We start from the raw sequence: 72,089 nt of genomic DNA, 5'->3' as shown, positions 1-72,089 counted from the left end.
CCAATAGATTACAGCTTATCATCAAAAAAGTCATTCATCATGATCAAGTAGGCTTCATCCCAGGGATGCAAGGCTGGTTTAACATACGCAAGTCTATAAACGTTATCCACCATATTAACAGAAGCAAAAATAAAGATCACATGATCCTCTCAATAGATGCAGAAAAAGCATTTGATAAAATCCAGCATCCTTTTCTAATTAGAACACTGAAGAGTAAGGCATAGGTGGCACATTTCTAAAACTGATTGAAGCTATCTATGACAAACCCACAGCCAATATTTTACTGAATGGGGTAAAACTGAAAGCTTTTCCTCTTAGAACTGGAACCAGACAAGGTCGTCCTCTGTCACTTTTACTATTCAACGTAGTGCTGGAAGTTCTAGCCAATACAATTAGGCAAGACAAGGAAATAAAGGGAATCCAAATGGGAGCAGAGGAGGTCAAACACTCCCTCTTTGCTGACGACATGATCTTATACTTAGAGAACCGCAAAGACTCAACCACGAGACTCCTAGAAGTCATCAAAACATACAGTAATGTTTCAGGATATAAAATCAATGTCCACAAGTCAGTAGCCTTTGTGTACACCAATAACAGTCAAGATGAGAAGCTAATTAAGGACACAACTCCCTTCACCATAGTCTCAAAGAAAATGAAATACCTAGGAATATACCTAACGAAGGAGGTGAAGGACCTCTATAAAGAAAACTATGAAATCCTCAGAAAGGAAATAGCAGAGGATATTAACAAATGGAAGAACATACCATGCTCATGGATGGGAAGAACCAACATTGTTAAAATGTCTATACTTCCCAAAGCAATCTACCTATTCAATGCCATTCCTATCAAAATACCAACATCGTACTTTGAAGATTTGGAAAAAATGATTCTGCGTTTTGTATGGAACTGGAGAAAACCCCGTATAGCTAAGGCAGTTCTTAGTAACAAAAATAAAGCTGGGGGCATCAGCATACCAGATTTTAGTCTGTACTACAAAGCCATAGTGCTCAAGACAGCATGGTACTGGCACAAAAACAGAGACATAGACACTTGGAATCGAATTGAAAACCAAGAAATGAAACTAACATTTTACAACCACCTAATCTTGGATAAACCAAACAAGAACATACCTTGGGGGAAAGACTCCCTATTCAATAAATGGTGTTGGGAGAACTGGATGTCTACATGTAAAAGACTGAAACTGGACCCACACCTTTCCCCACTCACAAAAATTGATTCAAGATGGATAAAGGACTTAAATTTAGGGCATGAAACAATAAAAATCCTCCAAGAAAGCATAGAAAAAACACTGGAAGATATTGGCCTGGGGAAAGACTTCATGAAGAAGACTGCCATGGCAATTGCAACAACAACAAAAATAAACAAATGGGACTTCATTGAACTGAAAAGCTTCTGTACAGCTAAGGAGACAATAACCAAAGCAAAGAGACAACCTACACAATGGGAAAGGATATTTGCATATTTTCAATCAGACAAAAGCTTGATAAATAGGATCTATAGAGAACTCAAATTAATCCACATGAAAAAAGCGAAAAATCCCTTATATCAATGGGCAAGAGACATGAATAGAACTTTCTCTAAAGACAACAGACGAATGGCTAACAAACATATGAAAAAATGTTCATCATCTCTATATATTAGAGAAATGCAAATCAAAACAACCCTGAGATATCATCTAACCCCAGTGAGAATGGCCCACATCACAAAATCTCAAAACTGCAGATGCTGGCGTGGATGTGGAGAGAAGGGAACACTTTTACACTGCTGGTGGGACTGCAAACTAGTACAACCTTTCTGGAAGGAAGTCTGGAGAAACCTTAAAGCACTCAAGCTAGACCTCCCATTTGATCCTGCAATCCCATTACTGGGCATCTACCCAGAAGGAAAAAAATCCTTTTATCATAAGGACACTTGTACTAGACTGTTTATTGCAGCTCAATTTACAATCGCCAAAATGTGGAAACAGCCTAAATGCCCACCAACCCAGGAATGGATTAACAAGCTGTGGTATATATATACCATGGAATACTATTCAGCCTTTAAAAAAAATGGAGACTTTACATCCTTTGTATTAACCTGGATGGACGTGGAAGACATTATTCTTAGTAAAGCATCACAAGAATGGAGAAGCATGAATCCTATGTACTCAATTTTGATATGAGGACAATTAATGACAATTATGGTTATGGGGGGGGAACAGAGGGAAGGAGGGAGGTGGGTGCGGCCTTGGTGTGTGTCACACTTTATGGGGGCAAGACATGATTGCAAGAGGGACTTTACCTAACAATTGCAATCAGTGTAACCTGGATTATTGTACCCTCAATGAATCCCCAACAATAATAATAAAAAAAAAAAAAAAAGAGTATCCCAGGAGAATTGTCTGGCATTAGTCCAATGTCTCCTTGAGTAGTGTGTTCGAATTGTATTGACTCTGAGTTGACCTCTGTGGTCAACTCATAGAGATTCTACTGTGTGTGTATACATATAAATATCCTATTGGTTCTGTTTCTCTGTAGAACTCAGACTAATGTAGGGTGGCAAAAAATTTGTGGAGTATTTAACAATTTATTGAAACTGTGGTTAGCATTTTTTTCATAAAAGAAAGTATTTCTTTTATGAAAAAAAGAGTATTACAAAATAAATGGGATAAAAAAGGGTGAAAAAAAGAGTATTACAAAATATGAAAAAAAGAGTATTACAAAATAAATGGGATAAAAAAGGATGAAATAGAATAGACTAGACCAAAATGCGTAGCACATAGAAAGGGTTAAATATTATTTGGCAAACATCAGTGTCAGTGATTTATGTCCATATGTGTATGGTTTGGTATAAAGTACTTTTCTTCCTATAATTCAGGGTCAATACAATTGGGTCAACTTAGAGAAATGGTCAATGTAGGGAGATGGTCTTAAGTTGACCTAATTTTCATAGACCAGACATGTACCTCATGCATGTATCAGCAAAATAGGCCTAGTTCCTTATGTTGACCAGCTTGTTACAGTCCCTCAGGAGGTCAAGTTGTAGAGGTTCTACTTTGTGTGTGTGTGTATAATATTTACTATAAAAATTGGTTCATGCAGTTATAGAGGCTGAAAAGTCCTGAGATACATAGTCAGCAAACTGGAGATTCAGGAGAGTTGATGGTGTAAGTTCCTGTCTGAGTCCAAGTCTGAAGGCAGGAGAAGACAGATGTTCCAGCCTGAAGACAGTCAGAGAGAAAGAATTCTTTCTTAGCCTTTTATTTTATTCAGACCTTCCATGGATTGGATTAGGCCCATTCACCTTGGAGAGGGAAACCTGCTTACTCAATTTTTTGATTCACATATGAATCTCATCCAGAAGCACCCTCAGAGACACAGACAGAAATAATATTTAACCAAACACCACGTGTCTAGACACCCTGTGGGCTAGTCAGGTTGAATCACCAATCACATACTCACAACTAGAAAAATGCTGCCTTAGTGCCTGACTTAAAATTTGGAGGCTGTTCCCTGCTGTGCCACCTCCCTACTCTTCTTTCTCTCCACACCCTCCTGTACTGGGAAGCTGAGGAAATCTCCAGTACATCCGCAGAGGATTAGCTAGGGGCAGCAGCATGTCTGTGTAGCACAGGTGGTTCTGCTATGGCAATTTAAGGCTAACTTCTTCCTCTTCTCCTTCCCAACCCGCATAGCCCATGATGGTGGCGGCTGCTTACAGCAGAGCCTTTTCCTAAGCTGACCAGTATCCAGTGAGTTGTTTCACAGCTTTTGGATCAGGTTCCAGGTTATTCAGGAGGAAGTATCAGGGGGTGTATGGAGGTAGGCTTAGGATATGGGAGGAGGATTTTAATAATATTTCCATGCCCTTGAGGGTTATTTCCCCTCATAGAAGATTAAGGTGATTATTGCTAGCATCACTTAAATATTAATATGTCTTCAGGAAACTTCTTTCTGGACAAATTTATCTGATGGCAGCTGCTCCTTAGGCTATCACCAGTAACTGCTGGAATAATGTTTCATTAAATGTTATCAGTTGTTCATTCACTTAAGCATTCACAGAGAATCTCTCAGTGTCCAGGTGCCCTGCTTTGTTCTGGTATTTCATGCCCTGATGCCTGAAAGCTTCAGAGTCAGGGCGCGGGTAGGAGGAGACACACATGTAAAATGATTCCATAACAGTGACATGGAGGTGTTATGCAAGGGATTGTGGGCCATAGAAAATGCAACTTCCAACTCCTATGCAGGTCAGAGCAATTTTCTGAAGGAGACGATGTTATTAAGGTGCCCAAAAGAAGTTGAACTTCCCATGAGAAGGGAAAGAGGGTGGATGACTCATGAACACATGAAAGTGCCCATAGCTCCAAGAAGCTTAGAGAGTGCAGGGGAGGAGAGAGATAAGTCTAGGGAAACATACAGGGCTGAGAAGATGCAGGTTGTTTATGCCATGCTGAGAGTTATCCATACAGGATTATGGGGAATATGCATACAGGATCATGGGGAATATGCATTGCATTAGATAGGATTCTCCAGAAAAATAGAACCAATAGGATAAATATACAGAAAGAGGGATTGGCTCATGTGATAATTATGGCATGATCTGCCATCTGCAAGCTGGAAGAAAGCCAATGGTGTAATTCTAGTCCATGCCTGAACACCAGAGAAATTGGAGCACCTATGTCTGAGGACAGGAGAGATAGACACCCCAGCTCAAGCAGAGAGCAAACTCACTGTTGTGTGTTTTTATTCTATTCAGGCCCTGGAGGGATTGGGTGGCACACACCCCATTGGCAAGGGCAGTCTTCTTTGCCCACTATACCATATGAAATGCTAATCCCTTCTGAAAATACCCTCAGAGAGATACCTAATGGTTTACCAGCTATCTGGGCAGGTCTTACCCCGTCATGTTGGCATATAAAATTAACCATCACATGCATTATTAGTAGTAGATGAATAAGATGATTAGAATTCACATTTTGGAAAGATTACTCTGTAATTACTCTGTAAATAGTATATTTCTGAGGAATTTAATTGTTGTGCTACATAAAGGCCTCATACATGGGTACAGACCACTTTTAGGGAGAATGGAATATAGATCAGTGTTTTTGTAGCATGGGCTTGCATTGGCATGGCCTGTAGGGCTTGTTAAAACAGAGGCTGCTGCCAGCTCTGTTAAGTATGGCATAGATATTGTGAAAAATATTGAATCATTTGGTTCTCTTCAAGGGTCTGTTAGTCGAAGTATTACAGAATGTGGACAGATATAACATCACTATTTTTAATAGTAAATTTTATCTGTATAAGCAGTTGAATCGAAACTTAGCTGTCACAGACAATATGGTAATTTTGTTCAGCTTTTAAAGTGGACATTTCCAATGGATAAATGTAAAATCGAAGCTTACAGCTATTGTCATTTTTTAATGTGTTACAATTGACCTTGCATAATGTGAAATAAAAGTTTAAATACTTGTGTTAAAGAAAAAAACCATAAAACGCAATAGGTTGCTGGGATACAGAGCTTCTGAAGCACTATGTCTTGGGGTGAAGCCTCAGAATTTGCATTTCTAACAAGTTCCCAGGTGACGCTGTGGCACCACTGATGTTCCTCATCTAGGGAACACATTTTGTTTCTTTATTGATGTGGTGGGAAAAATAATGGCCCTCAAAAAGGTCCATGTCCTAACTTCTGGAGCCTGAGAACATTGTTATATGGTGAAGAATTAAGGCTTCAAATGGAATTAATTTATAATTAATAAATCAGTAAATTAAGGTTGCTAAAGTGTTGACCTTAAATTGGGAGAGTAGCCTGAATTATCCAGGTGGATCCTGTGACTACACAGGATCCTTATAATTAGAAGAGGATGGTGAAGAGAATTAGAGGGAGCTGTGACTTCTCACGAATGTAACTTGCTGGCTTTGAAGACAGAAGATGGGGCCATAAGCCAAGAATGCAAGCGACCTCTACAAGCTGGGGAAGGAAAGAAAAGGGGTTCTCCCCTGAAGCCTCCAGAAGGGAGACACTAGCTGATATCATGACTGTCACTTACCAGGGAACATATCAGAGTTCTAACTTACAGAATTGTAAAATGATAAAGTTACATAGTTTAAGCCACTGAATTTGTGGTAATTTGTTACAGCAGCAAAAGGAAGACTACTACAAATGCCTCCAGGCACAGTGGTAGGTCAGTGTGCAAAGGTGGAAACTGACTTGGTGAGTGACTGTGATTCCTATGCTTTTGCCCTCCTCATCCCCCATTCCATGGCAGGATGAACCACAGAAAGCCAAGCAAGCTTCCCAAATCAGTCACATAAGATGCCTGCCCCCCAGTTTCATCGTGGCAACAAACTCCGATTAGAGCATGTCCAGAGCCTCCCTACCCCTTTCCCCCCATGGTAAAGCCTTTCTACTTCCCTGCCTGCTCTTGAATCTCTGCCAATTGCAAGTGATGGAAGCTGACTCCCTCTCTGTAGAAAGCTCTGAATAAATAAATAGCTGTTTCTAGATCCCATTTAAGTGACTTTTATTTCCATAAGACAAAGCACTTTTCCTTTTTTATCTTTTCTCATTCATTATTATCCCAGCACAGTGGTGCTCAGTTGAGGGTGAGTTTCCCCTCCCCACCAGAGCCTGGAGACATTCGCAACTTCTGGAGATAATTTTGATTGTTACACTGGGGATGTTTGTAGCATCTAGCGGATAAAGGCCAGGGATACTGCTGAACATCTGAAAATGTACAGAACGATCTTCAACAACAATGAACTACCTGGACCGAAATGATGACGAGAGTGAGCAACATTGCACTCAGGGTAGGCATTTCTGGCCCTCATGCAGTAGAGAGCTATGTGCAGAGGGTTTTTTTTTTTTTAAATCTGGGTAGGACAATAACACTGAAATAAGGCAAGGTCAGCGGTCTGTCTAAATCCACTCCTAACCAGGCTCAAGCTTATAGCAAAGATAGTTCTTGCTTCTGCTTCCAAAAAAGAATGTGACCTCCTTTGCCCTGAATGAGAAGCAAAGCCTAGCATTGCCTTTTGTGCTTCTGCCTAGTAACTCCCAGAAATTTACAGCATCAGTTAAAACATGCTAACACTTCTATTTATTTATCTTTACATACACATATGAGATATGACTATCACATGAAATGTCCATGTATGAACTGTGAAAATGATCTCTTTCCCTCAGAGTTGTCATGTACACCTCAGACACACAGACCTGAATTTGTTTCTAGCTGGTTCAATTTGCAAAACAACTTCCCAATTCTCTCCTTCCACCCTCACACCAGTCAAATGGAATTGTATTTAGTTTGCGATTTACATATCTGAGACACTCTCTCTCTGGATCTTCTGAGCTGATTTGGAATGCAAGCTATGGAAGCGTCCAGGTTCCTCATGCATTTAAAACAGAGCTGTAGTTGGAGATTTCTTCCTCAGATCGACCTCTAGTGTTTCCAATTGACAAGCTCAGGAAGAGAGAGGAGAAAAGGTGTTAGCTGGGCAGAGGAACATTCTCAATCTTTTTGCTCTGACATTTTGCAAGCTCACAGACTAATTAATTTCATTAAAAAGGGGAGAATGTTACCATGGTATCATGAGGCATATTTATACCATACTAGGATTTCAGGATATTTTTAATCTTTAATTACTTACCTCTCCCTCCACTTTTTTTTTTAATAGGCAGAGGCCTTAAAATTTCTCTTTCTCTTTCTTCTTATTATGTGGTTTTCTGCCAGTGTTTCTGAGAGTGAGTTACCAATTGAAACATAGCTGCCTCTCTTTGAGAAGAAATGAGATCACCTTTGGAGCCCTGGTTCTGTGTATGATTTGATTAAAAGTTCCATGGAGATCATTCTATCAGCCTGCCTTCAACAAATGTGCTTATGCACAAGAAGCCACCAATTTATCACCAGAAACACGACCCAGAAGGAGTTTTATCTATAATGTATATAACATGCTTGCAAGGATTCCAAATATTTTGAGAAACATATTTGATTCTGGGATTTTCTTTCCCCACAGCATCACAGAAATATTTAGTGTCAGTGATAAAACAGGTGACATTTTGCCCCAAATGATAGTTTTCTTGGGGTGTCAAGAGAATTGAAAATGCCCAGTTTCATTTAAAGAACCTGATAACTACTTGAAGTAACTTTGAAAATGCCCAGTTTCATTTAAAGAACCTGATAACTACTTGAAGTAACAAGGAACACTCTGATTATTTAAAGAGCTCTTTCCTGGTATGTCTTCTAACTCTTAGTAATTATAGGGATGGATGAATATGTGGAAAGAAAAGGTGCAATGTAGCTTTTGAATTCGATCAGAATAAAATATTTCTTAGAATAGGAATAATAAAAAAAGAGGCAGACATGGGTGGCGCTGGTGGCTCAAGGAGTAGGGTGCCGGTTCCATATGCTGGAGGTGGTGGGTTCAAACCCAGCCCCGGCCAAAAAAAAAAAAAAAAAAAAAAAAAGAGGCAGACAGAAACATTATCCTGCATCTTATGAAGAATGTGAAAATGTGAGCAGTAATTCTTTTTTCTTCTCTGATTTACTATAAAGTGTTGATGTTTTGGAGGCTTTGAAATATTATTTAAAAAGAAAAAAGTGAACATATGGAAAATAGAAAAGTATGTCTGCTTTTACAATTGTCTAACTAGTTCTCCTCTAGGTCCCATTTAATCATTGTTACTCATGTTTAATTGGTGGCTTAAACTGTAATGGTCATTTATAAGGTACACTCACATATGAGACATATATTAGTGAATCTGACACCTTAGGGTTTTGACATATCTCAGTACTATTAAGTAGTGCTCTTGGAAAAAATACTTTCTCAAGGACACAGATAGCATTTCTGCAATGTTCTTCATAGAGAACATTTCAGATACAGAGTGCCTTTCACTGCAGCGGCCTTCTATACCAACATGAATTCTCATTTCCATCTGTAGACTATCAAGCTGCTTTGTGGTTTGGCCTGGCCACTCACCCTCCTGATGGCCTCTGTCCTCCTAGGTTCCACATGAGAACAAACATTAGAATTGCCTGGTAGCATGACCCATGGACAGCCAGTCTGGGTGAGTGAAAATCCTGCTGTTTGGTATAAAAAGTACTCTGTATTTAACTACTTCCTGTATTCAAGAAAATCAAACATTGCAAAAAGTACTGGGAAGTTGTCAACTTAGACTGTGGTGGAATATTTGAAAGTGTGATTGCAGTGGCTAGTAGTTTTTGAATTAGAATGGAAGTATTACTGTAAATTGGACTTTATATAGTAATTGGCCAGGATGATTAATTTGGGTAAAATGTACATCATCTGGTATTACATTTTGTCACACAGTGTATAGCTTTTAGTTGTAAGAGCACAAAGACAGTATAGATTCCAGATCCCTTGCAACCTAGTGGCATTCATTCAGCTAATACTGAGTTTGTGCTAGGGGCTGGAGATACTAGTAAAAAATAAGATATGATCTCTGTGCGTAGGGTAAAGGAGCTTAGAATCTAATAGATGGAAGGATACAGACAAGAAAAAAGGTAATCGAAGTACATGTTCATATGGTTAGCCTATACTAACTTCGGTTTGGAGTCAGGGCTTACTACAAATCTATTGCAGTTTGCAATAGGAAATTCTCCTACAAAATTAATATTTAGTTCCTGTCTTATTTTTTGGATGCAATAACAAAATTTCATATACTGGGTGGCTTATAAACAACACACATTTATTTTTCAGTTTTAGAGGCTGAGAAGTCCAAGAACAGAGCATATTCAGTGTCTGATAAGGACTCACTTCCTAGTTCAGAGAAAAGGTTCTCTCTGTAATTATACATGTAGGAGGGGCAAGAGATCACTTTGATGCCTCTTTTATAAGGGCACTAATCACATTCTTGAGGACCCCACACTCATGACTTAATTACCTTCCAAAGGCTTTACCTCCAAACACCACCACATTGGAAATTAGGTTTCAACAGGAATTTTTTGGGGGAGGGCAAATTCAGTCTTTGGTAGTTTCTTTCCCAGTTGTCTTAGGAACAGAGGAGAGATGATGTAGCATAATCCTGGGGAGTTCTCTTTCTAGATCACTTAACATCTTTGCCATGTCCTTAAGGGCAGATGGTGTTGTGATAAAGGTATTTGGCTTGAGAGGAAGGGGTATAGGTCTATGGTTGGCTCGTGGGAGCTGTGCTCAGACTGTGCATTTACTATGGTGGAAACGTGACACAGGGTTAAGAATTACCTGTTTATTGATTTACACAGTCATAGGCTCTCCCTAGAGAGAGGGAGAGGCTCTCTGTCTCTCTGTCTCAAGTGCATGTGATGTGCATGATGCTGGATTTGGATCAGTGAGCTGAGAGATGCAGAGCATCACACCTGACTGGATGAGTCCCTGTTGACTGTGGACTGTGGGGACAGTGAGCACTGTTCATTCAGAAGGTGGAAGGTGAAGTGTGTGTTCAGTGAGGCTGACTGGCTGGCTTTGAAGCCCTATTTAACTGTGGCTAAATGACCTTCCATGGAAGTGATGCAGAGTCACTTTTTTTTTTATCATCCAAAATAAGATCGATATCTGTTAAACATAGTCACACAATCCCAATTCTAGTCTCACTTTCAAAGTAATTAAGAGCCTTTAGCTGAAGTTGTACTAGATGAGCAATAAAGCACCTGAAGGTCAGCTTTCATCCTATTTTGGAGGAGGATGAATATGAGAATGTGTGGTAAGGATTCAGGAAGTTGAGCAAACTGACAAAACAGTTTTCCTTCATTTTCATAATTCATAGAAAGTCTATTGAGGGAAGGCAGTGATTTTTTTTTTTCCTTTGACAATTAAGTTTTACTGTTCCATAAAGAGAAATGGTACTGAACTTGGGTGTCAGAATGTTTCCACCCTCATAGTTAGTGTGCACCATCTACCACATTTACCATGCCGCGGGCACAGTGCCAGGAGTCAGCATGCTGGTCTCTGGTTAGGAGTCCTGTTGTGGGAGTGATAATGGGAACAGATGAATCTAGGTTTCCATACTGGTGAGGCACTGTCTCCTGGGCAGAGGCAGCAAAGCTGAATGAGATGGCATTGGCTGTCTACAAGTGAGACATTAGGGTTTCAGTCTTAGCCCAGGGGCAGTTATTGATTGGCTGTCATTTAATCTCCAGGCCCCAGCTCTCTTCTCCTCTTATCATTAAAATAGAGTCAGTAATGTCTGCCTGACCCTCATTACTATTGTAAGTTCCAGAGGGATGATGATTTAAAGTGCTGTAAGAAAAAGTCAGTAACAATCAGCTTGAGTACCTATTTACACCTCAGCCATTGTTTTTGTCCTTTTGGGCTGCAATAATAGAAAATAGCACAGACTAGGTGGCTGAGGCACAACAGAAATTTATCTTACAGTCCTGGAGGCTAAGTAGTCCAAGATCAAGGCACTAGCAAATTCTCTGTCTGGTAGGGGGCCAGCCTACTTCCTGGTAGATGGCTGCCCTCTCACCATAACATTGCATGGTGGAAGAGGTGAGGGAGAACTCTGGAGCTTCTTTTATAAAGCCACTAATACCTACAAGTGTGTTGCCCTCATGATCTAATCACCTCCTTTCTTAGTCCATTTTCTGTTGATATAACAGAATACCACACCAGAAAATTTATAAAGAAATTTATTTCTTACAGTTGTAGAGCTTGCTCCACAAGGTCAAGGAACCCCTTCTGGTGAGGTTCTTCTTATAATGTGCCAGAAGGCATCACATAGCAAGAGGACTCACCAGAGAGAACAAAAGTGGCTTTTATAACAGACTCACTCTCACGATAATTTACTCACTTGTATGATAACCTATTAATCTATCAATCCATTAATCCATGAATGGCATAGTCACCTGTTAAAAGTCCCACCCTTTGATTCTGATACATTGGAGATCATCTGAATCCATTTTGTGTTGCTATAACAGAGTATTCAGGGCTGAGAAATTTATAAAGAGGAGGTGATGGTTCAGCTTGTAGCTCTGCAGGCTGGGGAGTATAAGAAATGTGATGTCAGCATCTACTTTGGTTTTGGTGAGGATTTTTCTGCTACATCACAACATGGTGGAAAGTCAAAGAAAAAGTTGAATGAAATACGTAACCCAAGAGAACTAATCCAGTCTCCCCAGAGCAAGAACTCACTACCTCAAGAACAACACCAAGGCACTCATGAGGGATTTTCCCCATGACCCAGATGCCTTCCACTGGGCCCCACTTCTCAACACTGTCATACTGGTAACCAAATTTCACTATGAGTTTTGTGGAGACAAACCATTTCCAAATCATTGCAGGGATTAAGTTTCAGCATGAGTTATGGAGGGGGCAAACATTTAAAGCATAGCACCTCCCTGAAACTTCATCTCCTAACATCATCACCTTGAGGGGCAGGATTTCAACATGTGAATTTTGAGAGGACACAAATATTCAGATCATGGCAATCATATTATGTTGTGTCATTGGAGGCACACAATACTTTACCAATAATTTTTATAGACAATTGAAGATTATAAATAAACATCTAAAAATTACCAAAATTACTAAATCATCTAGAATTGACTAAAAACCCTTTAGTAAAAAACCTTTCAAAATTCATGACACTTTATGCCATTAAAACTTGGATGACATTGATCATGATAGGCTGAGGAGATCCTATCAAGGGTTGTATGGTAAAAACGTTATACTTTGTGGGACATATAGTGCCTATCACCACTACTCAACTTAGCTGTTGCAGCATGAAAACAGCCATAGGCAATTTGTTAACTAATGAATGGTCATGTTTTAATAAAACTTTATTTATATAATACAGGAATTAAGCTGATTTTGTTTCTTGAACCATCATTTATCAACTTCTGCCTTAGTCTAATTTCAAAGGAGTGGGACATGTAATTCTGTGATTTTCCAAGAAGATAGTGAACTGGACTATTTGTGAAGAATAATGTTCAGCTATTTGAGTGCAAGCCTGGGATAGGTAGCTGCTGGTCAAGTTTAGCCAGGTTTAGAGTTTTTGTGGGTGAGTAGAATGGATGGAGTAAAATGGATGGAGGTAAGGTAATTACTGTGTTTTTAAGGGAGTGATTATTTAGACCAGTGGTTCTCAACCTTCCTAATGCTGCAACCCTTTAACACAGTTCCTGTGGGTCGTGACCCACAGGTTGAGAACCGCTGATTTAGAAACTCAGTGGGATAAGTGAAAGAGAGGCTGCAGTGGGGAGGAAGGTGGTGAACATTGTTGGGATCAATGGATTGGTGGTTTGATGGAATCAGAAAAATCTTGAAATGAGAATAATATAATAGTTTGATTGTGCCAGACACATAAATGATGGTCAGCAAATGGGCTTGATAATTCTGGAAGTTGTTCAGCTACTGTTGTGGAGTTGGTGGTAGAGGAGAGATGGAGAGAAAAGCTTATTAGAGGTGAGGAGGTCAAACAAAACAGAGGCCAAGATGTCAAATGGTTCATCCAGGTAGACATCAAAGTCATCCAGAATAAGGACAGAAGTAGAGAGAAAGACAGTAAACTGGGTGCTAAATTCATTGGTGAGTGAAGGGCAGTTCTTGGGAGGTCTGTAGGAGTAATGAGAAAGTTCGAAGTTAGGAACTTCAAATGTGTTGGGGTTTCTGAAGGAAGAAGAATGACAAATGGCTTGGAAGGCCATCTTCTGTGCAAACACTGGCTAGATACGTACTAATCCCTTTGATGCTCCTGTCTGGGCATATGGACTGCATCTCTGAGCCATCTTTGTAATTAAGCATAGCCACGTGTTGAGTTCTAGTTGACAGCATGGGGGTGGAAGCAATATCCAGCAATTCCAGATGTGTCCCTTAAAACCTTCCACACACGATACTCCATTCCTTCTCTTTTCTTATCTGCTGGGTGAATGCAGAGGATCCCTGGAGGACTTCTAGGTCTTGGGGATTATGAATTGCTAAATGGAAAGATTCTGGGTCCCTGAATGTCTACTGGTCTTAGTCATCAAGTTGGATTATCCACAAGCAAGAAAGAAACATCTTTGGTGGTGTTAAGTCACTAGCATTACTTACTCTAATGCATGTACCTAGGTCTAGGTTCTGGGGTACATGGAGTGTAAGGGGAAAGAAATTAAAAAGGAAAGCACCCCAAATATTAAGGGGGCTGCACGAGAAGTGTTCTCACCAGGGGATAGCTAGATGTCTGACACTGATGTTATCAAAACCAACAACGGCAACACCACCAGTATGTCCTCTATAGGCACTAAACTTTGAGACCCCTGTCCCAGAGGTTGGGGAATGCAGTTAGAGATCTTTATGGCTTTTTGGGTAGCCATACTTTGCTATTGAATCCATTGAGCTCCTTACTTGTGAAAACCCAGGCATCTTCGTTGTGAGCTGCTATTTTCCACTGTCTTTTATCTTTCTCCTTCCTTCCTTCCTTCCTTCCTTCCTTCCTTCCTTCCTTCCTTCCTTCCTTCCTTCCTTCCTTCCTTCCTTCCTTCCTTCCTTCCTTCCTTCCTTCCTTCCTTCCTTCCTTCCTTCCTTCCTTCCTTCCTTCCTTCCTTCCTTCCTTCCTTCCTTCCTTCCTTCCTTCTTTCTTTCTTTCTTTCTTTCTTTCTTTTTAAGACAGAGCCTCAAGCTGTCACCCTGGGTAGAGTATCATGGCATCACAGCTCACAGCAACCTCCAGCTCCTGGGCTTAAGCAATTCTCTTGCCTCATCCTCCCAAGTAGCTGGGACTATAGGTGCCCACCACAACACTCAGCTATTTTTTGGTTGTAGTTGTCATTGTTGTTTGGCAGGCCCGGGCTGGATTTGAACCCGCCAGCTCTGGTGTATGTGGCTGGTGTCTGTATTTTTTCAACTGCCACTTGGTCAGTTGTGACTTTCAGATCCATATGCATAGCCATTCATTACCATACCTGCTCCCTCAATTTCCTCAGAGATCTTGTGGGACATGGCAGTCTTACCTGCTATTCCTATCATTTTCTAGAGCCTCAGTTTCCTTACTTGTAAAATATAAATAGCAATAAATACTTCAGCAGGCTGATGTGAGGATTAAATGAAATGATTCATGTGAGCAGATCATTTAGCACTTGGAATCTACTGCATACTAAGCCCCTCACTAAATATTAACTATTATTATTGATGGCTTTGATTTATCCAAGCCAAAAAAAGTTATTCAGAGCACTCATTCTCAAAGTGTACTCCCCAGCCCAGCAGCATCAGTGTGGAAACTCTTGGGTTCCATCCCAGTCTTAATGAATTAGAAACCCTGGAAGTGGGGCCCATCAATCTTTGTGTTGATGTATATTACAGATTGAGAAATACTGCTTTTTTTGAGCAGCTAAAGTATTCCCCTATCATCTCTTTACCCATTTTAGCAACACTTATTACTTTCATTCTGAAAACACTTTTTAAAGATCGTCAATTTTATTTTATTTTTTTAAAAGAATAAATTCAGAGAAAATACCCCCAAGACACTCAACATTGCTGTCTTCAATTGACTGACAGCAGGAAGGTCTCAGTATCAGAGAGTGTGACCCTGGCATCCGACCTGAGGTGTTTCTGCTGCACACCAACCCCTGTGGTTTGTCTTGTTTCCACTGCAACTACAGAATGTATCTAACAGGCCAGTGACCTTGTAGTCCAAATGCCAGCAATGCCAGGGTGCTGGCAGGCTTTCAACTCTAAGTCCTTACTGCAAAGCGAATGGTCAGATGCATACTGACTGTTTGAAGTGGTGCTGGTTTAGAAGCAGCTCTGCTTTTGGAGACCTTTTCTTAAATTTCTTGGTGTGTGCCTCAGAGTCTGGGACTAGATCCCGAATGGCATGTTTGTGACTTTTGGGGTTGAGGCCCCATTTGTGCTTTCTATTCTGGCTATCCTCTGCCTTGGTCAGGACCTGAGGCATTTTTAAGAAAAATAAAGGAAACCACAAATATATAGTGATCAGTCTGAATCTTGTGGGTCCGACCATCCTCTGTTTCAGAAGGAAGGACTTTCTAGCCTGAGGCCCTCACTCCATAGGAGAAACTGATGTGTTGAGGTAGAACGTGGCTCACCCTAGGCCAGTGGTTCTCAACCTTCCTAACGCTACCGCCCGTTAATACAGTTCCTGTGGGTCTCTACCCACAGGTTGAGAACCTCTGCCCTAGGCCATCCTGTTAGTCTCATTTCCAAGGTTGCAAGGTCCCCATCCTTTCCAAGTTGCCATTTCTTTCACCCACCTTATTTTGATGTAGATATTCCTCTGTGGGGTGTGGTCATTTTGGTGAATATGCCTTTTCTTTTTAAGAGGCAAAATGATAAATGTTTAGTTCATTGATTCTGATGGTGACAATAATTTCTATGTCTGCACGGTAGCATGGCTGTTTCCCTGAGTTAGATACTTGTTGGGATTCCTGCATTTAGGTTTTATGATAAACCTTTTCTTCAGAGTTGGGTTACTTTCCTTCAGTGAAGTAATGATCTGTTCAGGAGAGGTGACTTCATTGCTGAGGAAGAACTGGGAGTGCCAGCAGAATTTTTTCTGACATCCGGTAGCATTTGCTTGGGGGCATCCGGGTGCCGGCTTAGTTGCCTGGACCAGCCAGCCATAGAACATTCCCAACTGGCAGGTTTGAATACAGATTTGCTAGCATACTCTGCTTTTCTGAGCAGGAACCACTATAATTCCCGTGTGAGGAGGGGGGCTTCAAGCAGTCTGGGACAGGCGGCACATTTATATTTGCCTTACTCAGACATCAAAACAATTATTATGCGTGATCTACATAAAGGTCTGGTACTTGTGAGTGGGTTCAAGATACTTCTTGTATTGGCTGGTGAATGTTTACAATTCAAAACTGTTTAAAAATAGAGAAAAAGGGAAAGATGAAGAGAACACAGTGGAGCAAGAGACAGTAGATGTGAGAGGTTGATTTAGGAAATATATACCACCCTCAAAGCTAGACAAAAGAAAGTGCATGCACTATATTTCATTAATATAAAATTCTAGAAAATGCAAATTAAGCTCTAGTGATGAGAAACAGATCATACTTGGGAAGGGGACAAAAAGGGAAGGGGACAATTAGGCCTTAAGACACTTTTAGGAGGGATGGATATGATCATATTTTGATTATGGGGAAGATTCGTGGTTTGTGCATGTACCAAAACTCATTGTGCATTTTAACTATGTGCAATTTATAGAATGTCAGTTATACTCAACAATGTTGTAAAAAGAAGCAGATGTGTGCTGTCTTCATTCCATCCATGGGTGAATTCTGGTAAAGAACATTTGTTCAAATGACAAGCACATCCCTGCATGCAGGCCATTTTTTTATTTTCCAGGACCTCTTGTGTGGGCTAGAACGGGGAAGGAAGGTGAGACTCCAGCAGGCTTTGTGGCTTTGCTTTGTGGCTTTGCTTCCTCCTCCTTTCACTTGCTTCTCCTGTTCACTCTCTCTCCTCTCCTCATTCCTCTTCTCACCCCCTCCCCAGAGTCACTAGAATGTGAAAGGCTACATCTGTTCCTGCAAAAGCTATTTTGCAGTGCAATTAAGCATTCCTCACCTTAGCTCCCCAGGAAGCTGGAGACTGTGTGATCGCTGGCATAATGGATGGTGCCCAACATCCTGGCCCAGGTGTGTGGGGGCTGAATACAGATCCACAGGGGCAGGAAGAACCTGCTTCCTGGCGCACAACGTGAGGCTGCCCTTCCCTCCTCGGGCCTCTTCAGAACTCAGAGCAGCTGCTACCCTCTGGGTGACCGACAAGTCCTACCATCATTCACCTGCTCAGGCCAACTGACAAATGGAGTTGGCACATTGCAGGCTGAATAAATAGTTCTGTAGCCATCTCTGGCTCTGGGCTGGGGAAAGGAGATGTACAAGCTCTGTGACCTGACTGGATTCCTTGGAATTCATATCTACATTCCTTTCAGCTCCTTTCAGAAAACTTGAATGGCTTTTAGAATATATATTTTTTTATATTATAGTATCCATTTCCCAGTATGGAGATAATAATTAGCTGAAGCAACTGAGTTCTTTTCAAATAATTATTCCATTTCTGTAGTTTTGGTTATTAAAAAATAAAGCATTTATGTTTATAATCTATAGGAATAATTAAGCATAATATCAGCAATAATAAGTAGTAATTAACGAGCATGCATTAATTAGTTCAGTTTGACTATTATGTAGCTTTTTGGGATGAATTGCTAATAAAATAGGGACACTATTAAAATTTTGGACATTGAGTTCACATTGTAAAACTACTGTGTTCTCCTCTGACTGGTTTGTCTGAACATTATTCCATCTGAGACCTCAATTTGTTCTCTAATGAATACCTCTATAAGAGGAAAAATTATATAGACTAACTTTCTTTGTACCCTTCCAGCTTAATTGTACAACTATATTGTTATGAATTGACTGAAACAGCCTATTTCACTTTTTTTCCCTCTCCATAAACAGCTCTGAATAGATGAGCAGAAATAGCTCTCTTCATGTCAGAAACTTTAATTAAACCATTCTGAAAATAAGCATGTGGAAGCACTGGCAGGACCTTACTTAAATCACATTTCCTGCTCAACTGTTCCTGTGCTTCCTTGAAGGGTCACAGGTCAGGCTTAGCTGCGCCCCATTGTTGAAGGCATGGATGGGGGAACATCTTGGGGATTCAGAAGATTGTACCCTTCAACCTTTCGGACTCCCACAATAAACTGAAATCAGGGCTAAAAGAAGACATATGGCTTATAGAATGTTCTAAGAGATATTTGTGTAAATGGGTCACATGAGATTAATTCATGATCCCTATTTATATACATGTCTCATACATTTTTTATTTGATTTGATTATTTCATAAAAATGTATGTTGCTCATGTATTTACCAGGGATGCTTTAAGCACTTAAAATATTTATTCTTTTAATTCTTACAATAATCCTATTAACATAAGGGAGATCTTTCCCTTAGTCCCATTTTACTTATGAGGAGAGTTAAGTAACTTTCTCAGTTGGATTTTAGCCCAGAAAGCCAGGCTTCAGAGTCTGAGGTTGTCAGAACCTTTTCTTTCATCAGAATTTAGGATTGCACATTTAGAAGGAGCCAGATTCTCCTTCTCATTTTTTCATATGCACGCTGTTTATCCTGTCATCCAGCCTTTGAAATAAATCTCTCTAGTGTGATGGGCCAGTCTCAACCTACTGGCTGCTCATGTTCCCATCTCTAAACCTCTGCAACATAAAGCAGAGGTGTCTTATGTCCAGAATTACCAGAAGACCCTAACTTTCCTGACAGTTTTTTAGTAAGAGTTTTCTGCTTTTTGAAAATTAATTCTTTTTTTTTTTTGCAGATTTTGTCCGGGGCTGGGTTTGAACCCACCACCTCTGGCATATGGGGCCTGCACACTATTCCTTTGAGCCACAGGTGCCACCTGAAAATTAATTCTTAAACTTCTCTGACCTTTTCTTCCTCACTCACCACCAATTGGTTCTTGTGGAATGATATAATTGGGCCCTTTTACAAGTCATTGACATGGCAGGATAAAAGTAGAACTGTAATAGAAATAAAAGCACATTAAAATTAAATTGAAGGAATATTAGTTTTTGATTTCTTAATTTTTCCTGGTAGTCACTCTAAATCATCCTCTAACAACCCTACTTCTCCATAGCGCGCGTGCGCACACACACACACACACACAGCTCTCTATAGAGAGGTGCCATATTCAAGTATCAATTTCACCATGTACGTTTCATTATCACATACATTGGTGATAGGTGACATAGCTCTGAGATTTTACATTTTTCATTTAAGAAAAAATACTGAAACCTACATGGTAGGTTGATACTTCCATTAGAAAAATAATCAATATTAAGGAATTTATAATATGATGTTAAAATCAAATGCATTGAAAATCAAGGGAGAAAAAGTTCTCTAGTTGATTGGCATGTGAAAGTTTATTCACAGAGTGATTCTACAATTATTTTTGTTGTCAGATACACATTCACAAAGATCAAAATGCTCACGAGCTTTAACTGAATTATATAGGTCTCTCTTCTATTCCTTGTTCAAATGAGAAGTTAGTTCAAATCAGAATGTGAATTATGAAACCATCTAATCCACTTTTTGTTTGTAGTGATTCATTTATATGGCCATGAAAGGCTGTACTATTGGCTATTCATCTTTTTCAATCCACCTGTGGTTATTTCTCAAGAGTTCAGTTGAGCCACTTCCTTAAACATCTTGAAAATAAATGATGTGATGGGTTGCTTACAAGGAAACCTAAATTTGTATAAGAGGCTTTGGCTATCCTACCTTTAAATAACTGTTGATCAATATGTCTTTAAAGAGAGGTAAGAGAAGGTTTGGCAGCATTGAATTAATTTGCTCACTTATCTTTACTTAGGATAATGGAAGAAAGAAAAAACCCAAAGCAGAAACAGCCTACGGACTGTGGCTGCGTTTTGACAGCACAACCTTGCGCAAACCCCCTGGCAAGAAGGGGATGCAGGTCAGTGAAGTGACATCAGTATTCTCTATGCTCCTGAGGACTCCAGGCCACAGGTCTTTTTTAGCCTCTGTGTACTCTAGGAATGTAGTGAAGGTTAAGCCCTGAATATAGAATATAATGAAGCATTAGCAGCTTATGTCTTAATCTATTTCTATTTCTCCAGCCTTCCTTGTTTCCCTCAGTTCTGTAAACTTCTAGGCCAGAGTTTTTTCTGGTCTTCCAGGGCTCCTCCTTGTTTTTCACCGATTGTTACCTTCAACAAATAGGTATCAATGGTGTTAATAGGTCCTGATATCTTACAGAGTTTCCCTCTCAGGCAATTTGCATTTAAATAGGGATTTTAAGACTCCCATGATTCTCTCCTTACAATTATCTTTTAATGATAGGAATTTTAGGCAGTGTCTTACATGCTGGGGTCTTTTATTTCTGGGGTCAATTTTTGGAAGTACTGGCCTTACTGGTTTTTAAGATCCAAAACTACATCCATATTTATTGGTAAATTTCCACTGTCTTAAGCGTCCTGAGGGGTGCCCATCACTCAACAGTCACTCTGACACTATCACTATGCTCTTCCCCCTGCCCACCTCCCCAGGGCTAAGTAACAGGAAGTGGAGCAGTCTCCAAAACCCAGCTGAGGTGCTGGGGTCAATGTCCTCTCTGAAAGGTTGCTGCCCTGTGCCATATTGGGTGTTAACTATTTTGAACTTTAACTCTGCATACAGGAAACTAACTTCAGATGGATTTGACTTTGGGCTGAGTCAGTCAATGATCAATGCAGATAGAAAAATACCTTGAAGACCAGATCAGAGTGAAAGTTATCTGACGTAGGCATATTTTAAGAAGCAATGTGTAAGTCACATCAAACTTCATAACAATCTTCTGGAAAAAGGAATTAATCATGAGACATTTGTTTAAAAGAGACTAGACTGTCCAGAACAGACTGTTCTTAATTGTCAGGTCTGTTCTTAGTCTCTTTTACTCTCTAAAAGTAGTGAAGGTTAAGCCCTGAATATAAAATATGATGAAGCATTAGCGGTTTATGTCTTAATAAGGTGGTTTTTACTGATGTGTGTGGGTAGCTGGTGATTCAGAATCAGGCCTTGTCTTGGTCACAGAATGGTAGGTCAAAGTTATGGCAGGTTGGAAGTTTTTTCAAATAGACTTCATATGCTTCAGGTATAGAGATTGCCTAAGGTAATGTTTATATACATGTATGAAGATCTGAATATAGTGTAAATCACGCATATTAATACATTGGATAGATGCCAGACACATCTGAATTGGCAGACAATTTTAAGGAAGGATGTTTTATCAGCTTGCCAGCTGTATGGGGAAAGCTTGAGATTCAAGTAAATGATTCAAATAAGCTGGCCACATGTGGGCCAGCTACTGTTGCAGACATTTTCACCTTCTCTCACTTGGTCTTTCCAATAATGTTGTGAAGCAGGTGTTATTAATATTAAATGAACTTTCAAGATGAGGCAGAGTGACTGATTAGACATTTCTTTTCCCAGCCGATGTCTTAAAGAACTTCCCATATGTATATTTCAACATGCTTCACTGTTGTAGAGTGTTGCCTCAGGAAACTTCCGTTTTAACTTTTGTCTTTCATTGAGAGTCTTTGGATATCCCAGCTATAAAACCATAAACTATAAAACCCCCAAAATTTTTGCTAAAGTGGTTCATGGAGATGGATATTCTATGGTATTAGGAATTGATGAAGAATAAATTCAAGACAGGAAGGGTATCGCAGTCATGAGGCTGCCCCTGTCTAGATCAAAAGAAATTTCTTGGCTTCTATTTGTTCTTGGCAGGTTGAAAAGTTAAGAAGAGATAGATTTGTATTTAAAAATATTTATCAAACAAGTGCTCATTGCTGATAGATTCTTTTACATGCAATTTCCCATTCAGTTTTTGAAATGACCCTATAGGAAAGAGTGAAACTTCATTTCACTGATGAGGTACCTGAAGCTGTGGCATGCTATTAAAATTGACTGCCTAGAATTGGAGGAGATTTGAGCCCAGCCTCAAAACTATAGCCTGCTGTTGCTTTCCATGGAACAAAGCTTATAAGTCTTATTTTTGTAGTACAAAGAACTAAGGGGCCAGTTTTGACTGGACCTGTTCTCCTTTCCAGTTTCCAATTTAGTGTAGTACTGAGAGATGAATATTGGATTTCTAAATAATAACAGTGCATTTCATTTAAGTCAACAAGCAGCTCTGGTGCCAAGGTATTTATAGTATCATATTTTAAAGTCTCTCATATTACGAATACTGTGCCTAAGTTTCTGTCATTGGAAAGGAGAACTTTAAGATAAAGAATTTGAAAAGCAATTGAAGTTGCTATTAAGCATAGAATCCTATGTCTGTGAGACAATATATTGAGGAACAATATAAATTAAAAATCTTTATTTATAAATAATTTATAAATATTACAACTGTTTAATAGTTAGACAGCTAAGTTCTATTATTGTTATTTTTCATGTGTTTTTGTACAACTTCCTAGCAAACATAGCTTATTGCATTGGCCGCATATAAGCAGCTGTATTTTGCAAACCACTGAATCTGATGGAAACTATCAAGCAGTTCTAATCTAGAGGTCAGCTACTGCAAGGTGATTCATTAGCTTCTTAATCATACAAATATGGCCAAAGCCACACTCCTCCGATACAGATAATGGATATGGCAAACAAGTCCTGCATGCAACACTGTGGGGTAAGTCTACTCTTTTTCTTTTATTCTGGGCTGATGATGACTTTTTCCTCAAGGTAACAGCTTTACTGACAACTGCTTTTATGTTAGCTGCTTAATGTCTAGTTGTTGGCATTAGAAGCAACCAGGAGAGTCTTACAAATTATTTAAGTAAGATCTGAACATGTAATGCACCTTGCAGAACTGTATGGGCCTGGCCCACACCTCTGTTTACTCAGCTCTCCTTGACAGTCGTCTCTGTCATTGGGTAGGGGGACAGCCAATTTACATGGTTTCTCTTTTATTTTACTTTTTTAAATTTGAAAATATGTATTTTTTATTTTATTGTGGTAAGAACACTTAACATGAGAGCTACTCTGTTAAATTTCAAGTGTACAATGCAGTTATTGATATGTACAGATACAATGTTATATACCTGATGTCTAGAACTTATCTTGAAAAACTGAAATTTTATACTTACTGTTCAGTATCTACCCACTTCTCACCACCCTCCAACCCCAGCTTCTGATAGCCACCATTCTATTCTTTGCTTCTAAAGTTTGATGACTTTAGATACTTTGTATAAGGGAAGGGGAAGCCTACAGTGTTTGTCCCTCTGTGACTGGCTTATTTTGCGTAGCAAAAACCGCTGATGACAATTAAATACAATGGTCTAAGTACTAGAAAAGACACTTTTCCAAAGAAGACACAAATGGTCATGTAGGGGTAGAAAATGGGTGATCCCTTTCATCTCCATCATCCCATTTTAAGAGTGACAGCTAACCCCACATAACAAAAGGTAGGTTAACAAGAGAAAAGTGTTAAAGATTTATTTGATCATAATTTTATGTGACATAAGATCCTTCAGACTGAAGACCCAAAAACACAGGGGAGGCTCTTTGGTTTTATGCTTAGGTTTGATGAAGTAGGGACAGTCATGTAGAAATGTGATTAGGCAAAAAGGGTAAGATCTAATGAGGCCTGTCTGTTCTGATTCTTCTTGGTTTCTCTGAACATGCATTCCTCCTGAGTATGGGGCAGGGCCCTTTCTGGAATGAGGTCTTATGCCCTACAATCAAGTAAGTTAGCGCAGAGAATTTCTTTATGGCTAGTTTTACACAGAAAGGTAGCGGGAGAGTTAGAATAATTTTTTAGGTTTTATGCCTGGCTTTGGGGAAAAGGGGTTGTGGTTTGTATGACCTGCCTTGGAAAAGAGCAATTCTAGTTCCTATACTTTGTCTTAAGGGAGAATGATTCTGAGAGACAAGAGGGCAGGAGAAGGTCAGAAGAAAACTTTGTTTCTGAGCCTCCTTCTGAGGTCTTCACTTGGGAGATTGTTTTCTGAGCCTCAACAGCCAATAAGTACATGAAAAGATTGCTAATTATCAGAGAAATGCAAATGAAACCACAATGAGGTATTGCCTCATTCCTGGCAGAATAGCTGTTATAGAAAACGACAATAAAAGGTGAGACTATGAAGAAAAGGGAACTCTTTACTTACTGGTGGGAATGAAAAATGGTGCTGCTGCTATGGAAAACATTATGGAGATGCCTCAAAAAATTAACATCAGGACTACCATGGGATCCAGAAATCCCACTTTCTGTGTTTTTATTAAAAAAGAATAGAAATCAGCATCTAGAAGAGATATTAGCACTCTCACATTCATTTATAGCACTATACCCAATAGCCAAGATTTGGAAATAACCTAACTGACCATCATTAATGAATGGATAAAGAAAATTTGCTATATAAACATAATAGAAAGTTATTCAGCCATAAAAGAAAAGGAAATCCTGCAGTGTGAGACAACATGGATGAACTTTGAAGAAATTATGTTAAATGAAACAACACATTGGTTTTCTTAAAAAAAAATATAGACTGTGAGTAGGGCCCATAAACTCAGTGCCCTTCCATGTGGCCATTGAAATGTGTCCATCCATGTAGGTGGCAACAAAGAAAAGGTAAAGTGGACCTCATTCCCTTTTCCAATTTATTAGTGGAAAATGCTTCCTTTTTACCAAAAATACTTAAAAGTTCACAAATTGTTAATAACTCTACAGGGTATTCTCATGGTAGTTTTCTGCATTAATGACACCTGTGCTTTTACATCATCTTTTCTTTTCTCTCTGATTTTCTTTAACTCTCTGAAATCTCTTTCCTTGTTGGATATAGATTTCTTATAGTGTTGGAAAGGAGTTATCAGAGCATCAGGGTTAAGAGAAACAACAGAACAGCGGAACACCTCTCTTTTCTCCGAGTACATGTCTGCTATACCAATGTATCTGCTATATGACTGGGGTGAAGCATAGACTTGTAGTCAGAAATCAATGTAACATGTAATTTAGAGGTGGCACTAGCTTTGTTAGTAACGTGCCAGAGAAGGCAGCAGAAAGGTTCAGGGGAAAAGGTCTGAGATTTCTTCTCCCACAAAAGCATTCAGAGTTATTTAAATTCTCTGTTTAAAATAAGAAAAGCAGTATATTTTCCACTTCCTTTAGGTTTACCGCTAGATTTTAATAGCCCTATAGGCTCAGAGTTGTTGTATTTCTAGAACATGGAAGCACAGAACTTGTAATTTGAAGGCAATGGCTATGCAAAAGGAGTTACGTGTTCTTGATTATAAAAGTAAAAGAAGGAAGTCCAACAAGTTCACTTTTGCGTGGGGCAAGTAAGCAGAGTTCTGTTTTCACGCAAAACCAAGGAAGTAAACAGAGAAGTATGTTTTGCTTAGGATTATCTTTGATGGTTTAATGAATCTTCATAAAATTTCAGGTGCATTCCCAATTCTCAGCTCTGTCCACGCTGCATATTTTAATTACTCTGGAGCATAGAGGGAGATTTTGTTAATCCTTAACTATAACATGCTTGAGTGGTTTGAATACTTCATCCCCTCAGCCAGTAGCATGCATATTCTATATTGAGGAGACATTAATTATGCAAAAGGCCAAATAAGAACCTGTGAGAATGGCTTTCAGAACATAGTCTCTATAGAGTAATATGTTGTTATTAAGTCAAAACAACTCCACAAACTTCCGGTGCAACCCATAGCCTACTTTAACCTCAAACCAAATACATATGGACAAGTCTCTCAGGAGGTAACTGTCAACACTAATAAGTTTTATGGCATATTTTTATTAAATTTATTTTGTTAAAATTAAAGAAAGACTGAAGTCAACTTACAATGTAATAGAGATGCCTTTCATTGTGGTATTTCATCTGTGGAAGCCTAAGTTTGCATTATGAGTCCAAAAGGCTGATTCTTGGGATTCCAATCTCTTAAAATATGTTTTGGTGACCTTTTTTTGTCCTGATTGTAATTTTTGCTTGGGTTGGGAAGAGTATTTATAGTATGAGGTGAAGGTGAGAATAATTATAAAAATGTTGCCTTATAAACAGAACCTGCTAAATTTGTTCACAAAACCATCCTAGAAGCCAGAGGCATGCTGCTCGCATGCAGTTAGCTTGGGAACCAGCGCTGAGTCCAGCAATATGCTGGGTCTGAAAACATTTTTGAGAGTCTCTTTTGCAAATGGCTCTAAAGTCAGTTTATAAGCCACACACAGCTTCTTCATGTATTTATTATATTGCTAACACCTTTTTGAAAATAAATTCTATTACCTACCTTATTTACTAAATATTATTTCAAAAGATGTTTGGCTATTTTAACAGTTGCAAACAAATGGGAGAAGGGAGACCACTTGGAACATGAAAAGAACATTGAGTAAAAACTGAGGAAATAAGAATAAACTGTGAACTTTAGTCAATAATTATGTTTGGTTTGTTAGGTCTAACAAATGTACCCTCCAACTGTAAGATGTTAATAGGAGAAACAGGGTGTGAGACACATGGAAATTCTTTGTTCTATCTTTGCAATAATTCTGTACATGTAAAATTATTCCCATATACAAAAGGTTTTAGAAAAGTAAAAACCAATTGAGATAGCTTCCCCTTTTCTGACACTCCTCATTGACTGAGAAAAGAAAAGGAAATGAGGAATAAAACAAAACAAAAAAAAATGAAACTTTTCTGAGTATCTTTTACATTCCAGATTCTTATGTATATATTTTCATCTAATTCTCACAATAGTTCCATGGCAGTCGTTATTATCATAGTCTTATAGGAGAAAAAAAAAAGGCATATTCAGAAAAGTTTAAAAATTTTGGCTAAGGATAAGTGGCAAATATATGGTAAATGTTAGAATTTGAACCCACTTTTTACGTGGGCTCAAAATCTTCTTCACCACTTTGACACGTTTCTTCCGTAAAAATGTGTCATAGGCTTTGAAATTAATTCCCAAAGTGCAGTTTCCAAATGGTATTAAGTACAAGTTGCCAAAAACTGACCACCTTGAACAGGGTAACAGTGATCTAAGTGAAAAAGTTGTTCTTAGGTTTCTGATAAAGTCCATAATGGTGACAGATCTTTCACATTTGGACAAGTCTTAACTTCAAGAACAGTGAATCTCTTGGAATAAGCCCTTTTCTGAACTTGTCGTCAGCCCATAGCATCCATTTGGTGGAAAGGCCCAAAATGAAGGGTGGGGTCCAAATAAATACTGTATGTTAATGGAAGACTCAAGATTTTTGCCATCAATGTGGCTTAACCAGCTGCCAGGGATACCATGGAGAGATGAAAGGGACCAATGGACAACGACCTGTTGGAAGTGGGTTTCCATAGCCACAGGGCCACTCTGGTGCTGATCCCTTTGTCTCTATGGAGTGGCTCAACCCCACCCCCCAGCTTCTGCTTGGGTTGGCCACTGGCAGCTCACATGTGGGTACCTTGCCAGGGATTGCCCTCTGATGGGGGGAGTTGTCCCACATGAGTTTTTCCTTTCCCCCTTTTATGGCTGCTGCATCCAGTGACTATTTGACATCAGAGTTACAAAGGCCTGGTCCTCTGCCCCAGTGCAGGGCCTCTCTGAAGGACCACCAAGCTTCAGAGCTCACTCTGGGATCAGCTGAGCCCTCTCTTGCAATAGCTTCACATTCCAATGTTTGCCTTTTGCATAGTTCTGTTTCCTCTACTCTCTTAGAAGTGATGATCTAAGAGTGCCCCCTCTGTAGTACACCATCTATATGCAAGTCTCAGAACCAATTTTTAAGGTGTTACTACCTTCTGTCCTTATGTGAAGACTCTAGCACATTAGAACCCATTTTTGGGTTCAAAAATGCTCTCTCTACTTCCAAGTGCAGACTTCTTCTATTCCTAGAAGAAGTTTTCTGACTAGCTTTTCTGACAAGCCTTTTCTGACTAGCTTAGTGTTCCTTGTAGGAGCTTCCTCAGGTTTAGGCACTAGCCCCCTATAGCATTTATGCCACCCAAGTATAATTTCCTTTTTTTTTTTTTGTATGTGTCCCTCAGAGAAGTGATCTCTTTGAGGGCTAGGACTGTATCTTGCACATCTCTGAGTCTCCATTGCCTATGTTGGTACCTGGTGTGCGGTAGGAACTTAGAATATATTTGTGGAATTGAATTATGCTTAAATATTCAAAATTAGAAATGCCCCTTTAAAGATCTTTTATGTATATTGGTTTTTATCCAAAGTCAGTCTGTCATACAACCAAGAATATTGATGGAATTATCCTGGAAACTTTGTTTTTTCTTTCTTAACACTAGTTTGTTTTTTTTTTTTTTTAATTGGCAGAGTTAAAAGGAATGAAATCCTGGAGGAAAGAAATTTAAGGAAAAGAAAATCAGAAAGAAACAGGGATTTGACTATAGATTGAAGGTTTTCCTCTAACATGTATGATTCTAAAATAGCCCACATACTATGGAATACTGATTCAGAAATTATGATGATTCCTTCCAGCCAAGAAATGTCTACCTAGAATTGGAGGAAATTTTACTGTGCTCCAAATAGTGTAATTTTGTTTTTATAGATAATGGTATTGTTGCACATTATTTAAAGCACCATAGCCATAGCTTCCAGCTCATAGTACCATACCTCTTTCCTGCCTTGAACACATTTGCAGACAGACCACTGGGGAATCTCTAGTCATAAGTACCTCAAAAGACAAACTCAACATAGAACTGAAAGACTCAAAAACCAGAAAACATCTCTGTGATTTCTCATATAATAGCAAAACGTGTTCATGAAGTCTTGGACTAAGCTTAGACATGGCCTTAGCTTCTGGGCCCTCTGCTTGCTGCCTATCATAGACAATTGGCTTGGAATCAGTCCATTGTATTTTTTATTGTTGTTGCTTTCCAGCGAGGCCTGCGATATGTATTTTACCTTGTCTCCTCCCTTTGAGACATCTCTCTCATTTTTCATGATGGAATGTATTTGCACAATTAATTGTTGGTAAAACTTTCACCTACTTTGAGAGCTAAAGTAGTCACCTACTTTAACAACTAGTTAAAGTTGTGACTCTGCTTTGACCCTGGAAGAGTTTTAAATATCCATTCAATCCTTTATATACCAGCAGTGCTCTTCTTACTGAAATGATTTAGGAGTTAATAAAGAGAAGCAAGTAGTTTGTGTGTTACTTAACACAAAGCCAGTTTTTGTACTACTTGCAATGCCCGTGAAACTTTATATTCAGTCCCATGACTACTTTTCCATTGTGCTGAATACTAATAATTCTTTTTTCCTGATGTTTAACTCTTCACATATACCTCTTGTTTTCCTAGTTAGAATAAATGCTCTCTGAGAGAAAGATTCCTAACTTGTCTTGTAATCTTTCAAAATGCTTAGAATACTTAAACTTAAGACATGAAACTATAAATATTCTTAGAGAGAGTGCAGGGGAAACACTTGAGAAAATTGGCCTGGGAGAATACTTCATGAGGAAGACACCCCGGGCAATTGAAGCAACATCAAAAATACATTACTGGGATCTGATCAAATTAAAAAGCTTCTGCACTGCCAAGAACACACTAAGTAAAGCAAATAGACAGCCCTCAGAATGGGAGAGGATTTTTGCAAGTTATGCTGCTGACAAAGGTCTAATAACCAGAATCCACAGAGAACTCAAACTTATTACTAAGCAAAAAACAAGTGATCCCATTTCATTGTGGGCAAGAGACATGAACAGAAGCTTCTCTGAAGAAGGTGCATGGCCTACAGACACATGAAAAAATGCTCATCATCTTTAATCATCAGAGAAATGCAAACCAAAACTATTCTGAGATACCATTTAACTCCAGTAAGAGTAGCCCGCATCATAAAATCCCAAAACAACAGATGTTGGCGTGGATGTGGAGAAAAGAGAACACTTCTACACTGCTGGTGGGAATGCAAGCTAGTATGTTCCTTCTGGAAGGAAGTTTGGAGAACACTCAGGGATCTAAATGTAGACCTGCTGTTCGATCCTGCAATTCCTCTACTAGGTGTATACCCAAAGGACCAAAAATAATTTGGCAATAAAGATATTTGCACCAGACTGTTCATTGCAGCTCAATTCATAATTGCTAAGTCATGGAAGAAGCCCAAGTGCCCATCGACCCATGAATGGATTAATAAATTGTGGTATATGTACACCATGGAATATTATGCAGCAGTAAAAAAACTGGAGACTTTACCTCCTTTATGTTTACATGGATGGAGCTGGAAAACATTCTTCTTAGCCAAGTATCTCAGGAATGGAAAAAAAGTATCCAATTTATTCAGCACTACTGTGAAACCAATTTATAATAACTCACACTTGCATATGAAAAATGAAACACAACTTTAGGCTATGATGAAGGAGAGAAGGGGGGAGGGATGGGAAGAAGGTGGGAGGGATATTAGGGGATAGTAGGGGGACCACAACTATGGAGCACATTGCAAGTACAAGTTGGATCTATCATGTGTAGAACACAAATGTCCTAATGCTATAAATGGGTAAATGAGATGAAAGCTACGCTGATTATTATGATTTAAGTACTCCAATTTGTACAAATAATCAACACACCGAAAAGGGCATAAATATATTTATGATCTATGTACAAAAGACTTAATTAAAAAAAAATAAAATAAATAAATAAAAATCGAAAAAAAAATGCTTGGAATACTACCTTGCATCTAATATGCTGAGCTAACTATGGCTTATTACACTCAGCACTCACTTCTGCTTCCTTTTTATCCCCCCAGTCAATCTGTACAAAGAGGCTGGGAGGCTAAAACCTACATTTCTTAGATTCCTTTTTAGCTTGGGTTATGATATGATTTATGCTGAAGCAGAGAGATGTATATGCATGAGATTGGGAGGATGGCTTTCTTTAGAGATGTCAGATGGCAAGCCAACTCTTAAGAATGAAAGTTTTTTCAGCAGCCAAGTGCCACTTTCCACTCTCTGGCTACCAGCTGTGGGTGTGGGATGACGGGTGGTTGCAACAGTAGTTCCATGACCTCTGGATCACAGCTAAGGGCATGTGATGCTGAAGCACAAAATCCTGTCAGTGACAGCTCTCTGGCATTCTTTTCTTCAGTTATGTTGAGAATATCTAATTCCCTATTACATTTCCTTCTTATTGAAATGCTTAGAATATTTTCTGTTTCTTGCACTGAACCCTGACTGATAGTTGCTCAACATAATTTGTTGAGGTAGTAAAAATATTTCATGCCCATCCCAGATCATGCAAAAACAGTCCTGCATTATTGTTCAGTTTGTTCCTAATTTTATTCTAATTTCTAATGGACTGTGAAGGCCTGAAACATGCTAAGAACTTATTTATTTTCCTTTAACCACTTTGATGGCACAATTAGCCCCTGGATTCTTCCAAATAAGCATGGATGAATTTTATTGGTTAGTACAAAGACTTACAGCAAATCTATATTATAGACTGAGGTAAAGAAAACCCTGAATATTGGTAGGTAAGCCTATTCAAAAGGAACTAAAATTATTTATTCAATAACTCGATTTAACAGAGAAAATGTATTTATTTAAGCTGACAAAATTTCCCATGGGTAATTGTGATCTTGTGGCACAAATCCACATTCTGAGGTTGAATTTTGTGGACTCTTTAATTTTAGGAAAATTCTATATCTTTACATATGGCAGGCTTGTCATGGGAAGAGCTCAAAGCACATTGAGACATGACTAAAGCGGCATGAACCATAGATAGTTTGGCTGTCCCTAAAAAATGGCCCTTCTCATGGTGGAGGCAGGACAATATCCTCTGTGTCTTGATTTTAGTACATTCTGTTGTCTACTGTGCTGCTTGGGCCACTGTTCTGTTGAGGGCTTGATGATGAACTGAGTCCTTTTTATTTGAACTTTCTGTTGATCTTCCTCACGCATATCCTCCATGTGGGTCTCTACAAGAGAACTTCATCCACCAACTTGGCAACCTTGGCTTCCATGAGTATAATTATAGCTGCTAATGTTGACATGACATTTTATTATTTACAAACACCTTTCATAAGTTTCAATTATTGAAGCCTTTCAAAACCTTGTGAGGCAAATAAGGCAGGCAGATGTCATATTAAGCTCATTTTACGGGCAAGGAAGGACACAGTTAAGAGACAGACATATATATTCTTAAATGAAGGATGGACTCCAGTTTGGATTTTTTAAAAACTATTTCTGTATTGTTAGCCGATTTCTTCAAAAATATTTGCTAAAAGATTGAACTATTATGTTCACAAATTAAAGGTCAAAAGTATTAAAATGCTTAAGCTTCAAACCAGTCTGTGGTAATGGTGACCTGGTAAATAGGAAGTGACATTTTCCATAGGAAGGTCCTTCATTAACTGACTTTTGCACATTGACATGAATTATAAGCAGGAAAGAAGGTAAAAAAAGACACTTTGCAGGAATATTTTTGAGCTTTTGCCAATTTTTACAATCTAGATTTTGACCCCAGGGCAAAAGGAATATCTGAGTCTCTCTGGTTTTCCACCCTGTTTCCCTGAAAATAAGACAGTGTCTTATATTAATTTTTGCTCCCAAAGATGCGCTAGGTCTTATTTTCAGGGGACGTCTTATTTTTCCATGAAGAAGAATACAGTACACATTTATTGTTAAATGAAAATAAAGGAAATTTATTACCTGTATATGGTACGGTAGTACGGTAGTTGTCAACACAAACCAGACAAACTGTGAATCCTACCTTTAGTCATCATGAGGGCGGCCACGAGCATCAGGCAGTGTCACCAGAGACAGACCAGCACTCACCACCTTCGCCACATCCCGTCTGCTCTGATCCTCCTGTTCTTCTACACAGATCTGCGAAAGTCTCCTCCTCTCTCCCGCCCTGTGCTCACCACTCACTCCGACCACCGCTCCACCTCCACACAGCAGTGACGTCAGGACTCCGCGTAACATCTAGGACTCTGGTTGCTAGATGCCAGTCAGTCGGGGCGGCCCTAGAAACCAATTTACGGTAAATTAATTTTCATTCTGAAACAGAGCCTGGGGGGGCCTTATTTTCGGGGGGATGCCTTATATTTCACCCAGAAGGAAACCTGTAAGTAGGTCTTTTTTCGGAGAATGTTTTATTTTCGGGGAAACACAGTAGACTATTCTTGTTCACTAGCTGTGAATTATTTAAGAGTAAAGAGACCATGTCTTATCCATTTGCAAACCATGTGCCTTGAACAGTGCTGAGAACAGCGCCAAATGTTCTCTAAGCCTGCCTAATGATCTTATCCCAAAGTTCCTCTGAATTAATTCATTATCTTTTGAGGTACTTAAATGTCAAATGCTTAACCTCAAATGCTAATGTGTATCTCAAGCCCTTCATTTGGAATTCTTTCCTAGTATAAAAGCAATCAATTTTTTTCCTGGCATCATAGTTCTTTATAAATGCTTGTTGTTTATTGTGTCTGTTCCCATTTTTCTCTTTCCTTACACATTTGATTCACTTATACTTTATTATTATTTATTTTTTTTTGTAATATGCTATTGTTAAGTTAGAAAGCACAGATAGAATGGGAATGGAACATTTCCCTTCCTCTGTTCTATAGACTTGCTCTTTAACCAGAACATTTTAAACATCAAATTGAGAGGAACAGATGGAACATGGAGTAATTTTCTAGGATTTTGAGAAAGCCTGGTGCTGTGACAAGGTCTCAGCCCTCCTCCCTATCCTACCTGTGCTCACACTGGGCTATGCCATCAGATGGAGAAGGCAGGGTCTGACTACATGGGCTCTTCTGTTGAAGAGAAATGGTTGACAATGGGTGAACAATTCTGTGAGAATTTTTAGGGGACAAGGATATTCTGAGGCTGGCTCTCTCAAGATTCTTGTTCTATTTTCATACATCCTCTTCCTTTCTAAAAGAAAAAAAAGTCTTGTATTTTTGAGAGGTTTGATTCAGAATAGAATTCTTGGGGATTCTTAAGTTATGAGCATTAAGAACAAACTATCTTCTACTGCCCACATCCTAAAAACTGAGGAACTAACTTGGAAGTAAATACAACATCTATTTTCTCTTCCTTTTCCTGATAAATTCCCAAAAGATCCTTTCCTCAGAAACACAGGTTTGGATAATACCTACTTCTTGTTACTAATGCTCACTAGGAGATGGGAACACTAACACAAGTAGCTATTAGAATGACATTTGGGCCACGAACAGTCTGCAGATGTTGAGAATGCAGTGTTAGTGCATAAAATGGGACTGAGCGGAAGAGCCAAATTCAGATTGAGAAGGGGACTGTACATGTGCTTCATTTAACTTCAGACAGATTTTTGACTACTTGTGTCATATGCAAATGTGTACAACAATGCTTGAAATTGGATTTCCATTTTACTTAATTAGATTAGTGCAAGACCTGCATAATAATCAACAGTTCATAATCTTGCCACTGCTGGGGTTCAGAATTTCAAAATGATTGCTGATTTTGAAGTTTGGTCTGACCTAGGGGAATGAGGTCAATTGGTTGATTTGGGGTAGAACTATGGTTGGTTTTACTTATATTTGTGTGGTCCAACCAAAAGACCTCAATTTTCTTTCACTCAGGAAGACATTAAAACAGAATTCTGTTTTTAAAATTCTGTACAAGTAATTAAGATTTTTTTTTTTTAATTAAAGACTGTGCTTTAACAAAAATAAGTTCAAGTACTATTTTTTTCCCTGAGTTTTAAAGAAAATGAGTAATGAAACCTCCCTGTATGTTTTCTCTCCAACATGAATAATAAGAATTTGAAATCCATTATAATTACAATTAGGGTGTTTTCCCTCCAGGTTTTAGATATCTGCAGTGTGTGGCCTGTAAAGGGAACAGCTTTACATAATTACAAAAGACAAGGAAGATTGGATTCAGAAAAGCCAATGGTGGAACAGACGATTACACATAAAATTCCAGGCAGGAAGACAATGACAATACCAAGAGAGGGAGAGCTCAAGAGAGCGATACTAAGAACTCATTCAGAAATCAAGAAAACCCGAATAGCATTTACCCAAGCAGAGAGCAGCTCTGCAGTGTTCTATTAAGCAAAAAGAAGGCAGATGTTCCATCTTCTCCCTGTTGGGAAGGTTTTCATTTGTAGTTGGGTGATGTTTTTAAATAAGAATTTTCTAAGTACTGCTTTGCAGAAGGAAATCTAATTTCATGACAGAGTAGAGGAATTTTAGGCCACTCTGGTAGCACTCAGATGTGTAGTTCAAACTTTGGCTCAAAGGTAACATGTAGAAATGGAAGAAGTTAGAATTAAGGCCTCTGTGCCTGCCTTTGCCGTTAAGTACACTGTCTACCTACTCATGCCTCAGTTTCTTCATTTGTTAAGCAGGATCATAATAATGAGCTGTTTGGAATTGGTATGTCTCTTAACTCCCCTGAGTCTCAGGATTTTTATCTGTAAAAAGAGGTTTTTTTAATGACTCCAAAGAATAAGGGAATTTCATTTTTTGTTGAAGCTTAGTTTTAGTAGCTTTACTATTTCTCATATTCTGGCCCAGTATTTGTCTTTCATGTTTCATTGAGTGTTTATGATAATTAATTAAGACCTTATATAGGTAATTGCTTTAAAAGTCAGATGGCTACCTGGAAATCAAATTGAGACTCTTATTGTTAGTACAACATCAAGTCATGAAACAAATTCCAGTCAGTGGTCAAGCTGTCTATCAATCATACATCTGGTGTTGGTTAGAATCTTGTGGGGGAAGTTTCTTACCTTCTTGGTAAAAAGTGGAGAGAGAATTTGGACCCAGGTCAGTTTGATCAGGGTCCACACTCTTGATGACTTGTCTACACTGTGCAAATAGCAGGGATGTCCAGCACTCAAACTGGATGAGAAGGCATGCTGATGAAAGGGTTTGCACCTTCTTTTCCCTTTCCCTTTGGGTTCTTTCCATCAGAGAAGAAAAGGCCGCATCTCTTTCCTTATTCCTCATAATAGGACTCTGAAACATCAAAGGGGAGATACTTTGAACCATTGTTTTTACTGAGATGTCAGTTGGGTTATAGCCCCTGTGATTAGGTTATTAATAAGGAAAATATATCTTTTCTTCCCTCATCTGCTATAAAAGATCCATATAACTTGAGTTTTTTGATTTAATAATCAAATCAAAAGTGTTTAGCTGGAAGTCTAAATGTGTTCTTGAAAATCTGTGAATGGCTGAGCTCTCTTTAAATTTATGGCTTAAGTTGTTGGTAACGTATCTCATAAATCTCAAGAGATAAGAAACTATGAAAAGATAAACTATTATTAAAGATGAAGCATTTATAATGGGCTCTGGTGATTGTATCTATGTTTGTATTTAATTGGGAAGAGATAGATGTAGTGATATGGGCAGGGCTTTATTGATGACATCTCCACAACCCTGCATTTTCTCAGTCAGATTGGAGGCAGCGTCTAACCTACTCCCAATTGCATCTGAGAGAGATAATGTGGTCAACAGCATTTTCTTAGAACTTTTGAGTTAGAATTAGGTCTGTGCTCAAGATCCATAAGTACTATGTATAACAGGTATAAGGGAGCATGTATTGATGCTGTGTAATAGTGTGGATATAGAATGGAAGGAAGTGGGAAAAGCCACGAACACAGCAGGACCTCAGCAAGTTGACCACCCCAGGGACTGTAATAAACTGGTCAACATACAGAGGTGGTCAACATAAGGACCTGGATCTAGGCTTACTGTACTGATACATACATTTGGTACAAGTCCAGTCTATGAAAATTAGGCCAACTTAAGAAGGTGGTTAGTAGGGAGGTAGTCAACTATTGAAGTTCTACTGTAGTTTAATGGTTTCCAACATGGGTAACTGGCATGGTGAGGATAAAGCAGTGGTTCTCAACCTTCCTAATGCCGTGAACCTTTAATACAGTTCCTCATATTGTGGTGACCCCCAACCATAAAATTATTTTCATTGCTACTTCATAACTATAATTTTGCTACTGTTATGAATCATAATGTAAATATCTGATATGCAGGATGTATTTTCATTGTTATAAATTTAACATAATTAAAGCATAGTGATTAATCACAAAACAATATATAATTATCTATTGTGAAATATTTATTTCTAATTACAAAGAAATGAAATTTGCCTTGAAGCATGGCGTAGCATGAGTAACAGTCTTAATATAACAACAATAAACTACATTGCTACATTTTGTGACGTATGCGTAAAAAGCCAACATCAGTGCAAAGGTTGAGATTGCTTCTTTCTCACCAGATCAGAAATTCTCGGGGAATTCTTTGCAAGAGCACAACAAAGATAATTTTCCACAATGAGTCTACTTCTGTATTTAGACTCGATAACCAACAAGCTGGAAAACCCTGTTTCACAAAGATATGTTGCTGGAAAGGAAGAAGGTGCAACACAGTCTCAGACAGAACAGGATATGACTGCAAACACTTTATCTAGAATTTTGTAACTGGCATTGTAGAGACATCAGTTCTCACTGCATCGCTGTTAGTAAGTTCAATGAACTCCTCTTATACTGTCTCAGGAACATCTTCAACTTTTGAATGGGCTTCTGGCAAGTGCAAATGGGGTGTCAGGTAGATTTGGAAAGTACCATGAAATTTCATCTGTAAGCATGTGCAAATATTCTTTCACAGAAATTATCATCATGATCCTTTTGTCTGGTTCAATGTCATGTTCTTCAAAGAAAGCAGATATGGTAGGCAACATGTAAATTTTATTTTCATCCAGTTTTTTTGCCAAAGCTGAAGTTTCATTTGGAATGATCAGATCTTTTCAAACAAATAGAGGCATGTTGCATTTGGTCCTTGCAGTGATAAATTTAACTCATTTAAGATGGCAAAGATGTCAACCAAGTAAGCTATTTTCTGCACTTTTATCGCTGAAAAGTGCTTTGAACTGTAGTCTTGCTTTCTGATTAAAAAACATTTTGAGTTCATCATGAAGCTCAAAAACATGTTTTAAAACTTTTCCCCTCAACAACCGTATCTCTTCAGCGTGAAATAGCAGAGCATTGTTCGGCACATTCAACTCGTTGGACAGTTGCAAAAACAGTTGATTGTTTAAAGTACTTGCTACAAAATTGACAGAACTTATGACACTTTTCATTACTTCTTGTAACTCATGTGGCAGTGTCTTTGTTGCTAATATTTGCCAATGAATCATACAGTGAGTTCCCATGACTTTTGGTGACTCATTCAGTACCAAGGTTGAAATCCAGATCGACATCCTAGCATGGCTGGAGCACCATCTGTGCAAAAACCACTAACCTTTCCCCAAGACAGCTTATGCTCTTTCAGAAATGAACCAACTGTGTCAAATACATCACTTGCAGTAGTTGTTGTTTCAAGAGGTTTGCAAAAAAGAAACTCATCTTTAAAGTTGCCATCATTAATATACCTTATGTAAACCAGTAACTGTACAGTTTGCAACATTTGTAGATTTATCAAGCTGGATACTAAATATTGGAAGTAGAGCAGATTTAATTTCTTGGATTACCTGATCAAGAATATCAGCAGACATGTCATCTATTCTTCTGTGGACATTGTCATTAGATAAGGAAATAGCACTCAATTTCGTAACAAATTCGGCTCCGATCATACCTCGAACAATGTCTTTGGATGCTGGCAACAGTAAATCCTCAGCAATGGTGTGAGGTTTCATAGCTCTGGAAATTCTGAGTGCCACCAAATATGAAGCTTCAATGGCTGCTATGTTTTGTTTGTTGTATTTACCATCAGTGTCAAGTCTGGCTTTCTCGAGTCCTTCAGCTTTGCTTCTAAAATAGTTGGTATCCTTGCTGGCAAAGCTCAGATGCTTGCTATCAAAATGGCATTTTGGTTTGTTTGGCTTCATAGATTCAGCTTATAGAACTTCACAACAAATAACACATTGTGGTTTCTCAATCCCTGCTGTAATTATTTATTTATTTTTTTTTTTAATTTGGCCGGGGCTGGGTTTGAACCCGCCACCTCCGGCATATGGGACCGGCGCCCTACCCGCTGAGCCACAGGCGCCGCGCCCCCTGCTGTAATTATTGAGGTAAAACCATATTATAAAAAATCCTCACTATATTTTCTTTTCTTCACATTCTTCTCTACATGATCCATTATCATGGGATGGTTTGCTAATGAAAATAATAAATAACAATAGTCTTAATAATACAAAAGATGATACATGTCGTAGTTCAGTCAATACAGTTCATTAAAGTTTCCTATGATTTATCCATTCTGTGTTGTTTTTTTACATACCTGTTACTATCACAAGGGGGCAGTATTCACATCAACCACAGCTGGATATAAAAAGACCCATCAGCATCCAGATTAAGTTCCCCTGGTACAGATTTTTTTTTTTTTTTTTTTTTGCAGTAGTTGATGATTTTACAGTACATGATTTTACATTTCCCCAGTAATTATAATTCATGAAGTGTTGTTTTACCTCTAATACTGCTGCTTTCAACACAGTAGCTGCTTTTTAACAGAGTAGCTGCTTTCAACACAACAGCTGCTTTCTACATAGTAGCTGCTCTCTACACATGTGTGACTGATCTGCATAAGTATATTATGGCGCACCAACCCTGTCACACACCTGTATTTGTACAGTGTGTATGTAATGGAGTTGGCGTAATGATGGGTACTTGTATGTGGACATATCTGCATGTGGGTGGACCCACCTGGAGACAGATAGAGGAGCAGGGTCTTGGTTCTTAAGACCATCGGAAATATGTGTTTTTCACAAGTGACCCCTGTGAAAGGGTCGTTCGACACCCAAAGGGGTTGTGACCCACAGGTTGAGAACCACTGGGATAGAGGGAGAAGCAGGCTTGGGAAGCAAGATGATGACATATTTGAATATATTGTCTGTAAAGTGGCATGAGATACTGAGGCTGACAACAGGCTCTCAGAAGTGTAGATGTGGACCTCAGTGTGGAGGGTGCCTGTACATGATGTGCAGAGTTGGGATTCATCAGCTTTGTGAGGATGGAGTCACCCATGGGAACAGGTGGACATTGGAATAGGATTTACAGTGAGATCTTTTCATCAGAACTGGTTTTAGACACAGGCAGGCACAGGATGAAGAGGAGAAAGTGCTACTAGCAAATAAATTGAGATGCAGTGTTGGCCTACTCCTACTTCAAGGTGTTAGCACATTTTGTGCTCTTTGTTGGAAAAGTTCTTCCCCTATAAAACTATGTGTGTCATTGCCTCACCCTTTTCAGAACTTGGCTGAAATGTTACTTTTTCAAAGAAGCCTTCAATGACTGCCCCTCTTTAAACTGCATCCTTGCCTAATACTCAACATTCTCTTTCCTCCTGGCTGGTATTGTTTTTCCCCCTAAAGCACACTTATCACCATCTGACATAACTTACTGTAAGTTTAACTTAATGATTTGTTTAATGTTGGTCTCTATCCACTAAAATTGCAAGTTCTATGAAGGTGAGGATTTTTGTTTATATTTCTAGAATTTCTGAGATTGCCTGGCACATGGTTAGAACTTCAAAAATACTTAAGAGAATAAATAGGCTTATAGAGATCTAACAATACAGCTCTCAAGTGATCATTAGCCTTGAAAATATGAGAAAGACACAGTTTTGGTGGCAGAATGAAAGAAAAGATTATACCCTAAAACTTGATAATGGAAAACTTGAGACCATGTTTTGTGATTAGAAAACCTTTGAAGACAAATGGTAAAGCAATTTGTCTTCCAGAGAGGATAATTTAGAATATTAATGGGGCTGTTGATAAGTTAGTCAAGAAAATTAAGGATGTGTTTGCAGTGTTTGTGCAGGTGGAGACTGATGACAAGAGAGCCAGGATGGAGGGACAGAAACATGTCTGAAAACCAGGCAGGCTGCTGCTGGGTTCAGCTGGGCATAATGATCTCTCTCACATACTCAGGTTGTTGTAAATGGTAGGTCCGGTTTGGCTTCTTCTTCTTTTTTTTTTTTTGGTAGAGACAGAGTCTCACTTTATGGCCCTCGGTAGAGTGCTGTGGCATCACACAGCTCACAGCAACCTCCAACTCCTGGGCTTAAGCGATTCTCTTGCCTCAGCCTCCCGAGCAGCTGGGACTACAGGCGCCCGCCACAACGCCCAGCTATTTTTTGGTTGCAGTTCAGCCGAGGCCGGGTTTGAACCCGCCACCCTCGGTATATGGGGCCGGCGCCTTACCGACTGAGCCACAGGCGCCGCCCCGGTTTGGCTTCTTAAAGTGCTTTGTTGCAGTATCTCTATAACTTAGAGAAATTTAGGAGAAAGTCCCCAAGTTGATAAAATAAAGACAATAAATATTTTAGATTTAGGAAATTTGAAATAAAATAGTTTTAGAGATAAAAGATAATATTCAGCATGCAATAACTAAAATTAAAAAATTTAAGTATATATTGAAATATATAAAAAACTCAATTTAACTTAAGCATTCATTATTATTATTATTTTCAGATTAATATGAGGGTACAAATTATTAAGTTGCAGTGTTTGCATTTGTTAGGTAAAGTCCCTGTGGCAATTGTGTCCTGCACCTAGGAGATGTACCATATACCCTTACACTGTGCCCACTAGGTGAGAGCACACCCAGCCTCCTCCTCCTTTCCCTCTCCCCTCCTCATCATCCATCCTCCTTCCTCCAACTTGAATTGGATTGAGTTTTTCTCTTGTGTGGGTGTATATAATTTGTCTACTGGCTTCATATTATTGAGTACATTAGATATTTGTTTTTCCATTCTTGTGATACTTTACTAAGAAGAATGTATTTCAACTCCATCCAGGTTAATGCAAAAGTTGTAAAGTCCCCATCTTTTTATGGCTGAATAGGATGCCACAGTTTATAAATCCATTTATGGGTTGATGGCCATTTAGGTTTTTTCCACATCTTGGCAATTGTAAATTGAGCTGTGATTAACATCTAGTGCAAATGTCCTTATGATAAAAGGTTTTTTTTTTTTTTCTTCTGGGTAGATGCTTAGTAAAGGGATTGCAGAATTAAATGAAAGGTCTACTTTGAGTTCTTTGAGGATTCTCTATACTTAAACATTTTTATTGTGGAGTTTTTATAAAAGGATATGTGGTTTAAACTAGCTATAGGGAAGACCTTACAAGTTTCCCTCTTGGATGTTCAAAAGGTGCAGTTGGCTCATAGATTCTCAGTAGTGGAAATTAGTGGAAAGTTCTCAGTGTGGAAAGTTGCCTGGCTTGCCAAGACTCCACCTGAAATGGCCATTAGAAAATCCTAGGAAAAGGCCCACAATTGAGCATGAAGCCCCAGAGACAAATCCTTGATTTAATTGATTATGTACTGTTCAAATGATGAGCTGACCAACACAATGTGTATTTAAAGGTTTATGTTCTAAAACACAAATGACTGCATACTGTTTATATATATTCATTGATTTCTTTTTCTGGAAGAAGAATTTGTATAATTATAACTTCTCAAAAATAGTCACACCTGTTTTATCTTCTCATGGGCTGACATTTTCAGCTATGGTTCATTTTTGATTCTAGTCAGTAAATACTATGTGGACAGTGAAATTGACATAGGGCTGGTCCTTTCTTAGCTAGAGGAGGTATTCCACTCCTCTCCTTGCCCCTATTTTCTCCTCAAAATGCCTCAAAGCTCTTTACATGTTTTCTTCTAGTGCCACTCAGGGCTCTTTGGTTGTCAGCAACAGACACCAATTCTGGTCAATTTACAATAAAAGGAATGTCTTGGAAGGTGGGAGTGAACACACAGGATTAGAGAGAAACTGTAATCATTAGACTTAGAGCAGACAAGGACTGGGAAGATGGTATGATGGTAGAAATGTCTGTACCGTTTTGCCCAGGCTGAGTTCTCAGATTGTTTTCACCATGAGGCTCAGGCTTAACATTCTAGGAAAAGATTATCTGTTTGCCTGGCTTGGCTAAGAGGAGATAGGACCTCTGATGAACATGCCCATATAACTGATCCTGTGGGGAGAGGTAATTCTCTCAAAAGAAACCAAAGAATGGCGACAGTTTATGTCTGTAATCCTAGTACTCTGGGAGGCCAAGGCAGGTGGATCACTTGAGCTCAAGAGTTTGAGACCAGCCTGAGCAAGAGCAAGACGCTGTCTCTAAAAAATAGCTGGGAGTTTTGGTGGGTGCCTATAGTTCTAGCTACTTGGGAGGCTGAGGCAAGGGGATCACTGGAACTCAAGAGTCTGATGTTGCTGTGAGCTGTGACACCACCACACTCTACTGAGGGTGACAAAGTAAGATTCTGTCTCAAAAAATAAAAATAAAAACAAAAAAAGAAGACAAAGACTGTGAAATTCTCATGGGTGGGAAAAAAGCACCCAACATCCAAAACCACTGTGGGTTAAGAGAGCCCTCAAAGTTAAGCAAATTGCTGTGCCCCTGTATGCAGCCATAGCAATTTAATCTCCTGTGTTTCATGTTGTATCTTGGACACCACTAGCTCCTTGACACTTGCTTCCATAGTTTATCAGAATGCAGATAGACAATCAGTTGACTGGTTTGTTCTGTGATGAAATTAAGAAACTTTATAGCTCCCATCTGCTATCTGTATCCATAGAGGAATAAAAATAAGGTTTTAAACAATTTAGGCTAAAAGTTATTAAACAGTGATCTAGAGTCACCACTCCTGGTAGTTACAATGTTGTTGCTTTATTGGAATATTTTCATTATTTTCCTTCTCAGTGGGGATCTGTTTTCAGCTTGATTCATATTTAGGAAGAGTCTTATAGGGATTGTTTTTGTCAAGTTTTGCTGTAACCATATGTAATAAGTACTCCCCAGCCCCAGCCAATCTCAGTGCCTTGAAGCATTTATTTCTCACATTGGTCTTAAGGTCTCCTGGTTTTGATGGGCTCCACTGTGTTCAGTTGGGCATAGATGGGAACAGCTGAGTTTGACTCTAGGCTGTAGGCTAGATTTAGATCTGGTCAAAAAGCATCCTGATTCAGAAACCAGCAGTTCCCAAAGTCATGCTCTCCTCGTGGTTAATACAGGAGTGGTATAATTTGCCCACCCTCTTAAGCCCTCAGCTTGGAACTGGCAAGCATCACCTCTGTCCATGTTCCACAGGCCACAGCAAGTCAGGTGACCAAGCGCAGTGTCAGGGAAGCCACAGCACGGGTAGAGAGGAAGGACAAACTGCAAACAAATAACACTATCTTCTGCAGGGGTTAAAAATGCCTTCCTGTCTGCATTTTGGAGGCAATGGGCTACTGTAGAGAACAGAAAACTGAATGTTCTGGTTTAAAAGGGAATAGAACATACCATCCAGTGATTGATATGGGAAGGAAGTAAAGCTGTATCCAGGAATCAATTGATTTAAATTTTGGGCTGTGAATACACTAAGCAATTGCCTGAGCAAGGATCCAGTATTTCGCAGTTGAGACTAAAAGCCCAGAGGAAACACAATTTTGAGATGAAGAGGACCTGAGCAGCATGGGATAATGTGAATGGCCCAGATTGGATCCCAAGAGAAGAGAGGCTGTCTTCTTGGCCATTGCAAAAACCTTCAACAGAAAACTGTGCCCATGTGACAATATTGACTCCATTATGAAAGAATGGTTCACTAGTGATTTGCAATGGAAATTTTGGTTCCATTTATGAAGCCCTTGGTTGTGTACCATGCTGGGTAGACACCACTCAATTACTAAGGTCAAAATGCTGATGCTCAAAGTGTGCAAAATCAAGAAAGCAAGCTAGCTTTTTAATAGAAAGTTGTGTATGTCTGTGTGCGTATGAATAAGGAACATTTTATTCTCTTATATCGCAAGAATTAAAGTGTAGACACCAAATAAAATCAATTTATTTTAAATATAAAGTTATTAAACAATGCACGTAGATATAGAACTAAATAATCATGCACAAATGATATGTAGGTAAAGCACAAATGAAGGTAATTCCTAACAAAGTTATAATTAGCCCTGTGATGACCTCTAACTTCACCAGCACTGTAAACTGTAGGCAGAATCTGGGAACAGAATGCTGCGTCAAGTTCATTTCTCTCTTGGGGTGTTACAGGTAAGCTTCCTTTCCCCCGTAAGTAATCTCCCTGAACATTATTTGTCTTGGCCTTTAAAGTGAAAGTGACAGCTACAGAAATAATATTATTAACAGTAATAATAACAGCAACAGCACAAAATAATGAAAACACCACTACCTGGTGTTTCTCTGAAGATAAAAGATTTCATAAGAGAAAAGAGCTTCGTGGATAGTAGCATGCTGGTATTAACTTATAAAGAAATGACAGTTGTCATCTGGTCAGAGGTTGAACAAAACTGAGGCAAACCAAACCCTTCAGCAGCTGAATACACATAGGAATGCGGAATAATATTTTATGGTGTATTAATTTCCTAGGGCTGCTGTTACAAATTAAAGCAAACTTGGTGGCTCTAACAGAAATTTACTCCTGCCCAGTGTTGGAGGGTAGGTGTCTGAAATCAAAGTGTTGGCAGGACCATGGTCGCTGTGAAGGCTCCAGGGGAGAATCCTCCCTTCCCTTTTCCTAGCTTATGATGGCTCCTGGAAATCTTTGGTGTTCCTTGCCTTGTAGCTGCATCACTCCAATGTCTGTCTACATCCTCCCAACTTCCCTCTGTGTGTCTGTGTGTTTCCAAATCTCTCTGTCCTTAGAAAATGAATAATATTTACTTAATGGGTGAAGAATTTCCATTTTGCAAGATGAAAGGATTTGGAGGAAGATGGTAGTAGATGGTTGCAAAACAATTGAATGTAACTGATGACATTAAATCATACACTTAAAAATGGTTAGGTCTTGTTTCCTCATCATCTGGAAAATCAGTTAGCTTTTTGGTCGCATTCAAATTATTGTTTATTATTTAAGCTCCACAACACACCAAGTTGATCTTATAGAAAATAAAAATGAATACACTTGCAAACTACGTGAAAGTTCAAAATACCTCCTGAAACAGAAATGTAAACATAAGTCTCCTCCAAACAACACGGAAGTATCATTTCAATCTGACATGTAAATGTTCCTAATTTATATAGTGAAATTGTATTCATGAGTCATAACATGACCCACCACTTTTTCTTGATGTATTATACTAAGCAGAAACATTTCCAGCTCTGGTTCTGGACACTCAGTAATTTCTACAGACATTTTGTGTTCGTGGCTTTATTTGTCCTGCCTGGGATGAACCTGTCCACTGAAGGACAGAGGCACAGGTAGTTTTGATCAAACTGAAGTTTTGATTGTCGGCAGCTACATTTGAAGGAGCAAAAAATGGCAGTGGTTCCTCAGCAGGAATGTTAGTGAATGTGAAGATATGGGACCCATAGCCAACGTGATAGAAGGAGATGGTACCCATGTCCATGTCCAGGAAAATTCCCACCTGGTGGGGATTCACCAACAGAGTGGTCAAGGGTGAAGTGCAGCAGTGAAAAACAGACTTCTTCTCAGAAGAAGTCCAGAAGCCCAGTTTTGTAGACAGCAGGATCTCCCCTTGTTTAGTAACCGATTCTTTGCATATGCCCACATCCCATTCTTCACTCTTGCCCACATCCACCTCACAGTAGTGATGGCCAGAAATCAACCAAGGGGACCCCAGGATACATAAGATATAGTTGAATCTCTGGCCCCATTCTGCTTGAAATGCTCACAGCAAAACTTCTTCAGGTCATCAGAAATGATGAGATGGTTGTTGGCTGTGTCCACATCGAAGGTCATATCCACTTGGAACATCCTTATTCTGGGGTTCATATGTAGAACAGCTCTCAGCTGGGGCTCCAGTTCCTTGACCTTGGGCACCAGCTCCCTTACCTGCAGATTAAGCCTGATGTCACCCTTCTGAAAAACCACAGGGAAGATGGGGCACAGCATGCCCTCCCTGTGGGGCCCCTTCTGCAGTGAGTCCATGCATTGGAGGCAGCAGACGAATCCACATTTCAGGTACATGGTTTTTTTGAGATAAGTTAGGCAAATAGAGCATGCACTTGTTTTTTTAAAGTGCTCAGTCATGGCTACTATCTCTCCTGCACTAGGTTCTCCCCTGGCTTCCAGCTGCTTTCAGAGATAGCTCTAAATCTCTCTGTCCTTATGAGGACATGAGTGTAAGATTTAGGCTCCAATCCAATCCAAAATAACCTCATCCTAACTTGATTGTATCTGCAGAGACCCTCTTTTGAAATAGGTTGGATTTATACATACCAAGGATTAGGACTTAAACATATCTGTTTTGAAGACATAATTCGATCCATGAGAAATGTATATCAGAATGAAGTGATAAGATGACAATCTCCTTAGTTGCCAAGATGATATCAATGGATCAGCAATAAACTGAAGTTGATCACTGCTTAGTGATCAGTTTTCAAATGGAGAACTAAAAGGGAGAACCTAAGTATTTTCACAGCAATGAAAGATGCTGCAGACCAGATTGGGAAGGCAAGGCAAACTGATCATGAGAGGTTATACTCTCTTCATCGTATTCAGGTAGTAATTGAAAAATTTAATCTGTTGCAGATAAGCGTAAAACAGTAAGTCTAGAGGCAATGCATTGGTTGAAAGAGAAATGTAAATGATTATGCAGCATACTAATCAGGAGTGCAGTTAGTATATTAAAATCTTTGAAGTGATCAGGTTAGACTATTCCTTGTATTTAAAAAAGTAATTGATGAGGACACAAATGTTATCTATTATACTATAAGCCACATGAAGTGACAGGATTGCTAAGTGTATGGTATTTAGGCCTACAGGTATAAGGAAATACAGCTATGTCAGACTGTGGCTTCAGTAGATTGAAATGCTAACATGGTTTGATTTACGTTAGTAAAAAATACACAAATGCTTTTTAAAGGCTCATAAATTTCTTGGCTACTTTAGCAGGTGATTCCATTCTCCATCTTAATTAACAATAAAATATTTTAAGTAAACTGCAAGGAGATTATTTCAAAGGTCTCTATCAGTCTGAAGAACTATTACAATTTTATCACTGTAGCCTTGGTTCATCTGAGCATGGTATTTTAGAACACCAACATGTGTATCATGGTGGGCGTTTTCTGATGCTTTCTCTATGTGCACTCTATATTCTTGTAATAATAGAAGTTAATATTGATTTTGCACAACGAGTTTAGACATGTAAGGGTTTTATGAATAGATGTTAGCTTGGCAGCTCCATCCTCGAGGTGTTTGTTTTGGTTGCTGTAATAGTTAGATTTTATGGGTCAACTTGACTGGTTTGTGGTGTCCAGTTGTCTGGTCAGTCACTAGTCTGGATGTTGTGAAATATCTTCACACACAGCTATTACAATAATGTGATTAACATCTACAATCAGTTGATTTTAAGAGGTTACTCGCCATAAAGTGGGTGAGGCTCATTTAATCAGTTGAAAGCTTTCAGAACAAAAACTAATGTTTCCCAGAAAAGAAGGAATTCTGCCTCAAGCCTGTAATACAGAAATTCTGCTTGTATTTCTAGTCTGTCAGCCTACCCTACAAATAAATATGAGACTTGCCAAATATATCCTATTGGTTCTGATTCTCTGGATAACCCTGACTGATATAGTTGCTTAAGACTACATTTGACCATCTTCAGACTTGAACTTCTGAGATACTTAAGACATTATAGCTGGGTTGAAATATGGCAACAGCTACTCTGACTCCCATATCTACTGTAGGACGGTGTATGGAATGCTGAGTCCCAGGCAGCAATAAATTTGAGAATCCTTTTTCTAATGACACCAGAATCTTGAAGGCTATTGTTAGTCCTATCCTCTTGGCTCACTTCTTCTCTCTGTCATATTTCAGGGGCCCTTTACTTTAAGGCTTTCTAATTGCAATCAAAGGATAAATTGAGATAAACTATATTCTGGAATATGATTACATATAGGGGAAACACACACCTGCATGTTATTCAAACTCGTAAAAGTGATCACATGTATAATAAACTACAAAAATGGTATTTTATGCAGAGGTCTTCAAACTGCGGCCCGTGGGCCACATGAGGCAGTGTGATTATATTTGTTCCCATTTTGTTTTTTTATTTCAAAATAAGATATGTGCAGTGTGCATAGGAATTTGTTCATAGTTTTTTTTTTTTTTTAAACTATAGTCAAGCCCTCCAATGGTCTGAGGGACAGTGAACTCGCCCCCTGTTTAAAAAGTTTGAGGACGCCTGCTAAGGTCTACATTCCAGCCTTGTAATGTAATGAACTGAGGAAGCCCCAACAGGTGGGAGTTGTTTCAGTTCTAGTCTTGTTTGGTCTGCCACATTTCAGTGTCCTGGTTTTGCACACAGACAAATCAGTATTTGATTCTTATGACAATTATTGTATGTATTGCCTAAGCTGCTTCCCTAGACATCACTAGGGTGTTTGTTACACTAAATGCACATCATTCCCAATATCTCTGATTGCAGTTTCTGAAGGAACACTTTTAATAGAGTTTCCATTATCTGTATTCTTTCTCTCTCCCTGGCTATCTCTGATTGGGATTGATTCCTTTACTCAGAAATATTTCCTTAATGCTGGTGTTGGATACAATGTATGGTAGTGGATGAACAAAATGGATTTTGCATTTGTTAGTGCAGCAACAACAAAATAAAACAAACTGCATGGCTTAGACAAAAGAAATTTATTTTCTTACAGTTTTGGAGGTTGAAAATCCAAGATCAAGGTGCCAGCAGGCCTCTTTCTTTGCCTTGTGATAGCCACCTTCTCATAGTGTCCTCACAGGGCTTTTCCTGGAGTCTCCCTCTCCGTATAAGGAATAAGCCTTTTAGAATTAGAGCCCTATCCTATGATCTCATTTAGCCTTAATTACTTTTTAAAAGGCCTTATCTATAAATATAGACCCACTGGGGATAAGAGTTTCAACATATGAATTTTAGGGAGACATAGTTCTGTACAAACAGATGTAGTCTTTTTTTTTTTCTTTTTCCTGGTCAATGCTCCTAACTCCTGCCTATATAAAGACCCTGCTGGAACAGAAGTCATTTTGGTTTTCTTCAACATGCCTTCTTCTAAGTGCCTGGGACTTACATGGGAAATTATCTCTCTATGCTTTGTGCCTTTCTCTGCTTTGCTGAGGGGTTGGGTTCAGGAAATATTCTTCTCTTCCTAAAATAGTTTTTTGTGACATTAATAGAAGTCCTTTTGAATTCACACAACTCAATGGCAAAAACAAACAAACAAACAAAAACTTGATTAGAAAAGGGTGAAGGATCTTAATAGACATTTCTAAAAAGAAGGCATATTAATACAATGGCTAAGATATGCTCCACATGACTAATCACCAAGGATATGCAAATTAATACTACCATGAACTATCACCTCACATGTTGAGATGGCTATTATCAAAAAGACAAGAGAGAGTAAATGTTAGCAAGGATGTGGAGAAAAGGGAAACCTTGTACACTGACGATGGGAACATAAATTGATACAGCATTATGGAAAACAGTAGGAATATTCGTCAAAAGTTGAAAAACAGAACTATCAAATGATCCAGAAATCCCAAAGAAAATCAGGATCTTGAGGAGGTATCTGTCCTCCCATGTTTATTGCAGCATTATTCATAATATACCAGATATGGAAACAACCTAAGTGTCTGCTGATAAAGGGATAATGAAAATGTGATTTTCTTTTTGTAACCCCACTGGAATATTATTCAGGCATAAAAAGGAAGTCCTGCCATTTGTGATGACATTGATAAACCTGGAGGACATTATGCTAAATAAAATAAGCCAGGGTCAGAAAGACCAATACTGTGTGAAGCTTCTTATGTGTTGCATCTAAAAAAATTTAACCCATAAAAGCAGAGAGTAGAATAGTGGTTGGCAAGAGCAGAGCAGGTTGGGGAAATGGATCTCAAACGATTGGGTCTAAGGGTATAAATTTTCATTTATAAGACAAATAAGTTTTAGTGATATAATGTATGGCATATTGACTATAGTTAATAATGATGTATTATTTACTTGAAATTTGGTAAGAAAGTACATCTTAATTGTCTTCACCCCCAGCACACACACAGTAGTAGCTGTATGTATGGTGATGGTTGTGTTAATTAATTTGATTGTGTATATATTATCTCACAATGTATACATAAATCATTTTATTGGACACCTTGGATATATGCAGTTTTTATTTGTTAATTACCCCTTAGGAAAACTGGAAAAAAAATAAAGACAACAAACCATAGAACAAACAAGATTCTTTTTGCTAGTTTTTGGTAGGTGGGTGCTCAGAGTTCAACTATTTCATGCTTGTCTATATATTAACAGAATTTTCCCTTCTGTGAACTAAGATACTATTAATAAATGGACTCTCTAGAAACATTTTAAGCCATTATATTTGAATAAAGATGGATTTTAAAAAAATACCATGTCCTAGGATGTCAATTATATTTTGTCACTTACCTCTGTGCTGAAATCCAAATTAGCAGATAGAATAAGAATAGAATAGTACATCGAAATTCTCTCTTTTAAGGAAAAATAAAACTTCACATGTAACCAACAGAAAATTAAAATTTATTCATATTAAGAAAGGAGTACTTGAATAAAAATTCAGCTTAATTTTTTAAAAGCAAGATTATAAAAATTGAAGGTAAAAGGAAAGAGTGCCTTTAAAAATGTTTTGGAAATTTCTAGTTATATTTCAAATTGGTGACATTAAGATTTTAAAATAATAATATCCTCATGGATTATTATTCTCAAAGTATACTTAGACTATTGGATTTGCACTATTTATTGATTTGATGGGGCTGTAAGCGAAAGACACAAAAATTCAAGAGTGCTGAATTTATACTCAAGTTTCCAAGTTTGTGCATAGCATAATGATTTAAATCACTTTTTCTTTTCCTTCCCACCTTAATGCCAATGTTTACTTTGTGTTTGTACAAAATTTTGCTTCTTTAGAGAAACCATATTTCCAAGTAATATCCCATTTTTGTTACCCAAACTTCTTCTAAAGCAGTGTTTCTCAGCCTTCCTAATGCTGCGACCCTTTAATACAGTTCCTCAAGTTGTGGTGACCCCCAACCATAAAATTATTTTCAGAGGGTGGAGGCAAGATGGCTGACTGGAGCCAGCTTTCCACAGAGGCTCCTGTCCAGAAGGAGAGTTAAAGGACAGAAGTTTAGCAAGTAAGCTGATGGTTTGGAGCTGAGCCAAGGGAGAAGGTTGAAGAATGCACATCAATCTTGCTGAGGTGAGGTGTGACCCCAAAGAAAGAAACAATAGGTACAAAATCCATCGCCCAGTGGATGGGAGTCTTCTCCCCAATGAGAACGGCTCGCAGTACACTCTATACAAACAAGCGAGCAGAGTTCAGATCCCCTCCTATTTTATTCCATAGGAGAGACCCTCGAAAAACCAGAACTCCTTCTCTAGAGAGAACTTACGAATGTGCCACGGCACTCTTCCCACCAGGCATAAAACTGTATAAAGCTGTATATATTCTCTAACTGTAATTCTGAACTCCCAGCACTCCCCTCCACTCTCACTCAGAGGTCTAGAAGCCTGTCCCCCATATAGTCCAGATTCTTGGGCATTTTCTTGAGAGGTGTGGACAGGGCATTGGCAGTTGCTGGTTGGTGCTGATTCTGTGGCATGGGAGTAGGGAGAGGATGGTGAACTGAGGGAAGCATATGGGAGAGGGAGAGGGAGAGGTGGTGCCTCACAGCACAGAGCAGCAGTGGCAGTGGCAGGAACAATAGGGCTCACACGCCTGGGGATATTTTGGAGAGACACTCCCTATCTCTCTGGGCAATCAGAGGAAGCAGGCATCTTCAGTGGCAGCCACTGGTGGAACAGATGTGGGATGGAAATGCAGGCCCTGTGAATAAAGGGTATGCCTGAGGCAGTACCTGCCTGGGCAGGGGCGGAGACTAGAATACCTGCGTGCAGAGATGGCATACTCCCAGGGTGGGGCTGAGGCAGAGGACTGCTTTAGTGAGCCTAAGATGCACCTGGCCCTCAGGATGATGCACCTTCATCATAGCTGAGATGAAGGCAGGTGGGAAGAGGCAGAAACTGAAAGCTGAATGTGAGCTCTAGCTGGGGCTGCCCCAACACAGGTTACAGGCGAGACAGACATGCCAGCTCTGGGCAGCAACACAGACTGGGGCTGAGTCAGTTTTTGTGAAATCAAACAGAGTCTGATCCACAGGGGAGTATAGCCGGGACAGAAATAAATTCTGCGAAGTTGTCCTGTTCTGTCAGCAGCATTAATTAGAGGTGGAGCTGGACCTGAGTGAACTGCCCCAGCCTCCATTAAGCACCTGAGGTTGTCAGGCCTCAGCTCTCCCTGCGAGATAGTGGCAGAGAGCAGTGGCCTGGCCTAGGAGACATAGATCTCCCTGTGACTCAGGCAGGTAGCAAACCTCTGGGACATCTGCTCATTGGAGGTAACTGGGTCATAGCCCTGTGGGGTTCCCAGTGACTGGGTGTGACAGAGGTGCAAGGAGGGGAAGGAGGCATCAACCTTTCAAGACTAATTCATTTGCTGGGTGGGTCCTTTGGACCTCACGGAGCACAGGAACTAGTCATACTTAAGCTGCCAGCAGACCCCTGCTATCTAGTTGTTGGAGACCTTTTGAACTCTCCCACATAAGACCAGTGCTGACTGGGACAATTGACTTAGACCTCTTCAACTGGGCCAATCACCTGAGGACTATCTAAAGTGGTACCCTGGCTGTGTGGTTGTGGGAAGGTTTGATTTTCCTTTTCTAGTTGTTACCCATGGGGGGTGGGGTGACTTAATAGCTCGTATTTCTCCACAGCTTAGACTTCAACCCAGAGTAACTGATTCATTAGGGTAGGACAGAGACCAGCTGAAAACAAGACAGCGCCACTTAGCCCCACCAGTCTCTCAGGGCGAAGCACTGTACAGGTTCTTGGCAAAGCTTTAGGGCAAAAGGTACAGATACCAGTTCCAGCTCTTGGGCAAAGGACTGGTTAATCACTACCCCTGAAGTCCCAAACCCAACTTCACATTATCTGCTTATATAGCCAAATGGTGTAAAATAATTATGGGGGAAGAATCAGTGGAAAAACTCCAGTAACATGAACAACAAGAGTAGATCAACCCCCCTGAAGGAATGATATGGCGACACAATTGAAGACCCCATTCATAAACAGATGGCTGAGATGTCAGAAATTGATTTCAGAAGTTGGATTGCAAGTAAGATTAATAGAATGGAGATAAAGTTAGAATTAGAAATTCAAGGAGCATTTTACAAGTTGTCTCAAGAATTCAATGAATTCAAAGACAAAATCAGTGAAGATTTTAACACATTGAGACAAGAATTTGCAGCCCTTAAAGATCTGAGAAATACAGTAGAATCCCTCAGTACCTGAATGGAGCAGTCAGAATAAAGGATTTCTGACATTGAAGACAAAGCTTTTGAATGCTCCCAAATGCTCAAAAAGGAAAAGAAGTGGAGAGCAAAAATGGGTCATTCTCTCAGAGAGCTCTGGGATAATTTGATTAAAACTAATATTCTCCTTATAGGAATTGCTGAAAGCAATGAGGTGACTTTGAAAGGCACAGAGGCTCTTCTTCATGAGATAATGAAAGTGAACTTTCCAGAAATGCTAAGAGACCCTGAAATTCAGATAGCAGAATGTTTCAGAACCCCAGGATGACTCAACCCAAATATGTCTTCTCCTAGGCACATTATAATTAACTACACCAAAGTTAAAATGAAGGAGAAAATTTTGAAAGCAGCCAGACATAAGAAAACCATAATCTACAAGAGGAAGAATATTGGAATGACAGCAGATCTCTCTGCTGAAATCTTTCAAGCTAGAAGAGGGTGGTCATTGACTTTTAATCTCCTGAAACAAAATAACTTTCAACCCAGGATCCTGTATCCAGCTAAACTGAGTTTCATTTCTGATGGAGAAATTAAATACTTTAATGACATTCACATGTTGAAGAAATTTGCCATAACTAAACCAGCTCTCCAGGATATTCTTAGACCTATCCTCCATAATGACCAGCACAATCCTCCACTACAAAAGTAAAGTCACTCAGAAACTTTTGATCAAATTCCATCTTCCACAGTGGCAAAGGATTAAAAATGTCCACTGGACCTTTGAAAAACTTGATGCCCCAAATTCTACCAGACTTATCAATATTTACAATTAAGGTGAATGGTTTAAATTGTCCTCTGAAGAGGCACAGGTTGGCTGACTGGATACAAAAACTCAGGCTAGATATCTGCTGCATACAAGAATCTCATCTCACCTTAAAAGATAAATATGCTCTCAGGGTGAAGGGATGGTCAGCTATATTTTAGGCAAATGGAAATCAGAAAAAAAGCATGTGTTGCAATTTTATTCGCAGATTCAATAGGCTTTAAACTAACAAAAGTAAGGAAAGATAAGGATGGTCACTTAATATTTGTTAAGGGTGACACTCAACACAATGAGATTTCAATTATTAACAGTTATGCACCCAACCAGAATTCGCCTCAATTTGTAAGAGAGATGCTAACAGACATGAGCAACTTGATTTTCTCCAGCACCATAATAGTTGGAGATTTTAGCACTCCTGTGGCAGTGTTAGATAGATCCTCCAAAAAGTAGCTAAGCAAAGAAATTTTAGACTTAAATGTAACCTTCAACAATTGGATTTAACAGACATCTACAGAATATTTCATCCTAACAAAACTGAATACACATTCTTCTCATCAGCCCATGGAACATACTCCAAAATTGATCACATCTTAGGTCACAAGTCTAACCTCAGCAAATTTAAAAGAATTGAAATTATTCCTTGCATCTTCTTGGACCATCACGGAATAAAAGTTGAACTCAATAACAAGAGGAATCTGCATACTCATACAAAAACATAGAAACTAAATAACCTTATGCTGAATGATAGCTGGGTCATAGATGAGATTAAGAAGGAAATTACCAAATTTTTGGAAGAAAAGGACAATGAAGACATGAATTATCAGAACCTCTGGGATATTGCAAAGTCAGTCCTAAGAGGGAAATTTATAGCATTACAAGCCTTCCTCAAAAGAACAGAAACAGAGGAAGTCAACAACTTAATGGGACATCTCAAAACAACTGGAAAAGGAAGAACATTCCAACCCCAAATCCAGCTGAAGAAAAGAACCAAAATTAGAGCAGAATTAAATGAAATTGAAAACAAAAATCAATAAATCAAAAAGTTGGTTTTTTGAAAAGGTCAATAAAATAGGTTAACCTTTGGCTAACCTAGCCAGAAAAAAAAAAAAAAAGAATTAAATCTCTAATTTATCAATCAGAAATGGTAAAGAGGAAATAACAACAGACTCCTCAGAAATTCAAAAAATCTTTCATGAATATTACAAGAAACTTTATTCTCAGAAATATGAAAATCTGAAGGAAATAGATCAATACTTGGAAGCATGCCACCTCCCTAGACTTAGCCAGAATGAAGTGGAAATGTTGAACAGGCCTACATCAAATTCTGAAATAGCATCAACTATACAAAATCTCCCAAAAAAGAAAAACCCAGGACCAGATGGCTTTATATCAGAATTCTATAGAAAAAGAAGGAATACTACCTAACACATTCTATGAAGCAAACATGACCTCGATTCCCAAACCAGGAAAAGACCCAACAAGAAAATAAAATTATAGACTAATATCACTAATGAATATTGATGCAAAAATATTCAACAAGATCCTAACAAACAGAATCCAGCAACACATCAAACAAATTATATACACTAGACCAAGTGGGTTTTATCCCAGGGTCTCAAGCCTGGTTCAATGTACGTAAATCTATAAATATAATTCAACACACAAACAAATTAAAAAACAAAGACCATATGATTCCTTCAATTGATGTGGAAATATCTTTTGATAACATTCAGCATCCTTTCATGATCAGAAGTCTTAAGAAAATGGGTATAGAATGGACATTTCTTAAATGGATAGAGGCTATCTACAGCAAACCCACAGCCAATATCGTATTGAATGGAGTTAAATTAAAATCATTTCCACTCAGATCAAGAACCAGGGAAGGTTGCCCATTGTCTCCACTGCTTCTTAGCATTGTAATGGAAGTATTAGCCATCGCAATTAGGCAAGAAAAGGTGATCCACGGTATCCACACAGGGTCAGAGGAGATCAAATTTTCACTCTTTGCAGATGATATAATTGTATATCTGGAAAACACCAGGCATTCTACTACAAAACTCTTAGAAGTGATAAAAGAATGCACCAGCATCTCAGATTACAAAATCAACATTCATAAATCTGTAGCCTTTATATATACCAACAATAGTCAAGCTGAAAAAACAGTTAAGGACTCTATTCCATTCACAGTAGTGCCAAACAAGATGAAATATTTGGGAGTTTACCTAACAAAGGACGTGAAAGATCTCAATTAAGAGAACTATGAAACTGTTAGCTGAAGATGTTAACAAATGTTAAAACATACAGTGCTCATGGTTGGGAAGAATCAACATTGTTAAAATGTCCATACTATCCAAAGCAATATACAATTTCAATGTAATCCCTATTAAAGCTCCACTGTCAAACTTTAAAGATCTCAAAAAAAAAAAAAAAACTTCTTTTTATATGGAATCAGAAAAAACCTTGAATAGCCAAGACACTACTCAGAAATAAAAACAAAGCAGGTCTATTCACGCTACCAGACCTCAGACTATACTATAAATCAATAGTGATCAAAACAGCATAATACTGGTGCAAAAACAGAGAGGTAGATGTATGGAACAGAATAGAGAACCAACAGATGAACCCAACTACTTACCAATTTGACAAGCCAATAAAAAACATTCAATGGGGAAAAGATTCCCTATTTAACAAATGGTGCTGGGTGAACTGGCTGGCGACCTGTAGAAGACTGAAACTGGACCCACACCTTTCACCATAACTAAGATAGACTCTCACTGGATTAAATATTTAAACTTAAGACATGAAACTATAAAAATACTAGAAGTAAGTGCAGGGAAAACACTTGAAGAAATCAACCTGGGAGAATATTTTATGAGGAGGACTCCCTGAGCCGTTGAAGCAACACCAAAAAATACATTACTGAGACCTAATCAAATGAAAAAGCTTCTGCACAGCCAAGAACACAGTAAGTAAAGCAAACAGACAGCCCTCAGAATGGGAGAAGATATTTGTAGGTCATGTCTCTGACAAAGGTTTAATACCAGAATCCACAGAGAACTCAAATGGATAAGCAAGAAAAGAACAAGTGATCCCATTGCAGGCTGGGCAAGGGACTTGAAGAGAAACTTCTCCGAAGAAGACAGGTTCACGGCCTACAGACATATGAAAAAATGCTCATAATCCTTAATAATCAGAGAAATGCAAATCAAAACTGCTTTGAGATATCATTTAACTCCAGTAAGATTAGCCCACATCACAAAAATCCCAAGACCAGAGATGTTGGCGTGGATGTGGAGAAAAGGGAACACTTCTACACTGCTGATGGGAATGCAAACTAATATGTTCCTTTTTGGAAAGATGTTTGGAGAACACTTAGAGATCTAAAAATAGACCTGCCATTTGATCCTATAATTCCTCTACTAGGTATATATCCAGAAGACCAAAAATCACATTATAACAAAGATATTTGTACCAGAATGTTTATCACAGCCCAATTCATAATTGCTAAGTCATGGAAGAAGTTCAAGTGCCCATTGACCCATGAATGGATCAATAAATTGTGGTATATGTACACCATGGAGTATTATGCAGCCTTAAAGAAAGATGGAGACTTTACCTCTTTCATGTTTACATGGATGGAGCTGGAACATATTCTTCTTAGCAAAGTATCTCAAGAATGGAAGAAAAAGTATCCAATGTACTCAGCTCTACTATGAAACCAATTTACAGCTTTCATATGAAAGCTGTAACCCAATTATAGCCCAAAAATGTGGGGAAAGGGGAGTTGGAGGGGAGGAGAGGTGGGAGGATGGGTGGAGGGAGAGTAATTGGTGGGACCACACCTATGGTGCATCTTACAAGGGTACTTGTGAAATTTACTAGATGTAAAATATAAATGTCTTAATACAGTAACAAAGAGGGTGCTGTGAAGGCTATGTTAACCAGTTTGATGAACATATATCATATTGTATATAAAACCAGCACATTGTACCCCATGATTGCATAAATGTACACAGCTATGATTTAATAAAAATAAATAAAGAAAGAAAGAAAATAGTATGAAAACAACAGTAAAAAAAATTCTTTTCTTTTTCTTTGTGGTTTTTGGCCAAGGCTGGGTTTGAACCCACCACCTCCAGCATATGGGACTGGCGCCCTATCCCTTTCAGCCACAGGTGCCACCCAAAAAAATTTATTTTCATTGCCACTTCATAAGTGTAATTTTGCTACTGTTATGAATCATAATGTAAATATCTGATATGCAGGATGGTCTTAGGCAACCCCTGTGAAAACATTGTTTGACCCCCAAAGGGGTCGTGACCTGCAGGTTGAGAACTGCTGTTTTAAATCCATTCTCTTCATTCTTGGTGCTCTATAGAAAGTACATGTGATTCTTCCATCACTTCAAACCAAACTTAGCTTTTTCTGTCAAATGGTATCGTGTTAATTGTTTATTGTGGCATAACAAGTTAAGACAAAGTTAGTGGCTTAAAACAACTAAAATTTATTGTCTCACTGTTTTTATGAGTCAGAAATTTTGGCATCACTTAACTAAGTTCTAATCTTCAGGGTTTTCACCATGGCTGCAATGAAGTCATTGGTCAGGACTTGGGTGTCATCTGAAAGTTTGGTTGGGGAAGGATTCGTTTCTGGGTTGCATGGATTCGTTCGCATGGGTTGGCAAGATTCAGGTACTTGAGGCTGTTGAACCATGGGCCTTCCCATTCTTTGGCCATCAACCAAAGTTCGCTTTTATTTCCTTGCCATGTGGCTCTCTCTATATTGCAGATCACAACATGGCAGCTTCCGTAGAGCAAGCAAGGAAGAATTCTGCTAGCAAAAGTTAACATCTCTTATAATCTAATCATGGGAGTGCTACTGTCTTCTATTGGTAAAAATCAAGTTGATAGACCAGCCCACACTCCAAAAAGGGGAATTACATAATGGTACAAATAATAGGAGGTAGAACTCACTGGAGGGACCCTTTTAGAATCTGCAACAAGGGTTACTTCTTGAATACCTTTTATCTGACAGTGATGTCACTATCTGTTAGAGTAGTTATTCTGGCCTTAAACCTGGAGGTTATCTTTGATTCTTGTTTCTCTCTAGTTGTCTTCCATTCTTCCTTTGTTTCTATAGCTATGTCATAATGAAAAGAAAAGTCAGGAAACCAATTTCTGTTCTACCAACTTTGGAGAAGTCACTTACATTGTCTTGGCTGCAGGTTCTCTATCTGTAATGAATTCTGGAATTAAGTAATCTATAATTATATTCATTCCTAAAATTCTTTGATCTCAAGTATGCTGCCTTTTCCTATGTGAATTTGTTTCTTTTATTTTTTCACTCTGGTCCAACTATACTACCATTTTCCTTTTTCTACTTGGCAACACAGATGCCTATAACAACTTCCAGTTGCCTTTAAGATAAAAGCCAAATATACTTTTTTTCTATTGTTAGTTGGCTCTCTTCTGTCTGACACAAATTTTATTCTCAATTTTACCTTGAATTCTTCTACTATAGGAATCCTGTAGCTATGGCTCATCTGAGCTATTCAATCATCATATCATGACTTTCTTCTGTGGTTTGTTCACCTATACTCTGTCCTTGATTGTCATTTATACTCTCCCTCTCCCTGTGTAATTCATGGCATTCTTTAGAGTCCAATTATACATGCATCTTTAAAACATAGATGTTAGTGTACTAGTTTGAATTCGGAAAGACTAAGGTTCAAATTCTTAGACATGTAAGCTTTGTTACTTAGGCATGTTTAAACTCTTTGAGCATCATCTTTAAAATAGGGATATAAATACCTTGTTATAAAATTACAAGATAATGTATTTCAGGTGCTTAAGACAGTCCCTGGTACATAGCAAATTTTTAAAAATTATTATTGTCCCTCATTTTCTTCCAGTCTGTGTTCATTTTTCTTGACATCAAAATAGTATGACATATTGTTTATTGGTCCCACATTTTTCTGCCTTTTATTGTTGGTTGATTATTTTTTCTTTTGCATAAGTTTCATTATGCCCCACATGGTACATTTCATAAGGATAGGGACCATGCTTTACACTTCCTTGTATTTTCCCCATCACCTAGAACAGTGCTGTGTAGCACATAGCTATAATACCTGCTCTTCCCTAAACTTACGTCCATGTTCATGCCACTGTGACTATGTACTTTTCTCTCAGCTCTTTCATTGCCTTTCAACCTATCATTTTTTTATTCTTCTAGTCTCATCTCGGAGCTTCAACAGGTATTTTGTTAATAGTCTACAATATACAGGACATAGTACACCACTCTGGGGATGCACTGTTTAACTAAAACCAACATACTTTCTGACTTTTGAAACTCATAGTCTGTAGGGATAAAACTGACATTTGTCAAATATTCACAGAAATATATATGATTCCATGGGGAAACTGACATATCATCAAATAATCATAGAAAGTTATGGGACATGATGAGCAACTATATAGAGAAATTTGACAAGGATATCTGATACATGAAAAATGAATAAAAATCATCTGGATGAAGAGATAATGGAAGAGCCTGGAGACAGGGAACTTAATGGGCGTGAGCCAGGGCAGAGCTAGATTCTAAAATTTGGGGAGTGAGCCTAAGGGTGGGCCTGTCATAATCTTGCTTGAATTAACCATAATCTTAATAATTGTTATGTTAAAATTTTATTTCAAAATAAGTACCTATTTTGGAGAATGTACTTAGGGAAGTAATTGTACATACTGCTGCCTACAGCTGTGGTTCTGAGAGGAACCAGTGAGGCTGAACCTCAGAGAGTGGACCAGGACTTAGGGGGAAATGGGATTGAAGCGGCACAAGGAGTCAGATCACACAGGGTCTTTTATACCATGTTAAGGGTATACCCCAGGGTAAGTCACAGGGTACTTTTAAGCTAGGGAGTAACAGGATCCGATTCATATTTTGAAGCCATATCTTTGGCTGCCATAAGGAGGCAGAAGACATCCTAAATCACTTTTTGCTATTCCATTTGGTGTGCACTAGGATGTATTTATATAATTAAAATTCATTTTAATCTACTTGACATTATAGTATTTCCCCCTGTTCAACTATATGCTACATCAATTAGGATTTGGTTTGCTATTAGAAACAGAAGAATCACAAATAACTTGAAACCGAAGGTTGTTGTCTCATGTAAAGGAATCTTGAAATGGGCATTTCAGGATTAATACAGAAGTTTAATAGTCACCAGGAGCTATGATCCCTTTTTTTTTTCTTTTGCTTACTCCACTAGCATAATGTGTCCTGCCTCATGTCCAAGACAACCACTTGAATTCGAGGCAGCTCATTTATTTTCTAGTTAGTAACAAGGAGAAGGGATAGAAGAAGGGCATATTTTCTTCATTCAAGGACACTTACTGGAAGTTGCACATAATTTTTCTGCATTACAGAACTCAGTTATGTGCCAATGCCCAGCTCAAATGGTTGCTGGGGTATAGAGTTGATTTTCTGTGGGGCCAATTGGCTAGGTAAAAATAAGAAATGAAAACTCTTAATCAGAATTGGTGAGGAGCCAGCTACCAGTCACTTTCCTAGAGATTATAAATTCCCTAGAGGCAGGAATATGGTATGGGATAAGTTCCTTGATTAACCATGTGGAAAACCCTGATTTTGTTCTTTGAAAGAAACTCCCTCATCTATTGCCTTCTGTGGTCCTGGCTTTGTTCCTGGAAAGTTTCTTTTCTATTTTCATGCAAGGATATCTTTGACGACAGTAGTGGATAATAAGTAATCCCTTCTTGAGTATGGAACTTTTACAGATCACTTACCATTTCTACTGTTTCCTTGGTGGGTAGCAGGAATTGTATTTTAAAGTCTATACAATTACAGACTCTGCCCCCCCCAAGATGGCTATAACAAGATTTCCTATCTTTCCAGTTTTCTTGCAATATGACTTAGTTATTTCTCCATCAAGAAGTAGTATCCATGTTACCTGTCCTTAAACTTGGACCTTTTGACTGCCTCAACCAGAGGCAGGATGTCACATGTGACTTCAGTTATAAAGAGTGATACAGCTTCTATCTGACTCTCTGAGATGCTTCTCTTAGACACTGATCTCCATGTTATGAGGAAGCCTAGGTCATTTGCAGAGGGCACATGCAGTATTCTGACTTACAGACTCAGCTGACATCACAGTCAACAGCCAGCGTCAAGCACTAGACTTGTGAGTAAGGTACCAATTAAGATCACTCCAGCACTAGCCACTGTCTGACTGCAACTTCATCAGAGACTTTAAGTGTGAATCATCTAACTTAGGCTAGTCACTTTCCAGAAGTGTGAGGGATAACAACAACAACAACAACAATAACAATGAGAAATTATTGTAGTTTCATACCTCGAACTTTGGGGTAGTTTATTATGTAGCAAAAGATAACTGATATGACTTTCGCAGGTTGGGCATAAAAGTTTTGTCAATATTAATTCTCTCTCAAAAAACATGGGCTTTCAATTTACTCTATTCTAGTCAGTTCCGTGTATAAGTAACTACACTTTATTTATTGGTTTCTTTGATCCTCCTACACCTTTCTCTTATGACTTTCTGAAATAATGGGTTTAAGGGTGAAGGAAACACCTTTAGCACAATCTTTGCCAGTAGACACAAGCTTTTGTGTGATGGGCATTAAGTGTAATCTGTTAGAGCCTTACTTAGCCACACTGCCAACCTCACCTTGCTGCTTTTGAACTAGGCATTGAAAACCGTACACTCTTTCTATTTAGCAATATAGTCTTATGGATTATTTATTTATTTATTTGTTGGTTGGTTTATTTTGAAACAGAGTCTGACTTTGTTGCCCAGGCTAGAGTGCTGTAGCATCAGCCTAGCTCATAACAACCTCAAACTCCTGGTTTCAAGTGATCCTCCTGCCTCAGCCTCCTGAGTAGTTGGGACAACCAGGCATCTGCCACAATGCCTGGCTAATTTTCCCATTTTTAGTAGAGATGGCATCATGCTTTTTCTCTGGCTGGTCTTGAGCTCAAGTGATCCTTCCCTCTTGGCCTTCCAAAGTGCTAGGATTACAGGTGTGAGCCACCATGCTGGCCTTTAAGCAGAGGGTGCCTCTTTTAGCAAAGTTGAATTCACTTCCATCTCTACTTGCAGACTGGCTAGCTGTGGTCTAAGTTTAACCTTCTCATGTAGGACTTTGCTGAAAGAGGGAAGAAGAAACAAACAGCTGCAAGCATTCTGAATCCTTCCTGTCATTTCCCTTAATGTTATAGCCGTGTTGAGCTTATCTTGCAAGGGCCTTGTAAGGTGAACAGATTTCTATTTGGCCAAGAATTTAGACGGATCAAGTTGCGCCATCATGCATCGGGGGGAGGGGTGGGGCTGGATTTTCACCCTGCAATAAATAACTAATTGTCTCCTACTGCCTACCACATTTAGTATGCCAATATCTAATTTTTATAAACTGGGAAACACCCACTTCTAGGTATCTATATTCTAAATCACTTTGGATTAAATTCAGCCTCAGTACAGAAAAATCAAAGTAAGATTAGTTTACACAAGATAAAAGTATATTTTTGTCTACCATAGAGGACATAGGAAATGGGTAATCCAGAATTTTATGGCGGTTTCATGATTATCAGGATTCAGCTTCTTCTATCTTGGTGCTCTGCTATTTCTTAACTTGCTGCCTCATGTTCTAAAATAGTTGCTTCAACTCTGGTTATCACATCACGTTCTAGCCAGTAGTAAGGAGCATGCCTTCCTCCTGTAAAGGTACTTATTAGAAACTGTACACACATCTCTCATTTATATTGCGTTTGCCAGCATTGGTCAGCTGGGTGCACTTAACTGGGAGGGAAGATGGGAAATGTTTTCTTTCTGGGCGGTCCTGTGCCCAGAGTAGCCTGTATTCACAACCTCCTTGAAATTACTTAGCTCTGTTCTATATTTTCTCTAAGTGGTTTTCTTACAAATTTAAACTTTTAAATGAACTGCATGCTGCGTGTGGAAAACTTACTGGGACTTAATCAAAAAGGGGGAATTTCAGGATGATAAAGCTGAGAAACTTAAGCCTTGCCTGTGTCCTTGGGATCTGGACCTCATTCAATCTTGGTAACTGAATCCCCCACACAAGCCTTCATTAACCATTCTTACAGCAAGCACTGTTCCTCCCAAAAGGAATTATTATTTGCATTTTGGGGAGGCAATTAGAAGTTTATGGTAAGATTTAAGTTTGATAAGAACCCTAGTGCTCTTTGCTGTATTTCATTGCAATAACCTGTCCAAGGATTTCCCCTTCCAAGTTTAATAAACTTTATCATAGCCGATATTAAAAGAGTAAGCTACATTTTATCAAATGAAAACTTTTTTGTTTATCAGAAATAACTTGATAAGAGACACAGTATTCTCTTATCTATAGTGGATACATTTCAAGATCTCTAGTGGATGCCTGAACCCATGGCTAGTACCATTACTTAGTATATAATGTTTTTGTCTTATGCATACATAAAACAAAGCTTAATTTATAAATTAGGCACATTAAGAGATTAGCAACAATAACTAATAGTAAAATAGAATAATACACTGTAATAAAAGTCATGTGAATACCTTCTGTACTGTACTCATCCTTATTCTTCTGTGATTTATTGATCAGACGATAATCCAGATGGCTACTAAGTGACTCATGGGCAGATAGCATATATAGCATGGGCAGATTTTTTCTGGGTAAAGAAGTGATTCATGTACTAGGCAGGTTGGAGCAGGATGATACAAGATTTCATCATGCTACTCAGTACCATGCATAAGTTAAAAACCATGAATTGTTTATTTCTGGAATTTTCCATTTAATATTTTCAGACTGAGATTGAACATAAATAACTGAAGCCATGAAAAGTGAACCCACAGATAAACGGGATTATTGTAATGACTTCTCTCTTATTATATCTAAGAGGAAGATTAGTGGAGTATTCCAGTGTTTAAAAACTCACTAAATTCATTTATCCATTCAAACATGTTACTTGACATTATGTGACAGACACAGCACTAACTTTGGGGGATATTGTGATGAGTGGAACAGTCAGTCTTGACTGTAGTAGACTAAATAATGACTGCAAAGATATCCAAGTTCTAATTCATGGAAGCTACAGATATGTTACCTTATATGGTAAGGAGAGACTTTGAGGATATATGGTAAAAGAGACTTTGAGGATCTGATAAAGTATCTCAAGTTGGGGAGAGACCACTACTACCTAATAGGTTAAAACAGTGGTCCCATTTTGGCACCAGGGACCAGTTTCATGGAAGACAATTTTTCCATGGACCGAAGGGGTAGTTTGGGGTAGAGGATTGGAGTGGGACAGGAGATGGAGCTCAGGTGGTGATATTAGGGATGGGCAGAGGCTGTAAATACATATGAAGCTTTGCTCACCACCTGCTATACAGCCTAGTTCCTAACAGGCCAGGGACTGGTACCAATCTGGGGCCTAGGGGTTGAGGATAGCATAAAGCATAAAATAATACCTAATTTGAAACTTAAAAGAGCAATATGGGTTGATGTGAGTAAAAGGGTGGAGAAGGGAAAAGTCAGAGGTAGCAGGAAGAATTGGCTTTTAAAAAGTCATTCAGCCTCTTTGAAATGGAGAATGGTTTTATGGGGCAGGGGAGGGTGGGAATATTGGAAAAGATGACACTGAATGAACCATTAAGCAGGCTTTAGATTGTGAAGGCACTAGCTATGCTAAGGAGCTTAGGCTTTATTCTTGGGGCCTGGAAGCTGTACAAGAGTTTTGGACAGGGTGAGTGGCATAATTAGTTCTGCATTTTAGAAAAACCTCTCTGACTGAGGGTAGGTTATTGGAAATCCCCTAATGCCACATCAGTCTTTTCAGAACCCATTCTTGGGGTTTAGACATTTATTATTTTCATTCTTTTCCTAAACATGGACTTTCATTTGCAAGACTTTTCCATGTCTTCACTACTACAAGTCTGTTTTTGCCTCCTCTCCCCTGAACCTTATACACATAGATCTGCATGCCTACTCTACACCTCCACTTGGGCAACAATTAGTATTTAAAATTTAGCATTTCCAAACTCATCTCCAGATAGTCCCTGGTCCTCAACCTGTTCTGAATCTCAACAAATGATGACCGTTCTTTCAGTCATTTAAGTCAAACATCTTGGGGCTGCCTTTGGCTCCTATTTTCTCTCACATCCTATATACAATCTAACAGGAAATTCTGGATGGAAAAGAAGATCCAAAATCTGGTCACTTTTTGCCACCTACACTGTTACTCCCCCGCTGCAAGCTACTGGTACTTCTCAGCTATGTCATTGTAGCCACTGCTGAATTCACTGGCTTCTCTGATGCTATCCTGCCTGCATATGGTCATTCTCAACACAACATGCAGAGTGATCCCATTACAACTTAACTCATGTCCTTTCTTCACATAACACCTTCTGGTGGGTCCCTGTTTCGGGGAGTGTAGAATCTGGGGGCCTGTCAGGCTCTCCACAGTCAGCAGCTCACACCCTGTGTGAAGATGGAACCTCCTGCTCACTGCCCTCTGCCTTGTCTGCTCTGCTCAGCCCCATGAACATGCCACACACACTCTCCCTCTTTCTGTAATGACCCCCTCCCAGAAAGTCCTGTGGCCAATTTCCTCATTTTCTTCAAGTCTTTGCTCAGATATCACCTTCTTGGCAAGGCTTTTCTGATTGCCATGTTAAAAATTGCAAATTCCTCCAAGTTCCTTCTATTCCAGCACTCTATTCCTCTTGCTGTTTTATTTTTTCTCCATGTAACTTATCATATTTTAATATTATATAATTTCTTTATCATTACTTAAAAAATATATTTCTCTGTGGGAAGTAAATTCTATGAGGGAAGAAGTTTCATCTGTTTTCTTTATAACTTTATGCCCAGTGTCTAAAACATTTCTTGGGACATGAGGAACGCTTAATAAGTGGTACTGGAATGAATGGGTGAGAGGATGCTGTGTTCCAATAGTTTCATTTGCATCTTTGTCTTTCTCATCCAGGTTCAGAAGCTCATTTGATATTCACAACAAACAGCTAGGAGCCATCTCTGTCTGGTGTCGGGTCTCCGACAGAAAGGTGAGATACTGAAATGGTGAGATACTGAAACGTTCCTCTACAAGCACTGGATGTCAGTACATCTGTGTATCTGGTGAAAGAATAAACTTACATGTCATTCTTAATCAAAATACAATAGCACCTCCATAGTTGACCACCTCCTTACATTGATTACCTTCTTAAGTTGATCTTTTCATAGACTAGACGTACATCACATGTATGTATCAATACAGTAGGCCTAGTTCCTTATGTCAACCACTTACACATGTTGACCATTTTGTTACAGTCCCTTGTAGACATTCTATTGTAGTAGTTTTATCTCTATCCTAGAACTTTCTATAGGGTTTTCCATGGCATGCTGAAATGCTGGTCCCCTCAGCCCTTTGGAAGGCAGCTGTCTCTGGAAGAAGTGTCTTATCTGGGGCTACTCAGAGGGTGGCCAGGAGAAAAAGGCCTGACAGCATATGCCCCGCATGTGCTGGGGATAAGGCAGGACTTCTGGCAAACATCTGGCCTGGCCTTCTTCACTGGTGCATACCTACCAGCTCAACATTTTCACAGCCAGCTGCAGGGTGTTGCACAGGTCATTGTGCACAGGCAGTCTGGGGATCACCAGAGAATCTTGTGTCCTAGGTGTCTTAAGGGCACTGCCCAGGGGTGCCCATTAAGGTAACAGGATGGGGTGGGGCTGGGTGGTGGAAAGAGGTCTCTTGTGACCTGAACTCCGGGAAGGAATTAAGACATCCTTTCTTGTCAATATCAGATAGTTCCATCCCCATTCTTCATTAATGGGCCCTTTTACTTATGTTCAAGGTAGCTTCAGGATTTTGTTTTACTATTACGTGTGGTCTACAAATCAGGACTTCATCGGTATTTTGAAATATTTGATATGAAAAGTTCAATTGGATTTAATATATCTTTATGTTATTATAAGAACTTGAACAGCTGTGTTTGTCAATGGAAGAGCTATTAAATTCCTTAAATATAATTTCAACTGCTGTAAATTTTTAAAAGGTTGCATAAAAGGGTTTTATTTTTTTTTTTTATCACCTGCTAGTAAGACAAAAAGTTTTCATTGATGATGTTCATCAAGAATTTAAAGAGATCATCATTAAAATGTCTTGAATAGGAATTGAATAAAACCATCTTAAGTCTATCCATGCATACAACTTTTTTATATTAAGTTTTTTTATGGCTAAACAGCTTCATTAAAAAACATTGAAATATTTTAAATGGAAATTTTATAAAATCCTGTCATAGCAGCTCCACCATTTTATACTCTAATAGTGTACAGGATTTGAATTTCTCTACATCCTTGCCAACACTTACTTTCTGTTTTTGATAATAGTCACCCTAATGGGTATGAAGTGGTCTCTATGTTCTTTGACATGACTAAAGCTGGGAATAACACCCTATGATATTTTTCTCTCAGCCAGGTAGACTCTCTGATGGAACAATGTAACCTTGTTACCAAAGAAACAATGTCCCCAAATTTAATTCACAAAAACTGCCAGGAGAGTGGGCTCTGCCAGGTCCTCCTCCTCAGGAAGGAGATGCTTCCAGCAGTAAAGATGAGGCCATTTTAACTCATGAACTTTTGGTTTATTTATTCTATTTACAGCCTGGCTAAGGAGAGGCAGATATTGTGATCCCCAAATTCACTGGTATACCCTTGATTTTTTAAAAATCAAATCTTTTAAAAAGATTTGATAACTTTGGTAATTATTCTCTGTATTCACGTATCCCCAAGGCTGCCTATCCACTTGTGGTAACAGACGTCAAAGCTGTATAAAATGTATACAAAGATGTATAATTCTCTTGTCTCATGTCTTATTGACCAAGACACATTCCTCTTAAGGACTGAATCATGCTTATCTAAGGCTCCTTCCATATAATACATTGTAATTTTGTAAAAGAACCATATGAACTATTCCCAAATATGTATTGTCTTATAACTAACTATATGTTTTCTTTTAAAAAATTTCTTTATACATTAGTAAATTTCTTTATACATTTTATACATTAGTTGTTAAACCCAATTTCCCTTCTCTTGATAGTAGATTTCATCCTGCTAAACTGAAACTATATCCTTTAAACATCTTAGTGTTTGCTTAGTGTTGCCAAGCAGACTGTATCTTCAGGCATGGTAAGGAGAGATGTGATTTCTGGAAATATGTAGCATTCCCATGTATTACCTATCATTCTTGATCTAAGATTATATTCTGACCTTGGTATATTCCTATCACAATAAAACCCCAAAGCCAAAAAAATAGACATATAGTTTAGGTAATGTCTAGATTACAGTTTTTTCACATCCAAATACAGTCTTATTTTTCTCCCTTTGAGTATCTTCTTTATGGCTCTACCTATACCTTACTCTTCTAGATTAGCCCAACATCAAGTTTCATAAAGTAGCCTGCTTCTAATTATACCTTGTGCTTGACATGATTAGAATATGTTCTCTGTTTTCATTTCCTCTGAAAGGGAAATTCACCTTGAGAAAGATGTAATTTTGATTTTTCTTTTGAGGAACAAGTAAAGAGTTATTGAAATATGAGTAGTAGCAACATAATTTGCTCTTATGTTTTCTGGACGGAATTTGTAGGTAAATTACTTGCTGGATAAATTTTATTCACAAAGGAGATCATAGCCTGCTTTTTGCATTTTTCATAACCGCAAAGCACAGGTGTTCCCCAATGCACTGCTGAAGGAATAACTATAAGAGCTAACATCCTACAGCCAGAGTCTCACACTGTGGGCAGTTCTCTGTGGAGGAGAGCCTTTGTCATATAGTGTGGAAATTGGAAAGCAGCTGATTGGTGAGAGCAGAGCTTAGGAACACCAATTCTGATTCTGAATGATTTTGCTTTCTTCCAAATAGCAGTAGCAGAGCTGACTTACGGGAAGCAATCTGATTGGAGGCACATTCTATTATCTCTGAGCATAGCTTTATGTTCCACTGTTTCTGCCACTGCAGTCTATGGACATTTTATCAAAAACATGAGGAGATGTGTGTTAAACATGCAGATTTCTGTGTCCTGTTCCTCACTGAGAGAATGAGACTCCTTGGGAGTGGGGCCATGGAGTGTGCACTTTAAAAAAGACATCATAGGGAATGATTTTCCTTCCCTCCTCCCTCCCTCTCTCTCTTCTCTCTCTCCTTCCCTTTCACCTCCCCTCCTTTCTTTTTTGCTTTCTTCCTCCCCCACACCTTTAGCATTTTGTTTTGGGGCAAGAATATGAGAATACTTAACATGAGATCTACCCTCCTAACTTTTAAATGTACATTTTTAAAAATTAATTTAAAAATTTTGAACTAAAAATGTATATTTACACGCATTCTTAAGGCAAAATATAGAGATACCTTCTATATCCTTTTCCAGTTCCCCTTAGTGGTAGCATCTCATAAAACTCGAGTACAGTATGAAAACCAGCATATTGATACTGATTCTGCTGTGATAAAGAACTTTTCCATCACTGTAAGGATCCCTCGAGTT

General features: G+C 38.7%; 1 pseudogene; it reads right to left on the bottom strand.

Moving 5' to 3' along the window:
- Positions 1 to 37,644: 37,644 nt before the first annotated feature.
- LOC128584304 (protein ZBED8-like) lies at positions 37,645 to 47,341 on the bottom strand (annotated as a pseudogene).
- Between the last annotated feature and the right edge of the window lie 24,748 nt (positions 47,342 to 72,089).

This window comes from Nycticebus coucang, chromosome 4, assembly GCF_027406575.1.
Source record: "Nycticebus coucang isolate mNycCou1 chromosome 4, mNycCou1.pri, whole genome shotgun sequence".
In the NCBI taxonomy this organism is placed as follows: Eukaryota; Metazoa; Chordata; class Mammalia; order Primates; family Lorisidae; genus Nycticebus; species Nycticebus coucang.
This window is presented reverse-complemented; position numbering and strand designations above follow the sequence as displayed.